The sequence below is a fragment of the Esox lucius genome, chromosome 1 (genome assembly GCF_011004845.1).
Source record: "Esox lucius isolate fEsoLuc1 chromosome 1, fEsoLuc1.pri, whole genome shotgun sequence".
Lineage (NCBI taxonomy): Eukaryota > Metazoa > Chordata > Actinopteri > Esociformes > Esocidae > Esox > Esox lucius.
In genome coordinates this window covers 13,376,496-13,447,736 of record NC_047569.1, presented here as the reverse complement: position 1 = coordinate 13,447,736, position 71,241 = coordinate 13,376,496, and the positions used below count along the sequence as shown (strand labels likewise).

General features: G+C 41.2%; 4 protein-coding genes across 9 annotated transcripts; 1 reads left to right on the top strand and 3 right to left on the bottom strand.

Moving 5' to 3' along the window:
• The first annotated feature begins 3,540 nt into the window (after nt 1–3,540).
• Nucleotides 3,541–11,369, top strand: LOC105023572 (sodium- and chloride-dependent GABA transporter 2-like). The gene is made up of 13 exons (XM_010892884.3): nt 3,541–4,082; nt 4,311–4,445; nt 7,384–7,524; nt 7,635–7,716; nt 7,848–7,980; nt 8,074–8,312; nt 8,798–8,922; nt 9,027–9,139; nt 9,218–9,355; nt 9,437–9,539; nt 9,638–9,738; nt 10,834–11,004; nt 11,235–11,369. Exons 1-13 carry the CDS (start codon nt 3,812–3,814, stop codon nt 11,352–11,354), a joined length of 1,872 nt encoding a protein of 623 aa, XP_010891186.2. The 5' UTR covers nt 3,541–3,811; the 3' UTR covers nt 11,355–11,369.
• A 4,127-nt stretch (nt 11,370–15,496) lies between these two features.
• si:ch211-132b12.7 (uncharacterized protein LOC564531 homolog) lies at nt 15,497–29,417 on the bottom strand. Its single transcript, XM_010892883.3, has 5 exons — nt 29,321–29,417; nt 28,856–28,922; nt 25,573–25,809; nt 22,001–22,209; nt 15,497–17,187 (listed from the first exon to the last, which is right to left on the bottom strand). Exons 3-5 carry the CDS (start codon nt 25,799–25,801, stop codon nt 16,183–16,185), a joined length of 1,443 nt encoding a protein of 480 aa, XP_010891185.2. The 5' UTR covers nt 25,802–25,809; nt 28,856–28,922; nt 29,321–29,417; the 3' UTR covers nt 15,497–16,182.
• A 4,295-nt stretch (nt 29,418–33,712) lies between these two features.
• ccnp (cyclin P) lies at nt 33,713–43,148 on the bottom strand. 3 transcript variants are annotated; one of them, XR_004575626.1, is made up of 10 exons: nt 39,597–39,756; nt 39,131–39,262; nt 38,799–38,874; nt 37,326–37,498; nt 37,020–37,118; nt 36,226–36,381; nt 35,725–35,883; nt 35,397–35,575; nt 34,296–35,246; nt 33,713–34,255 (listed from the first exon to the last, which is right to left on the bottom strand). XR_004575626.1 is itself a non-coding variant. In XM_020048572.3 (10 exons), the coding sequence occupies exons 2-10, from the start codon at nt 39,648–39,650 to the stop codon at nt 35,069–35,071; spliced, it is 1,206 nt and encodes a 401-aa protein (XP_019904131.1). In that variant the 5' UTR covers nt 39,651–39,698; nt 40,188–43,148; the 3' UTR covers nt 33,713–35,068. The 3 variants fall into 3 exon arrangements, 2 of the variants coding, with proteins under 2 accessions (XP_019904131.1, XP_012991559.1); XM_020048572.3 differs by adding an exon at nt 40,188–43,148 and having other exon boundaries at nt 33,713–35,246; nt 39,597–39,698; XM_013136105.4 differs by adding an exon at nt 40,090–40,154 and having other exon boundaries at nt 33,713–35,246; nt 39,597–39,698.
• A 225-nt stretch (nt 43,149–43,373) lies between these two features.
• Nucleotides 43,374–68,240, bottom strand: akt2 (v-akt murine thymoma viral oncogene homolog 2). 4 transcript variants are annotated; one of them, XM_010892877.4, is made up of 12 exons: nt 67,763–68,240; nt 52,796–52,950; nt 52,564–52,695; nt 49,303–49,414; nt 48,990–49,140; nt 46,120–46,251; nt 45,449–45,514; nt 45,165–45,356; nt 44,945–45,073; nt 44,448–44,662; nt 44,028–44,218; nt 43,374–43,908 (listed from the first exon to the last, which is right to left on the bottom strand). In XM_010892877.4, the coding sequence occupies exons 2-12, from the start codon at nt 52,839–52,841 to the stop codon at nt 43,829–43,831; spliced, it is 1,446 nt and encodes a 481-aa protein (XP_010891179.1). In that variant the 5' UTR covers nt 52,842–52,950; nt 67,763–68,240; the 3' UTR covers nt 43,374–43,828. The 4 variants fall into 4 exon arrangements, with proteins under 4 accessions (XP_010891179.1, XP_010891180.1, XP_010891181.1 ...); XM_010892878.4 differs by having other exon boundaries at nt 67,845–68,240; XM_010892879.4 differs by lacking the exon at nt 67,763–68,240 and adding an exon at nt 67,034–67,130.
• Between the last annotated feature and the right edge of the window lie 3,001 nt (nt 68,241–71,241).

The following is a 71,241-nucleotide window of genomic DNA, read 5'->3' as shown; positions in this document are numbered from 1 at the left end:
CGTTTGTTTATATCACAACACATGTCCATCATAAGATCAACGGGAACCTGTGGTATATAACTTAGTGTATAACTTTTCAGAGTTAAACACCAAAAGAGTGCCCTGCGGGCTTGACAACCTCGCTGACCAGGCTGTCTCACACACAAACACACACACAAACATGTCCACAGCGCAGCAGGCAGAGGGGGGGGAGAGAGAGATACCGTTTCGGGAGACTTGTTTAAAGTTTGACAAATATGCTATATACATGTCACTAGATTTGTCGCTAGTCGCTTTTGACACAAAAGTCACCAGGAGGATGATTTGTGTGTTATAATAGTCCACCGGTTGAGAACCACTGCTCTGAAGGATGTAGCCCCTCTGCCATTTTTTGAAGAATGTGTGGGATACTCTGGAAACGGGAAGCGTGGGGTTCTGCAGGGATATTTTATGATTTATATGATTTAGATTGCCAGTTTTAGAAGCAGGTGAGTGGACGGAGAGTGATGTCCCAGGAAGGCGTTCCGGAGGCATCCGAAACAGATGCCCAAGCCACCTCAGCTGACCCCTCTCGATGTGGAGGAGCAGCGGCTCTACTCTGAGCTCCTCCCGGGTGACAGAGCATCTCATCCTATCTCTAAGGGATCGCCCAGCCACCCTGCGGAGAAAGCTCTTTTCGGCCACCTGTATCCGGGATCTTGTCCTTTCGGTTATGACCCAAAGCTCATGACTATAGATGAGAGTAGGAACGTAGATTGACCGGTAAATCGCCTTGTGGCTCAGCTCTTTCTTCACCATGACAGCTGCACTGATCCGTCTGTCAATCTCCCGTTCCATCCTTCCCTCACTTGTGAACAAGACCCCTAGATACTTAAACTCCTCCACTTGAGGCAGGCACTCTCCACCAACCTGAAGTGGGCAAGCCACCCTTTTCCGATTGAGGACCATGGCCTCGGATTTGGAGGTACTGATTCTCATCCCCACTGCTTCACACTCGGCTGCAAACTGTCCCAGTGCATGCTGAAGGTCCTGGTTTGAAGGGGCCAACACGACAACATCATCCGCAAAGAGCAAAGACGAAATCGTGTGGTCCCCAAACCTGACACCCACCGGCCCCTGTCTGCGCCTAGAAATTCTGTCCATAAAAATTACGAACAGAACCGGCGACAAAGGGCAGCCCTGCCGGAGTCCAACATGCACTGGGAACAAGTCTGACTTACTGCCGGCAATGCGGACCAAGCTCCTGCTTCGGTTGTACAGGGACCTGACAGCCCTTAGCAAGGGACCCAGGACCCCATATTCCCGAAGAACTCTCCACAGGATGCCGCGAGGGACACAGTCGAATGCCTTCTCCAAATCCACAAAACCCATGAACCCTCCAACACCCCGTAGAGGGTATAGAGCTGGTCCAGTGTTCCATGGCCTGGACGAAAACCACACTGCACACTGTTATTGATAGGTGTTTTATTTTATTTATCTTTTTTGTGTTTTGGAAATCAAATCTATTGTTACTGCAGATTAAAACAATAATAGTTGATTGGTGTGGAGCTTGAATGCTTGGGATATTGTTTGTCTGATCATTTTGGCAAATCTATGCAAATAATATAATCAATGTCAGCCTAAATATTGGTATGGGCTTTTAATAATTTTGAGTTTGGGTGATATAAACATGTGAAACAAAGTTGTTTTGGTGTCTAACTTAAACAACAGATACTGTTAGTTAGCTAATAGGCTTACTAGTAATGCAAATGTAATACATAGTCAATAACATTACTTAATGTTTAGTTGAGATAGACAAAACTTTTCTCCATGTTATGGCTATGTTTGAAGTTATTCTATAGACATTGTAAGTGGATTGAGTAATACTATTTACCTATGGTAATGTATTATTAGAAAGCATATAAAATACAGATGAAGGAACTTTAAAGCTAGGGTTTGACTGGCCGCACCACCACAGGATGTCTGATCGGAACAACAGGAGACAGGATTCCTATCACAGCAGTGTCGTGGAGAGGAGGAATTCAATTCAAACAAACACAGAAAAACTGAATGAGAGTAAAGTGCTGTCTTAGCAGCAAACCGAACACTCACCACGGATGTGTGATATAGCAACAATAATAATCGACCAGTGAAGGGAGCAGAGGAGAAACATTTAAACACATAGTGATGACAATTGGGACCTGGTGTAAGTGATGATGGGAGACAAGACAATGAATGGGTCCGGGTTGAGTTTGTGGAGTGACGGGAACTTGGACTGCACGGCACGATGGCGCTGATCCTCACCGCACCGTGACAATTCCCAGTTTAATAGATTTACTAGGCATGCATACAAGCATGCAACACCATTCTCTATGATCCAAACCTGACATGGATTATGGTTCAATGTTATAAAGGTTCACGTAACTAGCTAGGAAATCAGCAGTGTTTTAGCCAGCAGTGTTTTAGCCAGCAGTGTTTTAGCCCACTGTGTTTTAGCCCACTGTGTTTTAGCCCACTGTGTTTTAGCCCACTGTGTTTTAGCCCACTGTGTTTTAGCCCACTGTGTTTTAGCCCACTGTGTTTTAGCCCGCAGTGTTTTAGCCCACAGTGTTTTAGCCCACAGTGTTTTAGCCCACTGTGTTTTAGCCCACTGTGTTTTAGCCAGCAGTGTCGGCGGGGCTGCAGCAGGATACTATTGGACAGAAGCCGCGTGTTAAACCCAGATCAAACCTGATTGGACAGCCCAAGCTGTAAATCCCTTAGTCCGGTGTGGTCCCATCGATAAAATAGAGTAGTAGACCAACAAGCTTTAGACCTAATATTGAACATTGGACAGTGTTCAACCAGAGAGGGTCCCTCAGAAACATTTTCGAAGGCCCCTCTACAAGTTGGGGCCCTATATACTTAGTATCCCTTTCCCCCCCCGGTACGATGCCACTGACTACAGCCAAGAACAGAACATCACATGCCTGACCAATTTTTATGTTTAAAACAAATATTATTTTGAAAAGTAATTTTCATCCTCTAGAGATTGTTCTCCTTTCGTCATTTTGGTAGGGAGGCGGTATCCAAGTTTGCTATGAATTCTGGAACTTGTAACAGAATCATAGAAGTTGATGAATGATGCATTTATATTTTTGTATCATATACAGAATGTCCATCAGTCAGGTGGCAAACATATTTGCAGACATTTATATGCAGACATCTATTCCAGTAACATGAAAAGCCTCTGAATGGATTGGCCAGTTTGAATTAAAGAAGCTAAATGACTTCCGCCAACTACAGTACCATGTTTTCCTAATACCTTTTAATAGAATGTGCCAGGAGTGAGGCAGACAGTTTTATGGTGCTCAGTTGTGAGGCTGAGGTAGATCTGAAACATCAGAAAAAGCAATCAGAGAGAATAGTGGCGAATAACCCCTTGAGAAAAACAATGTAAATGGCTTAAAAATATGTGATTTATTATGAACATCTAGCCATGACCTATCTGTATAGGCCCTTTAGAAAATGCATACAAAAGGCTGTTTTTATTTATGTTTTTATTTCAGTCTGTCATTGGGGTTGTGGTTGAGGGGGCGCAGTGATGTGGGCTGGTGTGGCTGAAATGCCAGGGCTGAATTTATATCCCAGTCCGCCCCGGTAAAAATAACCTCAATAGGGACTCTGAATTGAAAGAGCAGGAAACTGACCCTAATGTTAAAACACTGTTTATGAGTTACTATAACAGGTCCATGTAACTTATTGAAAGATTGCAGCAAGTGGAATGAGTTAGTTTGAGTCAATAAGTACATTTTACACTCCTGCTTACACTGGCTGATCTTTAGATAGACGGCAGCCCTCAGACTATAATGCAATGGACAAACACACATTTGGAAGTGATGAGAAATCTGTGATGAACAGAAATGCCTGGATAGATGGCAAAACAAAGGAGGATGAAGACTCGGGTCATATGGAAAGGTTGATGATGGTGGGATGTGCAAGGAAGGAAGGATTGGCTAAAGTGAAGATGGAGGAGAGAGGCCACTGGGTCAGTAAGACTGAGTTTCTGCTGGCCGTAGCAGGGAATGTGGTGGGCCTAGGTAACGTTTGGAGATTCCCATATCTCTGCTACAAAAATGGTGGAGGTAAGCACATGAATGAGAGAATGCTTTGATTATTCAAAGGCAGATCAAGTGATCAAATTTAGCAACTAGGATAATTTAAAGTCAGATATTATGTTCATGTACAGCCAATGTCAAAAGACCAAGACAAACGATGGAAGTAAGGCATTCTCATATTGTTTCTATGAGGTGGAATATAGAAACTATTGTTAAGTAGTTTCAAATAGTGATTTGGTGGTGGGCGTTTCTTAGGGGCATTCCTGGTGCCGTACCTGGTCTTTGCGATGACGTGTGGGGTTCCATTATTCCTGCTGGAGACTTCCATGGGACAGTACACCCAGGAGGGAGCCATCACCTGCTGGAAAAGACTGTGCCCAATTGCAGAGGGTGAGCTCCACGCCCACAGAGGGGTGGTATAGAAGCAAGGCTGTAAATAGGACAGAAGGAAGGACATCAATACCAGGTGCAAATATTGTGACCACAAACAATTTCAATTAGATACAAAAAGTTTAATCATTTTCCATTTCCTCAGCAATGGTTTAGAAAGCCAAGTAACTACAGTCACTTTAATTCATAAAAATAACTTCATAGATGACGTGCTAAATGAGAAAAATAAGCCCAACTACCACTGTATTGCCCCAAGCTACAGCTTTTGTTGTAATAGCAGCTAAGTAGCCTCATCTACTTGAGCTTTGCTAGTACAGAATGGGTCGAAACAATGAAAACTGTCAAAAGTGGAGGGGTATTGAGATGCAAGGCCGCATTTGCGTTTTTATACAATGGCACATGTGCAAAACAGATTTCAGACAGAAACCACCACATATTAGTTTAGCCATTTCTTGGAGAACAATGCACAGCAATACTTTTACACATTTTTGTGTTAGGTTCTGCTCCTAATGGTTAATTTACTGCAATCACATGATTGTGTATACAATACTACTAATAAAGATATCAACACCATAATGTCATTCATATCAATTCACATAAGCAATGAGTAAGGACATACCGATCCCCCATGAAAAGGATTCAGAACCAAACAAGTGGAGGCTGGGGTGGTATGTGGGTTTGCATCACATCAGACTGAGTAACCTGACAATTAGCCAGAGCTCCGTTCAAACCATTTTGGAAATATAGACCTTTTTAGACATCCAAAGAGGTGTGATTAGTTTTGGAGACAGTCATACAAAACTATGTCATGTAATTCAAATGTAATCCAGTGTTCAAATTAAAAAATGATTTGATCTGAACTTATGGCTTTGCGTATTTAAGTTTGGAATACATATTACAATGAACAAGAACTGGTCTAATGAAGCATACAGGTGCTGGTCATAAAATTAGAATATCTTCAAAAAGTTAATTTATTTCAGTAATTCCAATCAAAAACTGAAACTTGTATAATGTATACATTCATTCTACACAGACTGATATATTTCAAGTGTTTATTTCTTTTAATTTTGATTATTATAACTGACAACTAATGAAAACCCCAAATTCAGTATCTCAGAAAATTTTAATATTGTGAAAAGGTTCAATATTGAAGACACCTGGTGTCACACTAGTCAGCTAATTAACCCAAAACACCTGCAAAGGCCTTTAAATGGTCTCTCAGTCTAGTTCTATAGGCAACACAATCATGGGGAAGACTGCTGACTTGACAGCTGTCTAAAAGACGACCATTGACACCTTGCACAAGGAGGGCAAGACACAAAAGGTAATAGCTAAAGAGGCTGGCTGTTCACAGAGCTCTGTGTCCAAGCACATTAATAGAGAGGCGAAGGGAAGGAAAAGAAGTGGTAGGAAAAAGTGTACAAGCAATAGGGATAACCGCACCCTGGAGAGGATTGTGAAACAAAACCCATTCAAAAATGTGGGGGAGATTCACAAAGAGTGGACTGCAGCTGGAGTCAGTGCTTCAAGAACCACCACGCACAGACGTATGCAAGACATGGGTTTCAGCTGTCGCATTCCTTGTGTCAAGCCACAGCGTCAGAAGCGTCTCACCTGGGCTAAAGACAAAAAGGACTGGACTGCTGCTGAGTTATGTTCTCTGATGAAAGTACATTTTGCATTTCCTTTGGAAATCAAGGTCCCAGAGTCTGGAGGAAGAGCGGAGAGGCACAGAATCCACGTTGCTTGAAGTCCAGTGAAAAGTTTCCACAGTCAGTGATGGTTTGGGGTGCCATGTCATCTGCTGGTGTTGGTCCACTGTGTTTTCTAAAGTCCAAGGTCAACACAGCCGTCTACCTGATCAACTTTATGGAGATGTAGATTTCATTTTCCAAGAGGACTTGGCACCTGCACACAGTGCCAAAGCTACCAGTACCTGGTTTAAGGACCATGGTATCCCTGTTCTTAATTGGCCAGCAAACTCGCCTGACCTTAACCCTATAGAAAATCTATGGGGTATTGTGAAGAGGAAGATGCGATACGCCAGACCCAACAATGCAGAAGAGCTGAAGGCCACTATTAGAGCAACCTGGGCTCTCATAACCCCTGAGCAGTGCCACAGACAGATCAACTCCAAGCCATGCCACATTGCTGCAGTAATTCAGGCAAAAGGAGCCCCAACTAAGTATTGAGTGCTGTACATGCTCTTACTTTTCATGTTCATACTTTTCAGTTGGCCAACATTTCTAAAAATATTTCTTTTGTATTGGTCTTAAGTAATAATAGTAATAATTTTCTGAGATACTGAATTTGGGATTTTCATTAGTTGTCAGTTATAATCATCACAATTAAAAGAAATAAACATTTGAAATATATCAGTCTGTGTGTAATGAATGAATACAATATACAAGTTTCACTTTTTGAATGGAATTACTGAAATAAATCAACTTTTAGATGATATTCAAATTTTATGACCAGCACCTGTATGCTTCATTAGACCAGAACTTGTTCATTATAATATGTATTCCTAACTTAAATACGCAAAGCTTAGTTCTAGGAAACAGGGAAACATTAACAAACAACAGCTAGGGCTTCTAAAAAAAAAAGGTTAATCTGTGAAAACAAAGGGGTAATACATTAGCTAGATAGATCATTTTACAACTTTTAGGCATCTGGTAGCAATTTTTTACAGTACAGAAAAAAGTATGAACAATGCATGCACTCACTTTGGATAAGTGCTAAATGGCATAAAGGATGGGATGTGCTTCTATCACTGTGAGTTGGTGTCTTCTGTCTGTCTGAGATTTACCAAACCTTGAAAGAAAGCACGGGGATTCTGTTTTGATCAGGTCAGCATTGGTGTAACAATAGATGTTCAAGCTGTGTGTACAGTATACACTCCAATACGACAGCTAACTGTCAATGTTCCCCCTCTTAGGTATAGGCTATGCTGGACAGCTGATTCTTCTGTACAGTTGTTTCACTTACATCATCATCCTGACCTGGGCTTTGTTCTACCTGAGCTTTTCCTTCAGTTCTCAACTCCCCTGGGCCAGCTGCACCAACCCCTGGAACACAGGTACATATGAGACCTGCACCTCCAGGGGAATTTCACTCACCATACATGGTGTTCTATATCGCAAGAACCGTTACAGAAAGTTGGGACAGTCAGCATTATATTCTCTTTAGATTACTGTGTTGACTCTGAAAACCAGACCATCAACGGAACCCGCCAGATGAACTCAACCTCTGCCGCCACTGAATTCTGGGAGTATGTTTACATTGATCCATATGAGCCACTCTTTTTACTGCACTGCGTACATGGTATAAATGAGGTGGGCAGCATCAGACAGAGGTGTTGTTGTACTTGTCTCACCCCTCTAACTGTTCTTCTCCATATAGACGCCGCGTGCTGGCCATCTCAGGGGGAATTGAAGAGGTGGGCAGTGTCAGGTGGGAGTTGCTGCCCTGTCTCATTGTCATGTGGGTTATCTGCTACTTTTGCATCTGGAAAGGGGTCAAATCAACAGGCAAGGTGTGTGAACGTTGCATACATTCAGTGTGTAAAGTATTAAAGCAGTACAATATCTAATCTTTCTCCTCTTACTGCTTTTCTGCACATCTTCAGGTTGTATATTTCACAGCGACCTTCCCCTATGTGATGCTGCTTATACTGCTAATCAGAGGCCTGACTTTACCGGGGGCGATGCAGGGGGTTAAGTTCTACCTCTACCCTGAACCAGAGCGTCTCTCAGACCCACAGGTGTGGATGGAAGCTGTGTCCCAGATCTTATTCTCCTACAGTGTGTCTGCGGGCACATTAACCGTATTGGGCTCCTACAACAATTACAACAATGACTGCTACAAGTGAGTCAATCTGGGCAAGAGATATTTAATAAAAGACTCTGACAAACGTATTAGTGAGCCACACATTTCTATTAATTGTAGGAGAACCATATATGCTATGAAATTACTTTCTATCCCAAATTAAAGCTGAGATTCTGTTGAAAAACCGACATCTGGCAAATCTTTGTGCGTGAATGACAGCCAGAAATATTGTAGTAGGATGGACTGGCAAACCAGTAGACAGCAAAACCAAACTCAACTCAACTTCAATAAGAATAAAAATTCAGTATAACCAGTGTCACAAAAAACCTTGGTTACTGTTAAAAGCCCTCTCTTCCCCTAAACAAATCACCGGTATCACCTGAACAGAGGTGTCTTTATAGTAATGTCCCTGCCTCAGGAACTGGGAGTCTTGATTGAACTCTTATAGAGACTGTGGGATTGATGAATGCTGCCCAGACTGAGCTGTTCATTGTCAAGCGCTGGGATTTCTGTTTGTGTTGCAGGGACTGTCTGTGGATGTGTTTGCTGAACAGTGGCACCAGTGTGGTGGCTGGGTTTGCCGTCTTCTCAGTCCTAGGTTTCATGGCCCATGAGCAGGGCGCACTCATTGAGGAGGTGGCTGAGTCAGGTCAGGTTTCATATTCTTTTCTCAACTGAAAACTTTTAGAAAAACAAGGAAAAATTACAAAATGCAGTGAACCAAATGTGTTGGATTTGAAACCACTCTCTCAGGTCCTGGTCTGGCTTTCATAGCATACCCCCAGGCAGTAGCCATGATGCCCCTGCCTCAGCTGTGGGCTATCTGCTTCTTCATCATGATCATTCTACTGGGTCTGGATACACAGGTTAGCTAGTTTGAACAGTTCACACACTCCTTTCTAAGGGCGTGTATTCCACAACGGACTTCTGTAAACCCCCTTCAGTTTGTAATGATGGAGGTGGTGATGACATCAGTGACAGACCTGTTTCCAGATGTGCTTCGGAGGACTGGGCGCCGGGAACTCTTCCTCCTCTTCTTCTGCCTCATCTGCTTCATCTGCCAGCTCATCATGATCACAGAGGTCAGAGCTAAATTATAGGATTCATGGTCTGGATCTGGAGACTTGAACAGGTTGTCACACTTCCCTCATCCCTTCACCCAGGGTGGAATGTATGTGTTCCAGCTATTTGACTACTACGCCTGTAACGGAACCTGCTTGCTCTTCATCTCTGTGTTCCTGTCCTTGGCCATGGGATGGATATTCGGTGAGGCTGGTTTTCTGTCATTTAAATGTTATTGAAATGATGAGCCGGAAAATCACTGCAAATGTCTAACCTTCCATCTCCACAATGTGACCCTCCAGGTGCAGAGCACATGTGTGTTGTGATCGAGGACATGACAGGAACGAGGCCTAACCCTTTCTTCAAGCTCTGCTGGCTCTACTTGACCCCTCTGGCTTCCTTGGTAAGTCTCAGACACTAGTGATGTACAGGCACAGGACTCGCATTGTGCAATTCCATAAAATACCAAGAGATGGCACTGCCACAATGGAATTGGTTACAAATCTATTGACACCTGTTGCCTTTATACTCAATGCTACACACATGCAACTACACCGATCAGCCATAACATTATGACCACCTGCCTAATATTGTGTAGGTCCCCCTTTTGCCGGCAAAACAGCCCTGACCCACCGAGGCATGGACTCCACTAGACCTCTGAATGTGTGCTGTGGTATCTGGCACCAAGACATTAGCAGCAGATCCTTTAAGTCCTGTAATTTGTGAGGTGGGGCCTCCATGGATCTGACCGGTTTGTCCAGCACATCCCACAGATGCTCGATTAGATTGAGATCTGGGGAATTTGGAGGCCAAGTCAACACCTTGAACTCGTTGTGTTCTTCAAACCATTCCATTTTTGCTTTGTGGGAGGGAGCTTTATCCTGCTGAAAGAGACCAATGCCATCAGGGAATATCATTGCCATGAAAGGGTGCACATGGTCTGCAACAATGCTTAGGTAGGTGGTACATGTCAAAGTAACATCCACATGAATGGCAGGACCCAAGGTTTCCCAGCAGAACATTGTCTGACGCATCACACTGCCTCCGCCGGCTTGCATTCTTCTCATAGTGCATCCTGGTGCCATGTGTCCTCCAGGTAAGCAACACACACGTACCCAGCCATCCACGTGGTGTGAAAGAAATGTCATTCATGAGACCAGGCCACCTTCTTCCATTGCTCCATGATCCTGTTCTTATGTTCATGTGGGTGCTTTCGTCAGTGGACAGGGGTCAGCATGGGCACCCTGACAGGTCTGCAGCCACGCATCCCCATAAATAACAAACTGCGATGCATTGTGTTCTGACACCTTTCTATCAGTACCAGCATTAACCTTTTCAGCAATTTGAGCTACAGTTGCTCGTCTGTTGGATCAGACCTCTCGGGCCAGCCTTCGCTCCCCACGTGCATCAATGAGCCTTGGCTGCCCACATGGTATGAATTTGGTGCTCTCATATTCAAGGATTGATGTTGAAGCCCTCATTTTCTTACTTCTCCCAGGTTTCATTCATCTGCTCTTTGGTGGAGTACCAGCCCTTGACCTTCAATCGTTGGTATGTATACCCAGGATGGGCATATGTACTGGGCTGGCTGCTGGCCCTCTCCTCCATCCTCCTTGTCCCTGGGTTGGCCCTGTTCCAGATCTGCACTGGTACAGGCAGCCTTAGAGAGGTGAGTGTGACTGAACTAAGTTTGAACTCCTGCATGGCTGGGTCATAGGATAGTTATGTTTCAGGGGTAAAATTTGAGACTTTGATCTTAAATCAACTTGGGAAACTGAGTGGGCGGGTTAAAGTATTACTTCTTTGCTGCACAATGAGTACATCCAATGATACATACATTGCTGATCACACCTATTACGTTTGACATGTTGATGAGCTGACTGTGAAAACTCTCCTCAGCGTTTCCTTAACCTGTGTCAGCCAGTTCCTGATCTATCACTGACCCGGAAGAAAAAAGCTGAGCTGCAGCCACAAATAGTCTCAGGAGCACCGATGGAGGTCCTATTGACCCCAGGGTAGGAATTGGCAGATAAATAAACAGATACCTAGAAAAGATACTGTGTCAAACTTTTCATATACTGAAACTTCCTCTCAACATGAAACTTGTGTTTACTTGCTTTGCACTTTCACATACCAAGACTTTAAATTGGTGTAATAGTGCCGTGGCTGACAATCTATAGGGACAGACTGCACAAAATTAATGTCACGGTCAAATATATTATATACATTGGTTTAGATAATATAATAGCATATGAGGATCATCCTATACATGATTAGTATATAAAGTTACATACAGTCATTCTAGATGCCGGGAGATGCATTTTGGGTGCGGTCTCTGTTGTTGAGATATTTGGTCATGTTTGACCCTTACTGCCTCCTGCCCACCACCTGCCTGAGGGAGATCTTTTAAACAGTGGGTGACTGTGGTGGGAGGTGTCAGCAATGAGGAATTTAAATGATTTACCTGGACTGACAGCTCAGACCTGAATCTAAAGGGGGAAAGGTAGTGGACATTTCCGGGAGTCCCCCACCACCACCTTTGTTGTTGTTTTGATCTCAGCAGGTCACCAGTTGATCAAGCTCTCCATGATATATGGACTTAACACCATTCGTGAGGAAACCAACCAGCCTGAAGTAATTTAAAAACGTCAGTTGCTTGACAGATGCTTTGATGGAGGTACATTCGTTGATATAGAGTAGGTAGATTTAGGGCTCTCCAGGGCAGAGGAATACGTCTGAATTATTTGTGCCCATCTTCACAACTTCATGTTGTGTCCTGTTGGTCAAGAAGTCAGATACAGTGGGTATAGAAAAGAAAATCACCCCCCTTTAAAATGATTACATTTTGTTGCTTTGCAGCCTGAAATGAAGACAGACACAGTTTTTGTTTCATTCAGCTGTATTTACTCAGTGCAACTTATAACATCCAAGTGAAAGATATAACACCAACATGTCAGATTTTTTTTTTAAAACTATCACTGAGTTGGAAAAAGGAACAGTTCTTCTTTGCAGAAATGTTCAAGTTCAGTTAAATTTGATGGTGACCGTTTGTGAACTGCTGTCTTCAAGTAATTCCACAGATTTTCAATGGGGTTTAAGTCCGGGCTCTGACTAGGCCATGCAAGGACATTCACCTTTTTCTCCTTCAACCACTGTGTGGTCAGTTTTGCTGTGTGCTTTGGGTCATTGTCATCTAGGAAGGTAAATTATCTTCCCATTGACAACGTCCTGTCAGAGATCAGCAGATTTTCCTCAAGAATTTGACAGTATTTTGCCCCATCCATTTTTCCTTCTATCCTGACAAGTGCTCCAGTCCCTGCTGCAGAGAAACAACCCCATAACATGATATTACCACCTCCATGCTTTACTGTAGGAATGGTGTTATTTGGATGGTGAGCTGTATTGGATTTTCGCCAGACATATCATTTGGCGTTGAGGCCAAATAATAAAATGTTAGTCTCATCTGACCATAACACCTTTTTCCACGTGGCCTTAGAATCTTCAAGGTGCGATGCACATGGTAATTTTATTTCTTTTGAATACCTCTGTTTTACATTGAAGTGCTCTCCTAAAATTTAGTTTTTAATCATTTGCAGACCTCCTTGATAATGCACAAATGTTATGGATGGTTTTGCTGAACTACTCTGTTATATCAGTTTCTTATAATGGGATTTTAACATCCACATAGATAATAATACGGACAATATTGCCAAATAACTTTTTGCACTACGTGACTAAAGACTGGTTAAAGACTTGGTCCTGTCTGATCATTTCTGTGTCTTTTTTGAATCACTGATCACCCTGGATGTTCAAGTAAACTCTGTTTCTGTTAATTAAGAAAAGGTACATTAATGAGACTACCACTGCTCAGTTTATGGAGGCCATAGACATCTCTCCTACCATAAGTGCAGAGTCAATAGATGAACTCCTGGATAATGTTTATGCCAAAATATGAATGGTCATGGATTGTGTTGCACCGGTAAAGGTAAAGAAACCTATGAGCAGACAGAAAACACCATGGAGAACCACCATGATGGTAAGCGCCCTGAAAAGAGTATGCAGGAAAATGGAACGTAAGGAAGGAAGGAGGACAACTAAACTTCAAATCCATTATGACATATATAAACAAAGCCTTTGTAGCTTCAACTATGAGTTATGCAGGGCTCGACAGCAATATTTATTGGGAATGATCAACAAGAATATGAATAATACCCGCACTCTATTTGCCGAGGTCGACAAGCTTACAACCCCCCTAAAGCAAATAGCATCAGAACTTGTGTCCACTGCGAAATGTAATGAATTTGCATGTTTCTTCAGTGAAAAAATCTAAAGTATTAGACGGACTATCAGAACTACACAGTCTAACAAGGACTCTGTACCGTCACCACGACCACCAAGACATAACTTGGTTATTATGTTGCACTTTCATTCAATTGATCAAAAATCCCTAGACGAAACTGTTTGACATCTTAAAGCTTCCATATGTTGTCTCGACACACTGCCACCTGACTTTGTTAAAACTATTTTTAACTATACAGCAAATAGTTATTGGCTCTCTGCAATCAGACATGTTCCCAATGTCTCTAAAGACAGCTGCAATTAAGCCTCTAGTAAAAAGAGAACACTGGATGCATCTACATTGAACAACTATAGACCTGTATCAAATCTCCCTTTTATAGTCAAGATCATTGAGAAGGTTGTCTTCAATCAACTCAGCAATTTTGTAAACTCAAGCGGTCTCTTAGACAAATTTCAGTCAGGCTTCCGGCCTCACCACAGTACTGAAACGGCTCTGATAAAAGTTTTAAATGATATAAGGTTGAATACTGATTCTGATAAAATAACAGTTCTGGTTCTATTAGATCTCAGTGCTGCATTTGACACTGTAGATCATAGAACACTTCTCCGGGGCGGTCCTTGATTGGTTCAGATCTTATCTAGATGGCCGGAGTTACTTTGTCACCATTGGTAATCAAGAATCCGATGGCTCTGACATGTGGAGTTCAACAGGGATCAGTTTCTCGGACCGCTTCACGCTACCTCTGGACCAAATTCTACAAAACAACAACAACTACCATAACTATGCCGATGATACTCAAATATATATGGCTCTCAAACTGTATGACAACAGCTCAATAGACTCACTGTGTCACTGTATGGAGCACATACATACCTGGATGAACCAAAATTGTCTGCAATTAAACCAAGATAAAACAGAGATTATTGTGATTGGCAACAAAGGTAAGAGAACTACTATTAGTAAAGAGCTGGATTCACCGGCCCTAAAAACCAGGGACCAAGTATGTCATCTTGATGCTCTGATAGACCTTACATTCAACAGTCACATCAAGGCGATCACCAAAACAGCATTCTGTAATCTTAAAAATATAGCCAGAATCAAGGGTTTGGTGTCCCAAAAAGACCAAGAGAAGCTCATCCATGCTTTTATCTCTAGTAGGGTTGACTACTGTAATGGCCTCTTAACTGGACTCTTGAAAAATACTGTAAAACAGCTGCAGCTCATTCAGAATACTGCTGCTAGAATGTTAACCAGGACCAAGACAACAGAGCACATCACTCCGGTTCTTAAATCTTTGCATTGGCTTCCAGTCAGTTTCAGAAGTGGTGCTTTTAGTTTATAAATCTCTGAATGGTTTAGGACCCGAATACATTTCTGATATGTTTGAAGATTACAAACAGAGCAGATCCATGAACGCAGGTCAGCTAGTATAGCCCAGAGTCCAAACTAAATATGGCAAAGCTGCATTTAGCAGGTATGCTGCTCAAAAATGGAAATAACTACCAGAAGATCTTAGATGTGCACCAAACATATACATTTTTAAATCCAGGTTAAAAACACTCATCTTTTCACGCACTTATGACTTAGTGTTTAAACTTTAGCCTTACTGCTTTTATAGCTTACTCATGGAATATTTCTATTTTCTTAGGCAATGTCTTATTATTATGATGAATTTTGTATTTCTCTTTTTCTTGGATTATTATGACGTATATTTTCTTCTTGGTAAAACTGAATTGCTCCTATGTATGAATTGTGCTAAATAAATACACTTGCTTGATTGCTATGGTATTTTAGTTCTGAATTAGCAATGCCATAAACATTGATGAATTCCCACAAAAACAAATACTTATGAAAACGCATATTAAAAATACATTCAACAATAAGCATGTTTATTGTCTACTTATAAGTTACAAGAAATACAGTACTTGCTACTGCATACATCTATTCAAAAATCACATAACCCCTGTGTATCCAACAAAAGCCTTAGACAACTGTTAATACAAGATTCCAAGGTAGGATTTAAGACACTGAATGAGATTGTCTTTTGATGTTTCAAAGGCATCTCTAAACTATTTGATTATACATAAAAGGCAAATTCACAAGGATACAAGTGTACATTTTCAGTATAATTTGTCAACTGCTGTAACTGAGAGGTCAGAAAAGGATCCAAATTCCCAATGCCTGATAAAGAACTCATTAGTAGCATTGTTTGAGCATGGTGTAGGACTTCTCGGTAGTGTAGTACCATACAAGATGACGCTCATGTCTCAGGAGCTGTGTCTTTGAAGCAGAATCCACAACAAACTTATGTATTACTTTGGAAGGCTACTTTCTCCAAATTGTTTGGTTCTAGTGGTAACTGTCTGAATCTTTTTACAATACAGACTAAATACTGTACCTAGGTAGCACTGGTGAATTAACTGAATTGTTAGTGTTCAAAACTGGCCAGGTCCCCTGCTTTTCTCTGGGAAGGCACTAGTGAAGACCCTAATGGGTGGAACAGTCAGGGTTCAAGATTGTGACTTTCTCTGGGAGCTTGACAAAGCCCTACTCAGAGTGATAAAGTGACGTATGGACGGCAAGCTGTGAATGGGAAATGGGAAATTCTTGCGGGAGCAGATCAGACATGGGAGCCAGGATTGGTGATGGAGGGGAAAGGCTCTCCATCCCTTTGTGGTTCTGAGAGAAAATATTAGGGTCAACTGGATCTCTCTTGAAACTGGTGTTCCATCCCACTCCTTGCTCTGGACAGTAATGTGTGTTATCTTCAACTCTGAGGTTGTTGAGGCCAGGATAGCAGCCTGACAGGGCCATGGTCTGGTGTAGCCTTTCCCAGACTGTGTTGGCAATGGGGTTGTTGTCATTGATATTGTTATTGTCATACGGACTGTAGTCATTCTGGTTGTTCTTGGGGTTGTTGTGGTTGTTCGATGCCTGGCACAGAAGCTCAGTGTGCTGGCGGAGCTGGGCGATGTCTCGGTCCGTGGCGTTGTTCTGGTGCAGGAGATCCCGCATACGCAGGGTGATTTCCAGCAGGCCTGAGTGGCTCAGGATGGCCAGCGTGTTCAGGAAGCGTCGGTTGTGTGCCGAGACAGACAGGGAGAGGCCAGGAACATGCCTGCAGGAACTTCTATCAGCATTGAGGGAAGAGGAGCCACCAGAACGGGATGAGATGGTGGTGGAGGTGTCAGCACTGGACACACAGACGGGAGAGGTGCCGGAGGGAAATCGGGAGCGGGGACTAGGCGGTGAAGCAGGGCACTGCCATTGGGACAGGCTTCTCTTAGGGTCCGGCTGCTTGTGGGCGTATTGTCTGGTGGGTATCAGTGAGTTAGTAGTAGAGGATACAGTGTCCTTCTCAGTACACATCCTCTTGCTCTGGTTCTGGTCCTCACTCCCAGTCCTCTTGACCTGGGGGTTCAGTGGGGTCTTCTGGCTGGGATGGGGGGCAATACGGGGGTAGGACCTGAGAATGGGCATGTAGGTTCTACTTTTGGTTTTCCTGGCTGGGTTGTCAACTTGACTGTCTGAAATATTCTTTACCACCAAAGGCTAGGAAAAGACACAGATGAAAAAGACATGGACAACATTATTATTATTATCATCAAATTAAACTAAACTAAAGTGTTGTCTGTTATGAAATGCTATATATTTCAGTTGGTCGCAATCTCCAGGAACTGCAATAATGCATTTCACTTGTTCCTGTATCCCTATAAATGATACTATAAATGAGTTTACATGCATGTAAAATCCCTTAGTCATTCATCACCATGTTTGAAACCAAAGAGCTACAGTTGTACTCAACGGTTTGCATACCCTTGGAGAATTGGTAATGTCTGTACCATTTGTAAAGAAAACATGAGTAAGCAGGCAAAAATTTATTTTATTTCTTATGGGATGCACATTCAACTGTAGGTCATAACAGAATGGCACAATCATAAAAAAAACATGCCAACAATTTTTTTCTTTTACTGACTACCACTTAAAAAGTCTGCATACCCTTAGATCTTAATAGTGTGTATTGCCCCCTTTAGCATTAATGAGGGCATGCAGCCTTTTGTATTAGTTGTCTATGAGGCCCCGAATTCTTGCTGGTGGTTTAGCTGCCCATTCGTCTTGGCAAAATGCCTCCAGGTCGTGCACAGTCTTTAGTCGTCTTGCATAAACCACGTTTGAGATCTCCCCAGAGTGCTTGATGATATTAAGGTCAGGAGACTGTGATGGCCACTCCAGAACCTTCACCTTTTTCTGCTGTAACCACTGGAGGGTCAACTTGGCCTTGTGCTTAGGGTCATTGTCGTGCTGGAAAGTCCAAGAGTGTCCCATGCGCAGCTTTCATGCAGAAGAATGCAAATTGTCTGCCTGTATTTTCTGATAAGATGCTGCATTCATCTTGCCTTCAATTTTCACAAGATTCCCCGTGCCTTTAGAGCTCACACACCCGCAAAACATCAGTGAGCCACCACCATGCTTCACAGTGGGGATTGTATTCTGTTCATATAGGCCTTGTTGACCCCTTTCCAAACATAGCGCTTATGGTTGTGACCATGAAGCTCTATTTTGATCTTGTCACTCCAAATGACAGCGTGCCAAAAGCTTTGAGGCGTGTCAATGTGTTGTCGGGCATATTGTAACCAGGCTTTTTTGTGGCATGGGCGCAGTAAAAGCCTCATTTTTGTTCATGCATCGTCATATTGTGCTCCTTGAAAAAAGCACACTTTTTCCAGACCAGCCTGAGGTTACCTGTGGGTTTTTCTTTGTATCCCAAACTTGGTTTACCTGACCTTGGCTTAGTATCAAGTGATCCCTGAATTTCCCACTTCTTAATAAGTGATTGAACAGTACTGACTGGCATTTGGATATCTTTTTATATCCTCTCCCATCTTTATAAAGTTCCATTGTTACGCAGGTCTTTTGACAGTTCTTTTCTGCTCCCCATGGCTCAGTATCTAGCCTGCTCGCTGCATCCATGTGAGAGCTAACAAACTAACTGACTAATTATACACAGACACTAATAGTAATTTACAATGCCACAGGTGTGGGAAATTCACCTTTAATTACCATTTTCACCTGTGTGTCACTTTGTGTGTCTGTAATAAGACCAAACATTCAAGGGTATGTAACTTTAGATCAGGGCCATTTGGGTAATTTCTGTTATCATTATGATTTAAAAAGGAGCCAAATAACAATGTGATCACTATCCTTCAATATGTATATTTTTTTGCATGAAATCAATGCCATATTTTCAAAATCAATGCCAGTGTATGCAAACTTATGAGCACAACTGTTTGAGCTGAAAGGATAACAGATGTTTTTTGAAATATACAGATCAGGTAAAAAAAATAAAATAAAAATATACCACTAACCAGTTAGAGCAATAATCAAAATGTCTGGAACAATTTTCCAAAGACAACAATATTGCCCCAAAGCATTGTGAAGAAGATGGTGAGGGAAGTAAATAATCTAGTGACCACAGTTTCAGAACTGCAGTTTCAGAACTACTTGTAAAAAACCCAAATTATGTTTTAGCTCTAAAAATAAGATGAACAGTCTTGGTTTGTAAATTTATTATGTATTTTTACCCTTTTTAGGCTTATATTGCTTTATTTCCTGTTTTATTTATAAAAGGACTCTGCCTGGAGTAGTGATGGGAAATTCGACTTTCTACTGACTCGGATATTGTCGTTCAATAAAAAGATACAAAAATCTTCCAAGTAATTTCGTTCATTTGAGTCAATAATGCCAACATGTCTTTATGATATTCCTGCCTTGGTCTATTATTCTCTCCAACTGTTCATAGACAATCGGAGAACTGGGCTGGAGAACCGGGTATGAAGCAAGTGATTATGTTGTAGAAATCCACTGTCAAATGTTTGAATGAATGATACCATTGAACGAGTCACTAGAGAAAAGAACTTGTGAGTCCCAAGTAACTAAAAAGATTCAATCAAAACGAATGAATCGTTCGCGAACTGCACATCACTAGCCTGGAATTCCTACCACGCGCAGTGTAGAGAAACAAGAAACCAGCCAAGCCTACTTCAGCCGGCACACCCTACTTCAGCTGGCCCGCAATAAAAGTGTTGCCCTCTCAAGATTTTAACCCGGGTCGCCCATGTGAAAGGCAGTGTCGTTAACCACTTCACCACACTGTTTTACCAGTTAAATGGCCATTCGTGAATGACACTAATACAGTTCAACTGACTAACCTTTCTTACTAAGTTAACCCCCGCCGTTTATTGTTAATGGAATATTTAAATAGGTGTAATAGAGGCCTATTATCAGCAAAAATCTGTCCTGTGTTCCAATGGCACGTTGTGTTTGTTAGACCAAGTTCATCATTTTAAAAGGCTAATTGATCATTTAAAAATCCTTTAGCAATTATGTTAGCACATCTGAAAACTGTTGTGCTGATTAAAGAAGCAGTAAAACTGGCCATCTTTAGTTGAGTATCTATTCTAGAGCATCAGCAATTGTGGGTTTGATTACAGGCTCAAAATGGCCAGAAACAAAGCACTTTGTTCTGAAACTACTAAGTCTATTGTTGTTGCCAAGAAACCGAAGCTCTCATACAACATTGTGTACTACTCCCTTCACAGAACAGTGAAAAGTGTTTCTAACCACAATAGAAAGACTTGTGGGAGGCCCCAGTGTGCAACTGAGCAAGAGTACAAATATAGTAGTGTCTAGTTCAGGGGTTCCCAAACCTTTTTGGCCGAAGACCCCATTTCCATATCAAAAAAACTTTGCAACCCTAACCATGAAGAAAAATTATATATTTGTAAATCCCCTGACCCCATTTTCATATCAGGTGACCCCAGATGGGATCACAACCCCTAGTTTGGGAACCTCTGGTCTAGTTTGAGAAACAGACGCCTCACAGGTCCTCAACTTGCTGGTTCACCTGCAAAACACCAGTCTTAACATCAACAGTGAAGAGGGGACTCCAGGATCCTGGCCTTCTAGGCAGAGTTGCAAAGAAAAAGACATCTCAGACTGGCCAATAAACAGAAATGATTAAGATGGGCAAAAGAACACAGACACTGGACAGAGGAAGAACTCTGCCTAGAAGGCCAACATCCCGGAGTTCGCCAACATCCGAGTCACTGTTGACGTTGACTATGGCAGGGTTGCTTTCGTTGACTGCACATGGAAGAGAGAAAAACATGAAAAGAGAAGAAAAAGTGGTATACTTACAATCAAATGTTGTTCTTTGTGGGATAAACATCTCTTGATGTTTTATTTAATCAAAATGTAAGGGAGCATTCACATTTTTGTCATTTAGCAAAAACTCATCTGATAACCCAATTATCGGCCATGCTCAAAGGCATAACAATAGCTGTATCACCTTGTTAGCTCAGGGATTCAAACCAGTGACCTTTCAGTTACTGACCGTTAATGCTCAAACTGGGATGCCAACCCTGATTAACTCATGGAAAATCCACATATTTTGCACAATCACATTTCTTTTGCATTGGTTGGTTGTATAACGATATCAGCAGATGTTCACAACTGGCCGGTGCCAGAGGTATTGCTAGGATCACAAAACATTCAGGGCTTAGCAAATAAGTTATTTTTTATAATATTCTTCCATCAATATAGAGCAAAATAACACAATGTGTGGTTACATGAACATTCACATGATATCACATTTCTGGCCTTCTTGAAATATATATATTTGACATACAACTGAATATCTGAAGTCACATCAAAATGTCTCGATTCTATTCACTTTGTCCCTAATAATGAATTTGTTTATGTACTATAAGAATGTGTTTATTATTTGCTGCATTTGTTTTCTTACTCTATTATGCAACTGTTTCATTCCACAGAACTGTATTTTCTACTAAAATAATGTTCAGTCATGCTTACCTGGCTCAGATTAATCAAGAAACGAATCTATCAGATGACTCAGAAGGTTCTTTCTTCCTGTTTCCCGCCCACTCTGTCCCTGTCACCATCATCAACTCTGTCCCCGCCCACTCTGTCCCTGTCACCATCTCCCACTCTGTCCCCGCCCACTCTGTCCCTGTCACCATCTCCCACTCTGTCCCCACCCACTCTGTCCCTGTCACCATCATCCACTCTGTCCCCGCCCACTCTGTCCCTGTCACCATCATCCACTCTGTCCCCGCCCACTCTGTCCCTGTCACCATCTCCCACTCTGTCCCCGCCCACTCTGTCCCTGTCACCATCTCCCACTCTGTCCCCGCCCACTCAGTCCCTGTCACCATCTCCTCCTCCACCGGCTGTCCTCACCTCTATTTCTGCCTCTGAAATTAGCCTCTCATTTGTTATTCCTGCTCTGTTAAGTTCTGCTGTCTCTCTTTGTGCTCTTTCTGCTTTTCCCTTAACCAACTCTCACCTGTTTGAGCACTATGTTCTTGATGATGACGATGGGAGTGAGGTCAGGGCCTCCTGGTTTGAGCGTTGGGATTGGGATTTGGTTCCTGTGGGGAGGGGTCTGCTCGGGCCTGACCTGGGCCTGAGAACCCTCACTTCCCCTGGCCTCACTCACACTGCTGCACTGGTCCTCTCCATCCGCATGGAGCCAGTCTGTACAACTGTTATTGTCTGGGGGAAAGGAAGTAGAGGAGTTAAAGAGGAAGAGAGTTAGATGCATCCTGGAATTTAGGAAAATAATCATACAATGGGATTTTCTGGATTTTTGTTTTAGATTCCGTCTCTCACAGTTGAAGTGTACCTATGATAAAAATGACAGACCTCTACATGCTTTGTAAGAAGGAAAACCTGAAAAATTGGCAGTGTATCAAATACTTGTTCTCCCCACTGTATGGTTCCTTCTTTGCATGGTAGAGTTGTAACTTGCATTTGTGGATGCAGCAACATACTGTGTTTACAGAGAATGGTTTTCTGAAGTGTTCCTGATCCCATGCAGTGATTTCAACTACAGAATCGTCTGTTTTTAATGCAGTGGCGTCTGAGGCCCGAAGATCACAACCATCTAATATTGGTTTTCAGCCTTGTCTCTAGCATACAGAGATTTCCTGAATGGATATTATGTACCTAAGATGATGATCCTCAAACTATTTGCATTTTTTTATTTTTCAAGAAATTATAAAATGTCTCAGTTTCAACATTTGATATGTTGTCTTTGTACTATTTTATATTGAATTAAATGATTTGCACATCACTGCATTCTGAATTATTTGCATTTTACACGGCTTCCCAACATTTTTGGGAACAGGTTGTATTTGTTATTCAAAAAAGTTGCAGACTGCACCTTTAAGCTTTAACAATTAAAGAAATACAAATGGATTATAGAGGAATACAGGGGAAACAGTAGTTATCCTCACAACCAATGTGACACATGATTATTTTAATATCTTGTATCTGTGAACCATACCAAAACCTCATCAAGGACAGGGATCTATTAGAGTAATATGCACAGTTATTTCAGCAATACTAATAGTGGGCCACTAGGCATCAATATTACTTGTGTCCTTCTCTATTTAGTAATACAACACCTAAGACCAAGAATGTGCAGAACACAGCCTGCAGGTCAGATCAGGGCCACAAGCCTGTTTAGTTCATCCTGTGGAAGGTTATTCAATTTTTTACAAATTAAACTACATTTATGGAAATAGAATTACATTTATGGACCTATAGCTTTTAACCCTTAAGTTATGTTAGGGTCAAATTGGCCCATTTTAAGACTTTGATTTGTCTGAAATATCCTTTAGGTTATTTTGATCTGCATGAAACTTTATGATATTGATCCTCAATATTGTGTTTATGAACATGTAAAACTAAAGGCGACCAAATTTAAAGTTTCAAGGGCCTTCAAAAAAAAAATTGTTACATTCGTAATATTAGTGTCAAAATGACCCGCTGGTGGAGAACAGATTAAAACGCTTGTTGAAAATCCTGCTGAGTGCAGATATAGAGTGGAAACTATACCTTACTACAAGTCTCCTCAACAACACACACACACACACACACACACACACACACCTGCCATGGTCAGTGTTTGTTGCAGTACTTCTATCAGGTCATATGAAGTGAAGAATTGTCACATATTAGAGATAAAACCAAATAACCCATAACATTATGACCACCTGCCTAATATTGTGTAGGCCCACCTTTTGGGTCCCCCATTCACGTGAATGGCAGGACCCAAGGTTTCCCAGCAGAACATTGCCCAAAGCATCACACTGCCTCCGCTGGCTTGCCTTCTTCCCATAGTGGATCCTGGTGCCATGTATTCTCCAGGTAAGTGACACACACACACACACACACACCCACACACATACACGTGATGTAAAAGAAAACGTGATTAATCAGACCAGGCCACCTTCTTCCATTGATCCGTAGTCCAGTTCTTATGGTCGCATGCCCATTGATGCCGCTTTCGGCAGTAGACAGGGGTCTGCATGGGCACCCTGACTGGTTTGCGGCTACGCAGCCCCATATGCAACAAACTGCGATGCACTGTGTGTTCTGACACCTTTCTATCAGTACCAGCATTCATTTTTCCTGAAATTTTTGAGCTACAATAGCTCATCTGTTGGATCGGACCACATGGGCCAGCCTTCGCACCCCATGTGCATTAATGAGCCTTGACCGCCCATGACCCTGTTGCCAGTTCACTGCTTTTCCTTCCTTGGACCATTTTTGATAGGTACTGACCCCTGCAGACTGGGAAAACCCCACAAGGGCTGCAGTTTTGAAAATGCTCTGACCCAGTCGTCTAGCCATCACAATTTGGCCCTTGTCAAAGTCACTCAGATCCTTACACTTACCCATTTTTCCTGCTTCTAACACAGCAACTTTGAGGACAGAACTTGCTGCCTAATATATCCCTCCCACTGACAGGTGCCATGACAACTTGATTATCAGTGTTATTCACTTCACCTGTCAGTGGTCATAATGTTATGGCTGATCAGTGTATTTCACCCACTGAGACCCTTTTTTTATGTTTAACATCACAAACACTAAAAGTTAAATCACCGCTCACCTTTCACAAACACAAGCTATTATCTTTGTTAATATTGGAACTGAACACTTCTCACAGGAAAGACTGTTGTGTAGTAGGTGGGAGGACCCATATATTTCATACAGTATATTCTCTTAAGTAGTTCACTTCGATAACTGTAACACAAGACCAGCACATCATGTGAGAGACAAACAGCACTTGGTGTGAGTGTCTTCCCAGAAACCTCTCCTCTGTGAACATCGTTATGGCTTTTTGTGCAGAGACCAATCCCTGCTCCATCTGATTCCCTAACTTGCGATTTGTGTGTAACATGTTTGGACCAGAAACATTGATGTTGTCACTATGGTCATAATATCTAGACATTATAAAGCAGACCATTGTCTAGAAAATGTTAAAGTATTGGTCCATTTTGTCCTTCATAGCAAGTACATTTCTATTTTTGGGGTAAAAAACGTGTGTTCATCATAAGGTAAATGTGGTCTAAATGGACTATATAATAAAATAAAACTAGTAAATGCTATAATTTATGAGTAATGAGTTGGTTATGGATGTCAAACATTTGTTTGCAGCTAAAATATCCATAGTGAGAACTGGGTAGTGATTTAACACCCTGGGTCAATTTGACCCGCTAACATAATGAGTGGAACCAAAATGTTAACAATGGTTAAAATATCTTCCCCATATCAGGTCCTCTACTTGTTTACTACAAAGACAACTGTCAGAAAAACAACCTGTGAGGCATAGAATCTGCTAAATGTGGAAATCACAATATGGCCCTCGGGTCAAAATGATTGCCCACCACTGATCGGTTGCGCATCATACTGCAGTCAGTCACACATCCCATCGGAAGTTGAATTGCACTACCTTTTATGTGAGCACACGTCATGACTAATGAGGGAGTCTGGCAGATGGAGAGTTGACAGGAAACACACAGTGAATATGAGAGTGAGTGCATGACGTTTTACAATTCGCTCCCTCACCAGAATATCCAGAATCTTTTTCGGAGCTGGAACAAAAAGCCCTTCCATCGGACTCAGTGTCTGCAGTAATCATGGAGACCAACAGAGTGGCAGTGTTGCTGGCAGTGTTGCTGGGAGTGTTGCTGGCAATGTTGCTGGCAATGTTGCTGGCAGTGTTGCTCCTGTCCTTGGCATTCTTGCCGGATTCACAGGGCTCCCTCCTACTCATGCAAGCATGTTCCTTAGGCATACTGAGCACTGACAGATAACAAAAAGATTATTGACTAACATTGCATAATGTTTTTAAAACACACAAGCCTATGGTACTTCAAAAACCTACAGTCATAGAAATAGAAGCACTTACACTCCAAGTACTAATAGAAACTCAGTTATGCTCCAAGTACCAGGACAATGACTGAAATGATGGGTTCTTTAGAGCTTTGAAGGGACATATTATTAGGTATGATGACATTATTAGGTATCCTGCTAAAGAGACCATCAGTAGTCAGTGTTACACCACTCTTGAGTGGAAACACGGCTATTGAAACACAATAGAACCAGAAACCATCCCAGACATGTGAATTTTGATTGGCTCCTCCTCTACCCTCCCAGAACACGTTGGGTCTTGTGTGTGTGGTCTGTGCATCTGTCAAGGGGAACGGGGTTCAGAGGACACATCCCTTTATTTTCCTTTATGGAGTCTGAGGGCTTGGACATCCTCCTATAAGGCTTCCACAGTTTCAATGTCGTGAAGGGGGTGGGACTTTACTTCACAAAATGTTTTAATTGACCCTTTATTTTAGTAAGGGTGGTCATAACAGAGACCAAATGTATTTTCAAGATGAGCCATGCATCAACACAAGTAATAAACCAGAGGTTATAGGGAGCACACCCCCCACCACAAAAAAAGAAAACCATGAACACACAACTCAGAAGACACAAACATGTTCTTCATGGAAACACACCTCTATCATCCTTTTGAATGTATTGTTTCCTGTTATCTAGATTAATTATCACAAATTAAACAAAGAAAGTAGCAGTAAACAAATGAGACATTACATCTATTTCACAGTTGCCAATCAGATACCAAATCAGTCTTCCTAGCATTTCTCTGCCTAATGAGTTCAAGCAGCTCTTTTGAGAACCAAGGATTTGAATGATCTCGTGGTCTCGGTGACATTTAAAAGGGGCCTGTCTATCAACTAATGGGATGAAAATCAATGAGAACTGCACCAGTGCCAGACCCGGGTCTGGGAATTCATTTACAGAGAAAAGCTCAGAATAAAATACATCCTGCAAAACAGCTATCTGTGAAACATTTTTAAAATGTCTCTTAATTAGGTGGGAGTCACCATTTTATTGTTTAGTACTTCTAATGCAAACTATTGGACAATGATCCCTAATATGGTTTGCAAAAAATTACAACAATTAAACTGTTGATCTATATTTGTGTGGGATATTTGTCTGAATTAGATCAATAACTGAGGAGTTTACAGGATTTATAACATTAATCTTAGTAGGTATTAAAATCCACTGTGTCAAATTAAAATCAATGCAAAATCTCTTTAGTTTATCAGAGTTTGGTGTCAACCAGTTAAGATTCAGATTGTCTATAATAATATAACCATCTCAGAGGAAAGTATTAACAGCAACAGCCAAAGGAGCATTGGGACAGTATATCCCTGCAACAATAACAATTTGCACTTTCAGCAATAGATATAAAAAAGTGAACAGCTCAAAAAGCGGAGGTACAAAAACATGTTTGGGATACTATAAAGCTGATTTTAGCATAGATGGCTACTCCTCCACTTTTTCTTATCATATAATATATGCTTGTCTTGCAATCTTTTTAAACAGCTTTCTGAGAGTACCAGAAGTTCCAGATTTGTACTCTGAATCTAAAATCAATCAAATCTATTTTAGGCAGCATAATTTGCACATTTAAGTGCATCCGTCCAAGCCCTGCACATGCTTTAAATTCTGATGGAGTATCCAAAGTAAGGTTTACAGAAGTAGGGTCGGAGTCTGTGGAAACCTTAATGTGTACAGTTATAAGACTTACAACCGTTACACCACATGCCCTGCACTTGCTACGTGGCTATTAAACTTGCCAGATGTGCAACTGAAATGCCCACTGCGACACCCATAAGTTGAAAGAGCCCAGTTCCAGGTTTCAGAGCCCAGTTCCAGGTTTCCAGGTTTGAAGCGCCAAAAACAAATGCCAAAATCCAAATTCTGAACATTACAGAGGAGTATCGTTTGAGACAATATGCACCACAACACTGCTTATCTCTGAATGTTCCCCCAGTACACCATGAATCTTACCCTTGATGTTAAGCACACACAACAGAGAAGCACACACAACAGAGAAGCACACACAACAGAGAAGCACTCAGCTCATAAACTGTCCACACTTCTCAGACAATAGAGCTCACCAAAACAAGAGTCCCCTGGCCAAGAGGCTGCGTGTTGGGGCAACTCGGGTGGTAAGCCCTTTTGTGCCAGGACAGCGTTCCGGTGAAGATTAGGTGGGAACTCCGAAACGGTTTAAAATCTCAGTTCCTGCTGAGAGGGCAAGAAAGCAAGACACGACACTCCCTGCGCTTTTGCTTCTCATCCAAATGTTATTTCTTCCCTTTTTGCCAGCCCTCCACAAAATTGGTTGCAAGGGGGTGTGGAGTAGAAAGACAACATAGAGAGGGCCAATGCTGGAATCTGTCCCAGCAAACCACTGACACCAGCAGGAACCTCTGTCGGTAATACAGAGCAACCAAGCCAAGAGGAGCAGTCCTGCTCAGCAAAGATAGCTGCAGCATAAGCCTCCTGAACTCAGTTAAGATCCTTAAAATCAGCAACGCATTCATTTAATGGATTTACTTCAGCAAGGTCAATAAGCCTCTTCAGCTGTTTTGTGAACATTCATCAAACTCAGCAATGAAATCATCTTCCTCAACAACTATGAACTTTTTGCAAGTTTCACACTTCATTGCTATGGTTTTATTTACTTTTCTGAGAACGCCAAACTTTTCCTACATTACCCTGTTTGTGTGCGGAGCGGGTTTGTTCACACTAAACAAAACGTATTATTTAAAATGTCTGAATAGATGGTAAAATTTATAAAACTGCAGTGGATGAAAAGAGATCAGATTAAAATAATAAAAACTGTATATTAAATTATGTAAAACATTGAGTAAACATGCGAAAATGCTTGGCTGAACGTGACGCACTTCCGGCAATTATAGATTTTAACTAGAATAAAGCCTCCTCCGTTTGACTTTAGGCGATGACCACGCAAAAAACCTACCTTCTTGCCACAATAGGCATCTAACGTTCTCTGTGGCACATAGACACTTCCTTCTTCTTTTGTAAATCTAATTGAATGTGACAAAAAAAATAAGACAAAAGTATTAAACGAAATCAGTAAAATTTAGAGAGCCTACACGTTCTTTTAGGCATGGGGTGAAAAACGTTAGCCTTAATTGTCACCAGGTATAAATAGTATGTCCATGTCCACATATAAATACCAGCGTTCTATGCCTTCATTAGATTCGAACAACACTAATATTCGAAAAAACTTTCACCTTACCTTCGCCAATAGATTAAAATAGAAACTCTTTGCGAGAGTGATTCGTTTTGCACTTTTATTGACAATAGGCAACTCCTTTCTAGCGCCAACGTTTTTGTTATATCATGCTCAGAGCGTAGATGTCTTTCGATAACATTTGAGGATCCAGTTAATTAACATAAGCGGAGGAGATGTGAGGACTACCTGTAAATAAGTGGTTTGTTTGTATTCATAAGAATCCCATTTGCAAGATTGCACCGTACGGAACCTGACGCAGAAACCTCTTAGAGACCTCCCCTCGCTTCTTTGCGAAGCAGCCCACCCCAATCGCAAATCAGGGAGGGCATGGCATAATAAAGGCTATTCCTGGCCAATCCAGAATCAAGGCACGCACGTGTAGGGGTGGGCATGAGATGGCGTTAGCAGGTGTTCGAACTACGCGGGGCAGATGACAAGATTAGGAAGACAAGGGTTGTTGACTGAATGCTTTTAAACTGATTATCCTTGAGAAAAGATACGTATTTGGCTATTTTTTTGGTTTGCTGGACATGAACACGAAGTACAAGCTGTAGCTTATTAATGAACAGCCTATACTAACATGTGACGACGTGTGACATGGTGTAATTTAACAGGTATTTTTAGATTCGTAACTTTTGTCGAAAGGCGGAAGAATGTGAATAGCTCCATTGTAAACCTACTAGCACGCTCCTCTCAAATGTTAAACGCATGCTTTATATCTACAGTTTAACGTGCCATCGTTCATCAGTCGGACCAGAACCCGTCCTCGTGTCTTTCGTAAGGCAACAAAAAAAACTACGTTATAGGCTTCTCAGCAAATGAGAGCCACGGATGTGGCCCATGCACGTGAATACAGTGGTGTGGTAATGAAAAAATAGCACATGATGCCAGGTAACAATTCTGGCCAAAATTTTTGAATGGAAAGCAATGTGTGTAGAATGGTAACATTGGAGGGTAGGCAACTTAAAGAGGAAGAGGCTACATGGAAATATAAACAAATACTGCACTATATTGAATATCCACAAGCAAGGGCGTAGGAGATTCATATTCATACATTTAAAATCTTTGCAAAATGTTCTTATTATTGTGAGGGGGGGGGGGGGGATTTATCTGCTTCTAACATGTCCCCCCCTGCTCCTACACCCTTGTCCACAAGAACAGCACAAATATAGAAAACATGCTTGTTAAGTAAATTACTCACAATAATTTTGCATTTCCCACTGAGGTCTGTGACTTCACAGACAGCATAATTTCAAAGCTGTCAATTGACTGCTGCAATGTCAGCTTCATTGGTTGATACCTAATTCCAGTCAGGTTACCTGTCATGTGATTATGATTCCAACAAAGTCAATAGGAGGCATCAGTGGTGCTGGTAATCAAGTTCAATTTCAATGTTTATTGATTAAATGCACTGAATAAACACAGCATTAATATTCATAACAATGTCAAATAGCAATTTTAAAGAGTATAGAATGGGGAATATGAACAATATGGTGGAAGCCCTAAATTTCCATCATAAATAATCTTTCCCCTGTTTCTGCATCTTTTATCTTATTCAGAGCAACATACATCAGTACATTCAGTACATTCTCCTAATGGGAATCAAACTCACAACCTTGGTGTTGCAAGCACCATACTCAGAGACGTGTTCTAACTTCGACATCACTGACATCACAGAGTTCTTACTAAGAAGAGCGAATGTCTCTTACAGAGTGAGTGAGTGACTGAATCACTGACTACCCCTTGTTAATTATCGTAGTGGTAGAGAAGCGGACTTGTGAACTATAGGTCCCGAGTTCATATCTCCTTACAGGCAAAGCGAATTGTGAATTATTCTGTATTGATGAAAACTTCGCTGGCTAAAACCGAAACCTGAAATTGTATACGGTTATATTGCGACTGATTCTGGCATGGAAAAGTTAATCGTCTCGCTAGCAATTGCTCAATTCTTATGATTATTCTTAAGAAGTTAGTAGATACCAGTAAGCCTATTACTGGCTAATAAGCTGTTCAAACGGCCAGTGGCAAAAGCTAACAGCTCATAGACGCTATTTCTGGTGGAGGTAAACTTAATAAGAAACTTTAGTCAGTTTAACACAATGCTCAATGGTGTTTAGCGACTGGTGAAATGGGTAATGCCGTGACGTTATGGTTAAAGACAGTGCCTCTCACGTGGACGGCTCAAGTTCAAATCAATTGTGAACAACAACATTTATTTATTTATTTATCACGATTCTCGTCGTTTCACTTGATGAAAAATGTAGTTATCGTTACCTTTCTTTATTATACACTGCTCAAAACAATTAAGGGAACACAGTAATCATGACAGTATAACACCAAGTCAATTAACTTCAGGGATATCAGTCGGTCCAGTCAGGAAGCATAAGCGATTGTGAATCAATTTCACCTGTTTTGGTGCAAATAAATGTGACAACTGGTTCACTGAAAAGGGCAATAGCAAGACAACCCCCAAAAAGGGTATTGTTTTGCAGGTGGTGGCCACAGATAATTGCTCCTTATCCTTCCTGACTGATTCTTTAGTTTCACGTTTTGCGAGTGTCCTTATCAGTACGGGTAGCGTGGAGCAGTACCTATAGCCCATACAGCTCCTCCAGGATGGCACATCCATATGTCTTCACAAGAAGGTTTGCTGTGTCTCCCAGTACAGTCTCAAGAGCATGGAGGATATACCAGGAGATGGGCGGTTGCACATGAGGAGAGCTGGACAGGGCCGTAGAAGGGCATCAACCAAGCAGCAGAAATGGCATCTGCACCACTGCGCAAATTGAATGGTCCACCATTGGTGCCCCATTCTCTTCACAGATGAGAGCAGGTTTACACTGAGCACTTATCACATATGTGAAAGAGTCTGGAGACCTTGTGGTGAATGTTATGCTGCCTGCAACATCATCCAGCATGACCGGTTTTAGCAATGGGTCAGTGAAGGTCTGGTGAGGCATATCTTTGGACTGTTATGTCATTTTGTGAATTACACAAATTACACAATGTAAAATAAAGATTTTGGTCTTTAATTTATTTCCTTCATCGAGACCCGATGTGTGATTTAATTGTTCCCTTAATTTCTTTGAATAGTGTATATCACAGTAGGCAGGGTTGGGTAGGTTACTTTTTAAATGTAATCCATTATAGTTACAAGTTACCTGTCCACATTTGTAATCAGTAACGTAACTTTTTGATTACTCAAAATCAGTAACGTAATCTGATTATTTTGAATTACTTCTAGATTAATTTAATATTAAGAGGCCTTATAAAACAAATAGGAATAGCCTATAACCAGTTGAACACCCTTTGCTGGATCAGTCAGTGTTAGAGTTTACATAGTTTGAACGGAAATTTTCATTTTAACTTATGGGTTTTGTACAGGGCCTTTGGAAAGGGTTTCTAAACCATTGCTTTCTACTTCAATATGATTGGGCTACATCCCTACATTACACACTAAAGGTCTGTCAGATATTCAGTCATTCCAATTAATCCAATAACCCTCAATCTTCTAGAATATGGCTGTTTATCTGAACATAACCCAAAATCAAAGGATGTGTTAACCTTTTCTGTTATTTGTTTTATTCATGTTTCAAATTGCTTTTTTTAATTGTTATTTTTTTCGTAATTCACTTGTAATCCGTTACTCCCCAACTCTGACATTAGGTCATTGTCTGTAAGAAAAGATAAGACCTGGTCATCACAGGGATGAGTGTCTATAAAAAATGTGTAAGATCTATTAGCTTCATGAGGATGTAAGATCTTTATATTTCCAGTTTAATCTGGATGAAGCACATGCCTCAGTGCACAGTGGTTTTATTTAGATGAATGAGACCTCAGACTGTATATTTTATAACGTAAACAGTTGACAATCTTAATTCAGAGGTAACGTGAAACACAATTTTGACAGACTTAGGTCCGTTTCTGTAAGTCCTTCCAGCTCCATATAGAGACGTTAGAAACCTTTAAAATAAACTACTTACATTAATCACAAAATGAACACAGCATATACAATAATTGATTGGATTCCCCGACGTTGTTTTTGCGGCAACAGAACATGTTTTTCACAGAGAATTTCACGAAGTTCAATCAAATCACTGAAGTGGGGGACAGCAATAAAACCAGAGGATGCAGTGCTCGAACTAGCTCGACCCTACTCTGAGAGACTTGAGACAAACAATTGGAGCCATTTATAAATTTAAACTATTCCTAGATTAGTCGTTATTCCTGACATTTTACAAATTCAGCAGTCAGAAATATCCATCTAACTAACAAGGCAGACTGTCAAGTGATGAGTTATGGGGTCAAATTGAAGTACATGGACATACACCAAGAGCTGGTTTCACAGAAAGATTAAGCTTAGTCCTGGTAAAACAATAAATACACAAAAAACAAGGTCAATGGAGATTTAAAAAATGTTTGGGTGACCATCTGCTACCACTAGGACTCATGCAAGTAACTAAGCCTGACAAAGCAAGGACCCCCCAAAAAAGCCATGGAGGCTGTACATACATCAGTCTAAGGTCCAAAATATTTTAAAAGCCTGTTAATAACTCAAAATAATGCAAGCAGACAGAATTAGAAGCAGCACAACTATTTTTTTTATTTAACATTAAAAGTAATATTAAACCATTTGGCACATTTAAACACTGGACGATCACTTTGTTCCAACACTTAACTGACCAAATTACAAGAAACAGTAAAAAAAGACAAACATCAAAATACAAAACATTCATTCTGATTAGATGTAAGATAAGAGCATAAAATAAATGTGGCACTGGCCAAAAGTGACACGGTCCAGCTGACCAAACAAGGTAGTTTGGTACAGCAAATTACATTCACATCCCAAGCCTACCCCAAAAGCTGCACCTCTTTCCTCGACGAGGTACGTCAAATGTATTCGCACAAGCCTTTATTTCATTAAGCTCAATCATTTACAGTATGCAAAGTTAGTCCGGGAAAAGATGACTGGGGTTCAACAGATCTACTGCTGTCCTGTGGAAGTCAATCCTCATTCAAGATGTCCCTGAATTCATTAGAATGCAATCCTGATTTAGCACAATCCTAAAATGCCTTGTCGTCACCGAACCAGTGACAAGCCTATTCCCATGTAGCTGCAACCTGCTGCTCAGCTTCAGGTGTGTGTAAAGTCAGCTGCAACCTGCTGCTCAGCTTCAGGTGTGTGTAAAGTCAGCTGCAACCTGCTGCTCAGCTTCAGGTGTGTGTAAAGTCAGCTGCAACCTGCTGCACAGCTTCAGGTGTGTGTAAAGTCAGCTGCAACCTGCTGCACAGCTTCAGGTGTGTGTAAAGTCAGCTGCAACCTGCTGCACAGCTTCAGGTGTGTGTAAAGTCAGCTGCAACCTGCTGCACAGCTTCAGGTGTGTGTAAAGTCAGCTGCAACCTGCTGCACAGCTTCAGGTGTGTGTAAAGTCAGCTGCAACCTGCTGCACAGCTTCAGGTGTGTGTAAAGTCAGCTGCAACCTGCTGCACAGCTTCAGGTGTGTGTAAAGTCAGCTGCAACCTGCTGCACAGCTTCAGGTGTGTGTAAAGTCAGCTGCAACCTGCTGCTCAGCTTCAGGTGTGTGTAAAGTCAGCTGCAACCTGCTGCTCAGCTTCAGGTGTGTGTAAAGTCAGCTGCAACCTGCTGCTCAGCTTCAGGTGTGTGTAAAGTCAGCTGCAACCTGCTGCTCAGCTTCAGGTGTGTGTAAAGTCAGCTGCAACCTGCTGCTCAGCTTCAGGTGTGTGTAAAGTCAGCTGCAACCTGCTGCTCAGCTTCAGGTGTGTGTAAAGTCAGCTGCAACCTGCTGCTCAGCTTCAGGTGTGTGTAAAGTCAGCTGCAACCTGCTGCTCAGCTTCAGGTGTGTGTAAAGTCAGCTGCAACCTGCTGCTCAGCTTCAGGTGTGTGTAAAGTCAGCTGCAACCTGCTGCTCAGCTTCAGGTGTGTGTAGCAGTGAGGCTCAGCAGACTGGGAGCACTCTGCAAGGCCAGGTGATTGCTGACATGCATGGTCTCCCCTGTGGAGAACTTGAGGAAAGTGGCACAGGTGTCTCTGCTCTGTGCACGGGCTGCAGCTCCTGCCTGGATGTGCATGATCTTCAACAGGGTTGCCTCACTGTGGAGAGGTGGACTCATTAGAAAGTACATTACACTCCTACAAGCCTGAGAGCGAAAATGGTCCGGTATCATCTGCCAGTTTTACATTCCAACCAGTGTGGATACGAGCGTGGAACAACATTTTGACAAACGAAGAGCCTCCGCTCACCTGCCCATGTGGATACTGGAGGCAATACACCAGGCGGTCTCTCTCTCAGGTGTGGGGGGCTCCTGCAGTATCCTGCGGGCCAGACAGAGGGCAGCACCGGCTAGCTGGGCAGCCAGGAACACCACACACTGTCCCTCCAGTAGGGAGAGCTCCAGCAGGTAACGGGCCATCCACACCACCTGGATGAAGACAAGAGTGACCCATGGTGCCGCAGAACAATACTAACGCTAAATAAAGTTTGAGATGGTAATCTGAGAACCTACTTCAAAATGTCCTCAAATAAAACCTGACAACTAACAGCCTCTGTATCTCGGCGGGGAACGCCTACCTTGGTGCTGCAGTGGGCGATGGAAGCGGAGAGGAGCAGAAAATGCAGCGGGGAGCTGTGTGACACCTCAAACTTCAGCTCTGTGAGGACCCGACGCTCCATACGAAGCAGCTGTCTCTTAGAGTAGCTGTTCTCCATAAGGAAGCACAGCTCAGACACCTGAAGGAAAGAGGGGGTTAGAAACTACAAGCAGATGTCGATGTTAGTCATTTAACAGACATGTTTATGTAGAGCAACTTATAGTCAGCACCTACATTTCAAGACGGCTAGGTGGCACAACCAAGCAACTCAGTACTGCTACTACTAGAAATCATAGCACAACACCCTACCCAATGAAGTAGCTATCAAGAAGTCAAAGGTCACTAAAAACAGCCCTTCCCAATCCCCTTCTCCAGTAGTGGTCAGTGTTTGCATTCCTGGAAGGGTCCTGTGAGGGTAACCTCATCACAGTTACGCCTTTTAACCATCTCTATGACTTGACCCCGTTCTGATGTTAGATACCTCAGGTAGAAGACACTCTTCTTTTTTGGCTGCCAGGAAGAGACAAACTACACCCAGCAGCTGCAGGTTGGCTGTGTTCACCTTGATCTGGCGGAGGGAGCGGTTCAAAAGGTGAACAGACAGGTAAAGTGTCTCTTCTGAGAAATGGAAGACCCCCTGTAGGAGGAAAAATGGGTGATTGGTATCACTTTACAGGCAGAATTTTACTACTCAAACAGTCTTCCTCTGCCCTCCTGATCAGCTGACAGTAAGACAAAGCTTGGATGCAGTAGATCTGACTGCAGATTAACCACAAAATGACAGATTGAATTTGCGGCGAATGGCATTTGCACCATCATTATGCAACCACACTTTACACCAGTGACTGCAGTCACACAATCATCCACCAGAAATCGTTCCATCTTGCAAACCAATCACTGGTTTAAAAGACACAGGAGTGACAACTACTGAAACGGACAGCAGTGCATCTCCCTCACCAAACAGCCAGCTGCACATCAGCACCTTTGATTGGTAATGTCTGAGGTAGTGAGGGGTCGTGGTAGTGAGAGGTCACTTTCAGACAAGGTGAGATAACTTCTGGAATGGGTTTTTGAAAGCTTGGCAATTTCAGTGGGGTTGTCGTGTGACCGGAGCATACCTATAAGAACATCCAGACTTTCACCTTACTCTTTCTGCCCAGTAGCAGTATCTGGCTATTGGGAATAATATAACTACATGATCAATAAAACCAATGGAGGAGCCATTGTAGACATTCTTGTAGATAAATAGACAATGCAGATATGAAGGGAACTCACATGAACTTGGATCAGCCAATCAACTAGGATGGCACGTGTGGTGTCTGTGAATGGTCTGGGTAGGTCTGCGTTGGGAAAGGTGAAACGCAACTGACTTCTCTGTAAAAGACAGTCAGTGAATGAGGCAGAGCAAAGCAACTAAACAATGGATTCAAAGGCAGGACAGTTCTCGACCAAAAGCACAAGCCAGCAACCAGCGCTACTCAACTTACATCTGCCCTTCCTGGAGGCGGGAACTAAGAAAAGTCTAAGTTGTCTGGCATTTCAACCCCAACCAACAGAAAGACACCCCTCATGCCTCCTCACCATCATATCAGAGAAAACATCCCAGGCGTAGCTCCTGTCATAGATCAGACCCAGTTTCTCCATAGCCAGCTCCATCTCATGACGCAGCAGGCCAGGCACCAGGGTCTGCAGGCTGTGGAGGCCCTGCAGGCCGTGCAAGTAGAGCAGCACCGCCTCATCCTCCTTATAGCCATCTGACCAGAGGGAGGAGAGAGGGTGAACAAAACAGACAAGAGTGCTAACTGAACTGTATTTCACGGTGAACTCCAAAAGCATTGCAACAGTGGCATGGTTTTCAGTGGCTTCATTTCCCAGCACTTAAGATTTTAAATTATAAAATGACAATGTGGTTGAAGTACAGCCTATTAGTTTTAATATTATGGCATTTTTATCCACATTGAACTGAACCATTTACAAATTACCATACATTTTCTACATAATCCCATTTTAAGGTGCCAAAAGTATTTGAACATACAAACTTTACCAACAATAAAGGGATGTTTAGTACAATATGCTTTGCATCAGTGGCGTCATTAGGCCTAGGCATCCGGGGCCTGGGCATCAAATTGGGCCTGGGCATCAAATTGACCAATAGTAATAATAGTAATCTATTCATCTATAATTCCGATCGAGCATTATGACAATGTAGACGTGTAGGCCGCTAGCGTGTACATTCAAAACCCTGTATTTTCTGGTTTTGTCTGAGCAGACATTTATCCTGCTGCTGCCAGCAGTCTCATCTATGAAGACAAGTGAGCCAACCATAACACTAACCCACCATCATGTTTTAAAGAATAGGTGGTATACCTGGATCGTGGGCGGTTCCTTTTCTCACAATGTCCTCTTTCCATCACTCTGATACAAGCCAATCTGTCTTTGTCCAAAATACTTCCCCCCCAGAACTAAACAGGCTTTTTATTTATTTAAGGTACTTTTAAGCAAACTTGAACTGAACTTGTGTGTCCTGTTCTTGAAGCTTACTAGTGGTTTGTGTTGTGTACCCACTGACATTCTACCGGTGAATTCTGGGACACGTCCATGTTACCTGGAGACTTATTCATCAACTATGGTGGTGTTCCATGCAGGTCGTTTGGCATTGGTGACTTAACTGCTTTGTCCCCTCTAACTAATGTCCCACACACTTCATTTTGGCACACCAAACATTGCCTCATAGCATCTTGTTTGACTAGTATCTGATTGACATTTCTTTGGTCCTCTTGTTGTCAGATACCAGCAACAGACTAATTGTAAAGTCTATAATCAAGACAAGACATTGACAGATCACTACCTATGCAAACATTAATAAGAAAATTAATAAGAAACTGCCAAAGCCATTTTTAAATGTTTTCTGATATGAATGAACTGCCCTCAATTTAAAACTGTCTACATTATAAACCCATAGTTATTGAATTCTAAGTGCTTAAAAACAGAAACAAAAAGGGTAATTCCCAAATGTGTTCAATGTATATTAGCAAAGAGGTAAATTGCAGTTACCTGAATAAGAGGAACTTTCATTCTCATGGAAGCCCATGATAATGCCATCTTCTGTTGACACAGGCAACCTCCTGACCTGTAAGAACATAAGTTGGTGCAACCTGGATGAGATTTTACACTGAATGGAGCACTGATACAGTCTTTTGTCCTACTAATTTCATTCATAACGATTTTTGTTAAGAGTATTTAGCATAAAGATATAGTATAAATTAGAACAATTTCAAGAGTTAAGCACATTATCGAAAGGCCAAGTGACCGTTCACAGCAGAGTTAAAATTAGGGAAGATGAAACCGAATAAAGGGGAGGCTGAAGCAGGGGGAGGAAGTCGTACCCATCTGCGCTCCGGTTCAGTTTTCTGTTGGACACCCCTGGGCTGCTCCTCTCCCTCCTGGGGATGCCAGCGTTCTTTGGGTCCACTTGCGTTAGACCAGGCTCTCAGCGGGGCTCGCCTCTCTTCTGTAGTCTGCGTGAGAAATGGACACGGATACATCTAAGCAACCACTTACACTACCGGGAGGCCTCTTTACTTTCCACCATATATTAAATGTAGAATGAACAGACAAGCACAAGCTAGAATTAGTAAGGAAAATTATTATTGCATATTTAATCGTCTTCTATGAAACGGTTTTCAAACCTAGAAAGTTCATTATCAATTTGTTTTACATGGAAAGGGATCTACAAAAACGCACAAGCTCCTGCTCGCATTTTACATTTGCACAATTTATGGGAAGATCAATATTCGGAATTTTACGAGTTCCGTGGAGGCCCTGTACGAAAAAAACAACAACAAAAAACACCTTCTTGTGTAAGTCCAGCAGAGGCATGGAATCGCAGAATCCGGTCTTGGCCATTATGCTTCGATCCGGACACAGCAAATTCACTAGAGGCCCTGCAGCTACCTGAAACCACGAGGAACGACGGAAGACAGCAACAAATGAAAGATCACCATAACTCACTGGACGACTAATAAGCACGTGAGTAACTAATTGGGAGTACGTCAATGATTAGCATGCGCATGAACCATCTCTGATCAGTTAATATTCATTGATATTTAGTATGTTGGCTAACCAGATCAATACACTAAAGCAGAACTGAACAAAAAAAAAATTGTAAACAGCCATATATTTTGAGCAGTCAATTAACCTACACAACTCGATATACGGCCATAATAATGAGTCGTATTTATGACCGACTAGTCACATGAGTGGAGGCTTAAGTTTCATCAATAGGCTATACAATAAAAAGGCAAACACTTAAACTGAATTAACAACACCATGATTGCTGGTTTACGTTTTGTCTACGTCTAGTCCGAGGCTCTACACTTCCAACTCCCCTTCATTTGAAATTCCACCTGAAGTATGGAATCCAAAAGCAGGAGTCAAACCCACCTGCAGGTACGCATCTCGGGTTCAGCCTTCTTTTGTCCAACCCTTGGCAGCCTCTCTCTCTCCCGGGGACGTCAGCGCTCATAGTCCGCTAGCATTGGCTGAGGATTTTAGCCAGGTGCTTTATGAGGTGACTTGTAGGAGAGTCCGCTGACAATTGCCTGCAGTCATTTGATACTCTCAAACATACCAAACAAGCACATTCCACACTTTAAAAAATGTAACACAATGTTTGCTTTATTGATCAATTTGCTTTGCATCACTTTTGTTGTTCCAGTGCCCAGATTGATAGAACACACATCACAAACTAAAGGCAGGCTCCTGCAGTGTCCTGAAGCAAGTAAAGGTAAAGTGCCTTGCTCAGGGGCATGACTGCAGAAAGTAGCATATGCTATACTTATCTGCCCTCAACCAGTAAACCAAATGAAGAGACACAAACACTAAATCATGTAAGAATCTTTACTGGCACATCACCTTTCTCACCAGTGTTTCCCCCCTCACTCTGTAAAGGTTAATGCGGAATCCTCGTACCCCCTCCTTTCTCCTCTATGACCTGGAAACCTTAGTGATCAAATGTTCACAATATTCCTATAGGCGACTGGATTTATGTCCTGCGACAGGTTATCCACACACTTGTTAAATCAATTCTCCCTCCCTCAAAACTCAAAATCATGCATTGTTCATCACTTGATGGGGCACAAATTGAATCTGCAATAATGTGAACTTTTCAGAAGGAGGCAGGTGAGGACATTCGTTTTAAAAAAATTATAATTTGTCATCTCCCCCGTTAATGATTACCTGACCTCCTCACCAACTAAACCTCAACAGGCAAATAATTATTGGTGCACCAGAATAAAGATAACATTCGTGACTGTGGACCACATTCAAAATACAGAAAAACAAGGTAATCATGGCAAAGCAACGATTAAATCCAAAAATGCTGACCTAATAATTATGAATTTGTCAACTCTAGACATTTTTGACATTTACAAAAAAAGCCAGTGAAGAGGTTTTTATTGTGTCTGTGTATAAAGCCTACAGGAAAGGTTGAGGATCAGTGGTATTTGTTGCAGGTTAGGTATACATACACTACTTGACTAGACAAAGCGTAGCCACTATTTTAACAGCAAGGTGCAGAGATTGTGGCTTTAAGGCCAGTGCCAACTTCAGAAAATATCTACAGCACCTCCTAGTGGCCATCCTAACACTGAAGGCAACACGACAAAAGGTCCATTAGAGTGAGGTTGTCCTGAAATCCGGTCCTGCCGTTTCCGAAGCTGCCTTTAACAGGCCTAAATATGGGCCTAAGTCCAAAGGGGATGGTGAAATTATGGAATTTTGCCCTAGCCACAGTACTCGAGTACAGCACTGACCACACTCAGGTAGGGCTGAAGGATCCAGATGGAGAACACGCGTCTGCTGTCCTACAATGGCCCACATTAACCTGCTGTTGAGCACGAGAGCGCACACAAAACAGCATGGGAATTATCAAAATAGACAATATATCCCCCCCCCCGATATATTTATATTATATATACTTAAACGAGACAATGTCTTCCAAAGTTAAGAAACAAATGGACAAAAAAAATGACAAACATGTTTTGAGGTTACTTGAGTAAAGAAATATTTCAAAAAAGGCAACAAAAAAAATGTCACAGCACTTTACTGTGGATTGCAATTTGGTTTCACCAGCAACCATTCCACTGCATGTTGGACTGGTAGGTGGCTGGTTCACACCAAGAGAAGGTTCAATTCCATTTTCCATAACAATTGACTGAATAAAACAAATACCTCCCACATCAATCATGGAAGACTTTAAGTGACCTCATCACAAATAACAATTGATACATGATTGAACATTCAAATGCTTAGCTGTAGAAAAACCTCTTAACAACAATGCATCCAGATAATAAGTGAACAGACGATTCGAGGAAAGGATTGAATGGTATTCCTGCTCAGAGGAAGTGCCGGTTTCTGGAACCATTGGGGGATTTGATTATCGGGCCCAGGCTCGCCTGGTGGGAGGTGTTTGCACCAGCATGATTGCAGTGGATTTAGAACCGCTCAGCCTCCTTGGCTTAGCCAGTTGCACTGCTCTGAAAAAATTAAATAAAACCTCCCCCAAAAACCCGGCAGAGTTGGCCAGATTGCTCTAAGCAACAGCAAGGTTGGCTAAAACAAAAGTGACTTTGGTTGAGCATGTGGAGAGTAATGAGTAGTATTTGTTTTTCCAGCACAGAATGTATACATTTCATCTCTTTGTTTCATCGGCTTTCCATCAAAAACATATTTTGAAAATTGTAACTCATGGAAAAGTGATGTTGTAGGCTTCTAAACAATGAACCATTCTACCCTGTTGATAATATGAATAAGTGAAGCAGATAATTGGTTTGAGGTTGCTTTTCCCCAGTCAGATTAAAGACCATAATTCAGTTCAACGCTGCTCTGGACAAAAGAACTCCCTCGTTATTGGCTGTGTAGAGATCTGGAGAGGGCTCCCAACAGGATTGGCCAGACTGGCATTGTGACAGGGCTCCAGACAAGGGATTGGCCAGACTGGCATTGTGACAGGGCTCCAGACAAGGGATTGGCCAGACTGGCATTGTGACAGGGCTCCAGACAAGGGATTGGCCAGACTGGCATTGTGACAGGGCTCCAGACAAGGGATTGGCCAGACTGGCATTGTGACAGGGCTCCAGACAAGGGATTGGCCAGACTGGCATTGTGACAGGGCTCCAAACAAGGGATTGGCCAGACTGGATTTGTGGTCCTCTCTTCTTTCCCCCGGGCTATTCAAACCACCAGGGGAAGAACAAGCCTTTATTTTAATCCATCTCTCTTTTTCCCCTTAAAACATACTGACTGTGCCGTGTAGTGTCCAACATAGAGAATCCGAAAGACATCCATGCAGATGCAGACATAACAGATGTTGCGATTCAAATGTTTGTTCATCCACTTTCATCCCGACCCACCCACCCACCCACCCACAGTGCAAGCAGAGAAATGGCTCCCCTCCTGGAGGTACACACCTCATTAACCTTCCCTTTCCTTCTGTAGAAAAACAGTCCACATGATTTGTAACAGCATATTTCAGAAAGAGCACTTGTAAAAATTGCAGAAATATGGCTTTTAAAACCGTAACAATCAAAGGAAAAATTTGTTTAAAAAAAATCATCATCCTTTCTTGTGTTTTTTTTTTTTAATCCGTTGCTATGTATATTTATATTCAGCAGTAAAAAGGAAAACCTGCAGGAATAATGTGAGGTGCAGCATGCGTTCGGCTGGTGGCGAGAATGGATTTGCTGGCTTATCCTGGGTGCAGTGAGGTGCTATTGATGCGCCCGTTTATAGCAGTAGTGTGGAGGGCAGGCGGGGGTCCCGCTGGCACGGCAAAGGGCAGCCGCGTCCCACTACGCCTGAACCCGTAGGCGTGAGAGACGGGAGCGCCGGTCCAATCATGCAGGCCTGAGGTCAGTAGTCCATTAGGTGATTTATGTCACAGGATCCATGTCTTCACACAGAGACTTTGGCGCTTCTAGGTGGGTGTCACTCCTGTGCCAGTTGGTGTCCTTGAAAGTGTTTGTGTTTGAAAGTGTGTGTGTGTGTGAACATTGTGTGAGACTGTCTGCCCGTGTGTGAGACTGTCACTCCCGTATGCTGGCGGAGTAAGAGAACTGAGGGAAATGCGTGGGCTGGTCTGGGTCTTCTGCATCTAAACTGTCATCTGGAATATGCAAGAGAAAACTGTTACAAAAGCTGTTCTACAAAAATACAAAAGACAATATCCAGATTAGATAGATTTTTAACAGTGAGACAAACAGGCAGACACACGCCTGAACGTACACTTGTCCGGGGGCGTTACAGTGATGGTCTGTGCCGTGAACTCGTCGTCAAAGTAGCGCGTGTCCGTCTCTGACGTCACCTGGGGCTTAAAGGGAGGCAGTAACTTCCTCTCAACCACATCCTGCCAGTTGATTGTGGTGAAGAACTTGTGTGTCATCACTTCTTTGGCGTCTTCTTGCCCACCTCCAAGCCTAGAGAACCACCATAATTTTTAAAATATATTATGGGAGTTGGAAATGTGATTATTGCCTAAGAATCTTTCCAGAGCAGGGTCACAGCCAGGCAAACAGCAGGTAGTGACAAGAACCCTGGAGACATTAGGGTTAACTGCACTACTCTGAAGGACAGTTTTTTACTTGGTTTTTGACCCAATGCTCTTAACCCGTAGGGTACTTGCCAATGAAACACACACATACACACCTCTGCTTGGGGTCCTTTTTGAGTAGTCCAGCAAGCAGGGCCTTGGCTTCTGGGGCCAGGTTCTTGGGGAAGCGGATCTCCTCCATGAGGATGAGCTCAAACAACCGCTCATGGTCCTGGTTGTAGAATGGCAGTCGACCACACATCATCTCATACATGACCACACCCAGACCCCACCAGTCCACGGCCCGGCCGTAGTCGTTGTCCTCCAAGACCTGTGGAGGGAGAAATGAAAAAGAGTATTACCAGATCTAATTCCTTGGAAGCCAAGGCACAATGTCGCACTGTTGCAACGCAAACAATTACCTATTTGCAGTCCGTCTGGTCTATTCCAGTTGATAATCATTTACTTTCTATTAGTGGGGTGGAGGTATGAACTTCAGATGTTAAACTTACTTTTGCTAGCTAGAAGAAATTAGCAAGTAAAGCAACTGACCACTTTCACACTGCTCAAACCACAACTAGAATATTAAGACTGTCCGCTGTGCCGTATTTACCTCAGGTGCAAGGTATTCTGGAGTACCACAGAAGGTCTTCATGGTGGCCCCGTCCGTGATCCCCTCTTTACACAGTCCAAAATCTGTAATCTTTATGTGTCCGTCTTTATCCAGCATAAGGTTCTCCAGCTGGAAGGGAGAAGTAAGACAGCTGGTGAGTGACTACAGGGAAAAACTGGTAATGTGGAACCTCGCCACGGTCCATGTTGAGGACCTTTACCTTGAGGTCCCTGTAGACAACATCCCGTGAGTGAAGGTACTCCAGCGCCGACACAATCTCTGCACCGTAGAACCGTGCCCTGTCTTCCGTGAACACGCGGTCCCGCGACAGGTGGAAGAATAGCTCTCCTCCGTTTGCATACTCCATCACAAAGCAGAGCCGGTCGTGTGTTTGGAAGGCGTATTTTAGTGTCTGCGGGGGAAGGAAACAGCCGGGTTAGTGACCACAAGTCGAAGGCATCGGCTGCTCTGCAACATTTAATCAGTGAGAGCAGGGTTACTCACCGTCAGGAAAGGGTGTCTTGTGTTCTGAAGGACTCTGCTTTCTGTTACTGTGTGTGCTACCTCGTCCTAATGGAACATCACAAAAACACGCAGTGAGACACACGTCAGTCACACATGTCATACTAGCACATGGAAGTCTGACTCAACAAGTTACGTAATCCTACTTCAGACCAGCATCTTATACAGCACACTTTTTATTTAGTTACTTTTTCACATAATTTGTCTTTGCCCCTCATTTTGTGATATCGAACTTGCGATTATGTCTGCGCCTTGCAACAGCAGGTGCGACCCGCTCTGAGACTGAAACGTGTATTCGCCAAACCGTTCTGCTTCTTATCACACTGCTTCCTTAACCAGGAAATATACACCAGTAATGGCAGTGAACGCATCTCCCCGGCCAACGACCACGACTGAACCTACAACATGGAGGCTCCATAGCGCAACAAGACAAGGCAGCCTCGTCTGACATCCAACCGTCTGAACCCAGAGCCAATCCGGCACTGCTCTCATCTGGACAGGCAGGCACTGCCGTTATGCCGCCACCAGGATTCAAACACTTAGCTCCAATGACACAGTCGTACTACGAGGCACTGACCCCTGTGGTACGCGGGCGGACAGCTGCTAGGGAACAATTTTAGATGAACTTGTCTGACCAACTGTGAAAAGCTCACCTTAGCAATGATGACTTCTTTCCGTAGGATTTTCATGGCGTAGTACATCCCAGTGGCCTTCTCCTTGACCAGGATCACCTTACCAAAAGTCCCCTTCCCCAGCAGCTTCAGGTAGTCAAAGTCACTCATGGTCTAGGGGGAGAGGACATGAGAAACACTGTGAGGGTTCGTACTGTGGCGTAAGGCCGCTTTTCTTTTAATCGGAGCATGAAAAGTAGTGTTTCATTTTGGAAACATCCTTTGGGTCTTGGTTTGAGTTAATAGGTGCTAATATGGAAAGTAAGGGTGCTCCGATTGATCGGTCGCCGATCACAATCGGCCGATAATTGCTTTGGGATGTTTGATCGGCGGTCTCTATAAAGGCCGATCCAGAAAAGCCGATCAGATGACAAAACTCGCGAGACAATTTTTTACGCGCTGCTAAAAATGGCTTCACTGGTCTGGCAATTCTACAAGGTGTGTGAAAAAGACAATACATTAGCAATCTGCAATGTGTACCAAGCAAATCCCACGAGGCGGAAAGAAAGCAAAACATTTTAACACCACCAACCTCATCAGACATTTGAAGGTTAGTCACGTAAAGGAATATGAGGAGTTTTCAAAATTAGCTAGTGCTAAGAGAGCGCGAGACAGTGGAGACAGTTCAACTCATGCGCCTCTCACTCAGCTGTCGGTAACAGAAACATTTCAAAGACAGCAGCCCTACAGCAGGGACAGTAAGAAGCATAAAGAAATAACAGACAAAATAATGGAATTCATTTTTCTCGATCACCAGCCACTGTCTATCGTGGAAGACGAAGGGTTTCAGCGACTCATGTCCTATTTAGATTCACGTTACACTATACCAGGGCGTAAATATTTCACTGATGTGTGCCTGCCGCAGTTATACCAAACAGTGTTTACACATGTCGACAGCCTTATGAAGGACAACATAACATCAATTGGTTTCACTAGTGACATTTGGAGTGCGCGTGTATGTCCCATGTCCATGTTGAGCCTCACTGCGCAGTTTATTAATCAAAACTTCGAACAACAAAAAGTTGTTCTACACTCTCAAGAGTTTTCCGGGTCGCACACCGCGGAGGCTATTGCTGCTGCATTCAGCGACATGTTTCGAGCATGGGGAATCCCGAAGGATATTTTAAGGGATAACATGGAAAACATGGAAAAATGCAGAGATGCTTATCTTTATAAAGAAATCTGCCATTGATGTTTAAGAAGTAGGCTTTGGGAGATCTAATAATCTAGATCTCCCCTCTCACTTTCTCTACCTCTATAAATGGCCACAAAGAGTTATAGATAGATACAGATATAGAAGGTGTTACTTATTTGTATTTTTTGTTGCTGTGCACCTGTGGTCCTTTAAGTCTATTAGAAAAACGAATGGCTGACTGACTCAAAACAATAGTTTGGCTATAGTCTTTTTTGTTGCAGTTTTTAGTTTATAGTCTAAAGCTAAATTTAAAGACGTTTAGATGTTCTATCTTTAACTTTATTTTATATTATACAGGAAAATTTTATTTGTCAAGCCCTAAACTGTAACAAATAACCAAGCACAGGCTGCTAAGTTAATATGCTGAACATGTTGCTTGCAAATAAATACACAGTTGTCAATTCATGATAAGTTGTCTTCTCTTAATTGTAATACTTAATGTACATTGTTGTTAAATATAGCTTAATAAATAATGCTACATGATAAATAGAAGGCTTCAGATAGACCCTGTGATCGGTATCGGGTGATCCGGCTTCCAGTAATCCTGTTCGGAGCACCCCTAATGGAAAGCCTATTCCTATCAAAATATGCATTTTGAAACTTGCCATTGATATCACCATTTTTAAATGTGTAGGCATACAAATACATCTGGTTTGCTCCTGATTATTATCATAAAACCTGAATTCTGGACAACAGGCAAAGTCTAATTGGATAAGGCCATTTGAGTGTGTCTGTGGAGGTTAGAGGTTGTCAAAATACTTACTAATCTTATGTGACTTCAAGACAAAAGAATTTCAGGTTCTTTAATTAATAATAAACAATTATTTCTACTTTCCAACATCTTTACCGGCTGAAACGGTTTTTGTTCATTCATTTTATAAAATAATTTATTCCTATTAAGACTCCTTCCAAAGATTATCGTTTTATTCACTGGAACTTGAACGCATGGGTAGGTATGTTTGATTTAATGTAGAGTGTAATGTAACTCTGTTACTCTATATATTAAGTGTAGTTTGGAAAGTATAGTTGTAAGGGACTGTATATAAAAATATCTGTCGAGATAGTCTAATACATGTTGTATTTTGTTGTTATAGCCAGAAAACATTGACAAAGAAATTAGCTAATGTAAGGCAATTCATACATCTCTGCTCTTATTCATGGGAGACAATGCGAATTTTTTGACAACATATTTAGTTAATTTGAAGTTGAAATAAATTGAAAAGATTATAACAATAATTTGAAATAAATCACTTGTTATAAAATACTAATGACTTGACAGGTTATGCATTAGGTTATTTGCAGCTGTGATGGCATTTCTGAATCTGAATGTCTCCTGAATAAAAGTATATCTAGGCTAATTGTTTATACTAAAATGTTATTGAGGTTGTTAACTACATTTTTAAATAAAACAATTAATTTATTGCATAACATATTACAATTTATATCTATATTACAATATAACAATTACAATTAAACATTTAGTGCCTCTCTTTTTGGCACGAGTGGGTGGGGTCCGCTATTTGACTATTCGACAACAAAAGCTGAGGAATTATCGATAGCGAAAATATTTGTCATGCACATGCCTAGAACGGAGCCGAAGATAAACTGAAAGAGCCTTCGACAGCTCTGCTAGGTAGGCTGATAAGAGTACACTGACCACTCTGTTGCGTGACTTGGACATGGCCACCTCCATCTCCTCCATACCGCTGCTATCACTTGGGGAGCCAAACGTGATGTCCATGGGTGCATCTTCCTCTCGCGTCTTCAGACCGTTAGCCACCGCTTGGATTGACCGCATCCATTCCTCCCTGGTGTGTGTGTGTGTGTGGTGGTGGTGGGGGGGGGGGGTTGGGGTTAGTTTGAATAAATATAGGCTTGAAGCCCAAAATACATACATATTTGAAGCCCAAAATAAGAGAATATAGCCCTATTTAGAGTGACTGAAAAACATGCTTCCAGGCCGTGCTCACCTTTCCTCGTGGCTCTCCACGTGGAACGTGCGCTCAATGACGGTGGTCCACTGTAGGCAGCGGATGACAAATGTATTGGGCCTTGGCCGTTCTGTCTTCATTAGCTGGCACTCTGCAGGGAGGCATAGAGAGGTTAAAGCAATCTACCAAAGGGCAGTGGGAGAATTGGAATCTAACCTCCATTCCTCTCCTCGTATACAGCCTATGTATTTTCAATTCATGATCAGAATATTTTCTTTACTTACACTATTTAGTTATTAAAATGTATAGAAGGATTATTCTGTCCGATATATGAATTTGTACTTCAGAAGAAACAATTTATACCCGGCACAGAAATGACAAAATATCAGCATTGACATCAGCGATATTCTTACACGAATATCAGCTATCGGTATTGGCGCTTCCCTAGACCTAACAGAACAGCATCAAACAGCAAGGAGGAACTGTGCTGCCTGACTGACGGGAAAGCAATTGCAAGGGGAGGAAAAAGTAAACTTTTGTTATTTTTTAAACGCTGTTCAGTGCGGCTGAGATGTTTCAAAATATTGCATACTCTTGCAATAGGAATATTGCACATGTCAATATTGCAACTTAGTTTAACTGTGCAACCACAGCCTAGAACATTAAAAACAGTCTCTTATTTTGTTTCTCTGTGCCAAAATATGTTTCTCTGTGCCCATTATGTGAATAATCCACAGTAAAGTACTAATTCCAAAGGTACTTTGTACAATGTATCCAATGTGAAAACAAAGAGTTTGTGAACAACATTTTGTTTATATAATAAAGTTGTTATATTGTGGGAATTGGTTGCAGCAAAAATAAATAAAAATGATATACATATAGACTTTGGTATAATATATATACAGTGGGGAGAACAAGTATTCAATAACCTGCCAATTCTGCCAGTTTTCCTACTTACAAAGCATGTAGAGGTCTGTAATTTTTTTATTATAGGTACACTTCAACTGTGAGAGACAGAATATTTAAAAAAAATCCAGAAAATCACATTGTATTATTTTTAAATAATTAATTTGCATTTTATTGCATGGTGTAAGTATTTGATCACCTACCAACCAGTAAGAATTCCGGTTCTCACAGACCTGTTAGTTTTTCTTTAAGAAGCCCTCCTGTTCTCCACTCATTACCTGTATTATCTGCACCTGTTTGAACTTGTTACCTGTATAAAAGACACCTGTCCACACACTCAATCAAACAGACTCCAACCTCTCCACAATGGCCAAGACCGAAGAGCTGTGTAAGGACATCAGGGATAAAATTGTAGACCTGCACAAGGCTGGGATGGGCTACAGGACAATAGGCACGCAGCTTGGTGGGAAGGCAACAACTGTTGGTGCAATTATTAGAAAATGGAAGAAGTTCAAGATGACGGTCAATCTCCCTCGGTCTGGGGCTCCATGCAAGATCTCACCTCGTGGGGCATCAATGATCATGAGAACGATGAGGGATCAGCCCAGAACTACACGGCAGGACCTGGTCAATGACCTGAAGAGAGCTGGGACCACAGTCTCAAAGATAACCATTAATAACACACTACGCTGTCATGGATTAAAATCCTGCAGTGCACACAAGGTCCCCCTGCTCAAGCCAGCGCATGTCCAGGCCTGTCTGAAGTTTGCCAATGACCATCTGGATGATACAGAGGAGAAATGGGAGACGGTCAGGTGGTCTGATGAGACAAAATTAGAGTTTTTTGATCTAAACTCCACTCGCTGTGTTTGGAGGAAGAAGGATGAGTTCAACCCCAAGAACACCATCACAACCGTGAAGCATGGAGGTGGAAACATCATTATTTGGGGATGCTTTTCTGCAAAGGGGACAGGACGACTGCACCGTATTGAGGGGAGGATGGATGGGGCCATGTCTCGCGAGATCTTGGCCAACAACCTCCTTCCCTCAGTAAGAGCATTGAAGAGGGGTCGTGGCTGGGTCTTCCAGCATGACAACGACCCGAAACACACAGCCAAGGCAACTAAGGAGTGGCTCCGTAAGAAGCATCTCAAGGTCCTGGAGTGGCCTAGCCAGTCTCCAGACCTGAACCGAATAGAAAATCTTTGCCCAGTGACAGCCCCGAAACCTGAAGGATATGGAGAAGGTCTGTATAGAGGAGTGGCCCAAAATCCCTTCTGCAGTGTGTGCAAACCTGGTCAAGAACTACAGGAAACATGATCTCTAATTGCAACCAAAGTTTTCTGTACCAAATATTTAGATCTGTTTTTCTGATGTATCAAATACTTATGTCATGCAATAAAATGCAAATTAATTACTTAAAAATCATAATGTGATTTTCTGGATTTTTGTTTTAGATTCTGTCACTCACAGTTGCCCATGATAAAAATGTGACTTCTACATGCTTTGTAAGTGGGAAAACCTGCAGTGTATCAAATACATAGGATAATGTAGCACATTACGTGTAAGTGGAGCCATCCAAGAAGAGCAAATGTCTCTTAGTGACTGACTACCCTTAGTAGTTGACGTTATAGTAAACCTAAAATAAAACTTAACGGTTATATTATGACTAATTCTGGTGGATTTTCCAAGTACGCAACCGTGCATTCTTTTTGGGGTTATATAAACTAGATTACAACCCCTTGGGCAGAAAAAGAGTAGGGGTTTCCACAATTCTCTCGACTCTTCACTTGATGAAAAACAAAGTTATCATCATTTATATAGATTTTGTGTATCAATGTCATTCACAAATGAAAGAAAAACAAACGTTGTTGTGCCATGACATGAAATAACTTTGGCAGTCTAAAGTTAATCTTCAGTCTCACTAGCAACTGCTCAATTCTTATAACTATTCCAATCAGTTTGTTAGTATATACTAGTAAGCCTATCAATGCCTAATAAGCTGTGAAAATGGCATAAGGAAATGTTTCTAAAATAATTAAAACCGAATTTCTTTCATTATTTAATTTTTTATTCCCCCACCTGCCCAGTTTTTCTCCAAATAAGATGAAAACACAAACCATGATAGGAAAGCACTTTAAGTCAGTCATCGATATGCATTTGTGTTATTTGTGTGGTGCATTCGCACAAAATCCAGAATATGTTGTATATATTTGATAGAAGTATACTGTAGAGAAAACATTTTCAAAGTCTGGGGAGTTACAGAGGAGCCAGTGATGCTGAGTGAAAAACACCAGGCAACTCATGTCGTTCTCATCAAAGGCTGGAGAAGTTGGCCCAGGAATGAGAGACCAACCTGCTACAGAGAAGTTGGCCCAGGAATGAGAGACCAACCTGCTACAGAGAAGTTGTTAAGCGGTGGGAGGCTGTGGTCGGATGACATCTCTGGCTTCTCCTTGTAGCCGATGAAGGAGCCATCGCTCTTTAGGATGAAGTACCTCGGCCTCCAGGTCTTAATGTACTCTCCTGCAGAAAGTGAGGCACATGTGCCTTACATGTAAGGGTTTATGTTTTAACTGACACAAAATGGTCACTAGAAGGCACTGAACGGTAAAGCTCAGCTCACCTCTCTTATGGAGCCAGCCCTCTCTGACCACTGTGATTTCATTCATGCTGGGGAAGAGGACGGAGCTCAGGGTCAGGTCACAGGGAGGAGCAGGGAGGGGAGGGGTGTAAGAGGAGCTTTGACAACGTTGGTGAAGGACGTCAGCAGAAGTGTCGCTGATGAAGAAAAGGGGAAAAACACAGATCCAAATATTAGTTATGATTAAAACAGGACAATTTTCATTTATTAACAATAAAATAATCACAATCTAATCATTAATGAGGATTGGCCATGAACATGAAAACATGTTACTCTGTGGGGATCTGACAATGAAAAGTTAATGATTACTAAACTATCACTTGCAAAGATGGACACACTATGTAAACAAATGTTACTGTAGATCTGTCATGATACAACAGAACATGAGATAATGAGCAGAATAAGTTTTACAGCTTGACATAATTAACAATTTTGCATGGGGTAGCCTAGCGTCTTTCGAATTTCCAGTGGGGTTGTGACATTTGGCCTAGACAGGGGCTGGAGCTCTTTGTTACAGTTTTTATCATGCTGCTCTATCTGCACGTCTGGGCACAAAACATAATTGAGCAGCACTCGTTTTCAAAGATAGAAGTTTGAAGTACACGTTTTGACTCAAGGGTGAGTGGTCAGCTGGTAGGAAATTAAAGCTGTTTTTTATGGGCTTTGAGAAATGTTAACACTTCAATTAAGACAGCCATGCACAGCACATTTGAAAAGTATTCAGACCCCTTCATTTCTTACACATTACAGCATTATTCTTCAATGGATTTCCTCATCAATCTACACACAATATCCCATAATGACAAAATGAAAGCAGTTTTGTAGAAATACAAGTGTACATAAGTGCTGCCACCTTTACTACAAGTGTACATAAGTGCTGCCACCTTTACTACAAGTGTACATAAGTGCTGCCACCTTTACTACAAGTGTACGTAAGGGTTGACCCCCTTTATAAATATTTTTTGAAGCACCTTTCGCAGCTATTATTGCCTTGAGTCTTCTTGGGTATACAAGCTTGGCACACCTGTATTTAGGGAGTTTCTCCTATTCTTCTTTGAAGAACCTCACAGTGGTCAGGTTGGATGGGTTCTATTCCAGGCTCTGGCTGGGCCACTCAACGGCTTTCACAGACATGACACTTAGCATTCAGACCAAAGAGTTCCATCTCAGTTTCGCCAGACTAGAGAACATTGCTTTGGATGGTTTGAGACTCCTTCAGGTTTCTTTTGGCAAACTCCGAGTAGGCAGTGCTACAGAGACGGTTTTCCTTCTGGAAGGTTCTCCCATCCCCACACAGGATCTTTGGGGAGTTGACCATAAGGTTCTTTACCACCTACCTAACGCTTTCTCCCCCAAGGGGCCAGTTTGGACAGACAGCTTTAGGAAGTGTCGGTGGTCCTAAACATCTTCCAGTTAACAATGGAGGCCACTGTTCAATTCTGCAGAAGTGTTTTGGTACCCTTCCCCAGATCGGTGCTATAACGTATTCCTGTCTTGGAGCTCTACAGACAATACCTTCAACCTCATGGCTTGGTTTTTTGTGGGACCTTATACAGACAGTTGTGTCTTTCCAAGTCATGTTCAATCAAATTAATTTACCACAGATGGACTTCAATCAGGCTGTAGATACAACTCAAAGTGGGTCTGAATACTTGTCAGTGAGATTTGTTTTTATACTTTTAATGTATTTATTTTCAAATCAAAAAACATGTTTTTGCTTTGAGGGTACGGGGTATACCATGTAAATTGTTGAGGAAAAGGCAGTTAAAAAAAAAAAAGGCAGTTAAAAAGTGTAGAAAAAATGTTAAGTGGTCTGAATACTCTCCAAATGCACTGACTGACCATCTAAAATTATAGCTTTACAAGGGGATAGGCTCATTTGGGACTTGCTATGAAGCCCTTTATCTACTTCCCTAGAGTCAGGTGATCTTGTGAATAGTGTCTTTCGGTATGTAGCTAAGGATTGTAAACAAGAACATATATCCTCTTATAGGGATCCAGGTGATCCAAGTTGGGTTTTCAATAAAATTGACAAATGTGTTGTGTTGAGTGACTCCTGCTCCTCTCAGTGTGAATAGGAATCTCCATATGCAGACATTGTTGGGTCAGCATCTGTTCAGTATCTATCTAGCCATGCCCTGTTAGGCTGGGCATAAAAATCGAATTGGTCAAATAATCGATCAATAAATACCAGAAGTGGGCTGCTTGTGTAAACGTAGCGTTAAGAGTCCAGCCAGCTCCAATATGTTAGTCAGGTGCCACCTGTCCCAGCCTGCCTTAGCACAGACTGACTGCACTCCAGTTACCAAGGGCACCTCACTGGATTACCCAATAATATGAAAGACCAGAATCCCAACCCCAATGTCATGACAACGTTTAACCTACCCGGCGTTACATAACCAAATTAGGCTCCTCTAGACAAGAAATTTGACAAGTTCTTAAATTCAAGAACATTTGTAGACCCGAATAGTATGAGTCAAGATTCCAACACAAAAATATGCATGTATATGCATATACGCACACAGGCGCACACACTAAACGACACTAAATTGTGGGACACTCAGATAGGAATAGGGGATTCAGGAGGTACAGTTATGAGATAGTAGCTCGTTTATTTTATAACGCAGCTTACATTGTTTTTAAAACCTCTAATCTGAGCAGACCAATCAACCAGGGAAATCAATGAGGTCGACCTCTACTCCGGAAACATTGTCTTTGCTGATCATGGGGGAAGATGCATGTGTCCTCCACTAGGTTTACTTCAGTTCCACTGGATTTAGCTTAATTATCGTCCTAACAGAAGTGATATTTTTAGCAATTTCTAGCAATAGTTTTTGTACCCAATGTCTGATTTACAAACGTCAAAAACCATGTCAGTATTTTTATTTGTGAGTTCTTTGCCTTTCCTAACAGAAAGAGGTGATGAATGGATTTTACGTGTGTTACCAAATGTTTAAACCTCACTGAAACGGGAAGCCATAAAAGGTCACAATACAGTTCCTTATGACAAAAAAAAGGAAGAATGTTACTTTTTCTTGATTACGCACTGCTCAAAAAAATTAAGGGAACACAATCATCACTCTATAACACCAAGTCAGTTAAACTTCAGGGATATTAATCTGACCTGTTAGGAAGCATACGTGATTGTGAATCAATGTCACCTGTTTTGGTGCAAATGAGAGTGACAACGGGTACACTGGTGACGCAACAGCAAGACAACCCCAAAAAGGGAATGTTTTTGCAGGTGGTGGCCACAGACAATTGCACTCTCCTTACCCTTCCAGACTGATTCTTCTCTAGTTTTGCTAGTGTTCTTGTCACTACTGTTAGCATGAGGCGCAACCTGCAGCCCATTCAGGCTGTACAGGTAGTCCAGCTCCTCCAGGATGGCACATCCATACATACCATTGCAAGAAGGTTTGCTGTGTCTCCCAGGTGTCTCAAGAGCATGGAGGAGATTCCAGGAGACAGGCCTTTACACAAAGAGAGCTGGACAGGGCATAGAAGAGCATCAACCCAGCAGCAGGACCGGTATCTGCTCCTTTGTTCAAGGAGGAACAGGAGGAGCACTGCCAGAACCCTACAAAATGACCTCCATTGGACTACTGGTGTGCATATTTCTAACCAAACTGTCAGAAACAGACTCCATGAGGGTGGCATGAGGGTCTGACGTCCTCTAGTAGGACCTGTGCTCACAGCCCAGTACCATGCGGCTCGATTGGCTTTCGCTAGGGAACACCAGAATTGGCAGGTCCACCGCTGGCGCACCATTCTCTTCACAGATGAGAGCAGGTTCTAACTGAGTACATGTGACAGATGTGAAAGAGTCTGGCGATGCCATTGAGAACATCCATTATGACCGGTTTTAGCGGTGGTAAGTGATGGTCTGGGGAGGCATTTCCTTGGAGGGTCGGACAAACCTCCACGTGCTAGTCAACGGTACCCTGACTGCTGTTAGGTACCGGGATGAAATCCTCAGACCAATTGTCCGACCTTACGCTGGTGCAGTGGCCCTTGGGTTCCTCCTGGTGCAGGACAGTGCCCGGCCTCATGTGGCCAGTGTGTATAAGCAGGTTGAACCCTGGCTTTATTCACAGTTTTCCGCACTTTCAACCACCCTTAGATTCCAAAGCCTAACTTTACATAGCATAAAATGTTTTGTAGGTAACATTAAGTAAGTAAATTCCATCTTCACTTGAATAAGTTAACTTTCATCCACTTGTGGGATAGTGGTGTAAGCTAGGCAGTATAACAGTAGGCTATGCACTACATTTTGCATCATTCTGACTTGTCTACCACACTACTACCACTTTGAGTGCCCAACGTAAACAACACACACATGTGAAGGAACGCATGTATAGTGCCAGCTGTGCAAATTAAAAATACTTGTGTTACTCACCAAAATATGGAGCCATTATCGCTATTACCGCTGTCAACATTCTCCAGACCAGCTTCCCCTGCAGGGGTCAGTTCAAACCTGGTAGTACATTTATACCAAGTTTCCACTGGATCCAAACACTGGTGTTTTACCCTAAAGTCCAGATTTTTTTCTGTTTACACTGACACGAGCGAGGGCCAAACGGCCACTAGTCCATGGCCGAGTAGCCCGGCTTTCACTTGGTACTAAATGTATAGTGGAAACAGAAAAGTCTGGAGCCAACATTACATAAATCACTGAAAATGCGGCATTACTCTTCTCATAAACCGCAATCACTCTGTAGAAACATACTAGTCTCGAAAAATGAGGGAAAGATTTGGTGCAGACTAAAAAAATCCAAGCTAACCAAAGAGGTGCTAGAAGCCCTGAAAAAGCTACAATCAAACAAATCAGACAAATCAGAGACTGTGGTTGAAGCAGTTAAAAACAACATCAGAGAAAGTATGTGCATTCTTGTATGCTCAATGTCCTTGCCCCCCTCTGTTTTACACAGTGCCTAAGATACACAACAGCATTTACAGCCCCCATGGTAGGCCTATTGTGTCAGGGATAGGAAGCATAAGAGAAACAAATCACTATGTCGACCATTATCTGTAACCCACTGTTTTCACTTTGCCAACTTATCTCAAATACACCAGTGAATTTCTAAACCTACTGTCTATGATTTAAATTCCAGAACCATTAAGGTGTCATCTGACCTTTAATCTTTATACAGTTATTCCACAAGAACTAGTAATTGAACAGTGCCCATTTCCTTGATGTAAGAACTGAGCTTACTCCACCCTGTTCTTTCTCATGCAGATGAACAGATCTCATGCAGTTGGTGCTCACAAAAAACAACTTGCAAGTGGTTACAAAGATGGAACAAAATGTTGCCAATTTGCACCACGAATACTTTAGAAAAAAATCCACATTTTAAACAAGTTGTCCAACAATTTTTTGAAAACTTGGTTGTTTGGAAATGCTACACAAGAAATGTTGTCTTCAAGGGTGACCTCACCTCATTTTCATTAATTCCTCAATTCAGCCACAGGACACCTGCGATTTACAATTGAACATGACTAAGGACATCTGGATGTACAAGAAACCAAAACAGGTACCTCGCTCTCTTCTGACCTATTCAGGAAAAGCACAAAAAGAAACAACTTCCTCCATGCCGGGAGGTTTCCCCCCTCCCCCAACTCTAAAAAATAGCTACCCATCAGTCAACTCTATAGAGTATGAGCAGATCAGTTAGAGCCCATTTGACAGAATTAAAGTTAGTCTAAAGAAAAAAGTATAATCAGACATGGTTAAACCGCAGAGAATACTCATTCAACTACAATATGTAAATAGAAGCCCCCAAGTTAGAAATACCATTCAGTTGGAAACCACCTACACTTCCAAATGCCCAGAACAAATATGCATCTTCAAGAAACACTGGCACATTTTGAACTAAGACAGACTTAGGAAACACATTCCAATGTCCTGCAATGGGTGATTACCATAGAGCAAAAAAACAAAACAGGATGCTCAGATCTGACATCATCATAATCTAGAACGAAACCAGCCTGTTAAATACAATTGTGGCAACTGTATCCAAAGACAGGTAAATATAGCTGCATTTAATTTTCACTTGAAAGAAAAACAGTTTCATTGGTCAGGGCTGTATCAAAGTTTCTCCTACTATTGCCATCCAGTGCTTAAACAAAAAATGCTAATGGTATCCTCTGCAAATATCATTAGCCAATATTTTTTACTCAGTTGGCCAGTACCAGCATTTGGTCATTTTTGTACCTGTGAGTACCCTAACATAATATCAAAAATGTAAAAGACTAAAGAAATAACCACAATGAGTAGATTTATTTTATTTTTTTATACCGGTTCTCTTTCTTTAATTGTACATTATACAATGCCTTGACATGAATGTAGTATTAGACAATCATCAAAACCGCAGGAATAAGATGACAATGAAAAGGTCAACCCACCACGGCTAAATTGTTGTCCTCATCCACAGATGATTGTTTTTTTTAAAATAAAGAGCAGATGTAGTGCTGATCAGGTTAGTTATTAACTAGTTGCTTACTTGGTTTTGACAGAAATGTATGTAACTGAAATCAGTAATCTTGGGACTACAAAATGTGTCCTCTCTGCTATTCACACGGCAAGTGTTTGTTTGACTGGTACACTGTCTTGCTCACCTTCCAGTCAGCACCTCCAGACCATACATGGTGCAGAAGTTATCAGTGACAGTATAAACTAGTTTCGGGCAATTCCACGCAAATGTCAACCTTGCTGTGAAAAATTAAAGTTATCATAAAAAAATCAAAACCCTTTCTAAGTTGTCCATTTGGATCTGTATTTTATTGTATTGATGTGCTGTCATGTAAATTTTAAGGACATTTCTGTTTATTCACCTCAGATAAGGTGTGCATAGATACTAAAATTGCTTTTTTTATACAAACCTATTTCATGCTTTAAAAAGAGGGATCAAAGACTCCTTTAATTATACTTTATGTTGATAGTAAGGATTTTGCAGAAAGATGGGGGCATGACTGAGATATAAATACACTCACTTTGTTATAACTGCATTTCCCTTTAAATTTATAAAGGCTATATTTAGGAAGTCACGAAGCTTAAGTGCTGTGTCACGTCCATAACGATTTAAAGAATAAGTTTAGATTGTATAATCATTATTATTACAATTAATTTGAAACTTTATGTACAAAGCCAAAATATGTCCATTCTAGTTATGATTGACAAATCATCTCACTTAATTGCTCTAAACAACCTAATTATGCGTTACGGACGTGACCGTTACGGACGCTTCACATTAAATCATGCATGATTTGACCAGCGCATATTTGTTTAATTAATTAATGTATTTATTTATTTCAAGCAATATAATGACACATAAAGGCAATCAAGAAGCATTCTGATTAAATCAATACTAAATCAATACGAAAAGATAAATTCATCAACTTTACAATATAAATCGATCTATTGCTTGAAATGGAGTGGAAAGAAGTCAAACTTATTTAAACTCACCTTGGTCTTTCATCATTTTACTGTTAAAAAAACCCCCACACATATATTAAATTGATCTCTATTACTGTACATCAGAACTTTTTAGAAATCAATGAATACTAGTACCATGGAGTGTGCGTGCGCGTGTTTGAGAGAGAGAGAGAAATATGAGACGCCTTCTGTGATGACTCACTTTCTTTCCCGCGCACGCCCTCTGTGGTCAATGGCAGTTATTTCTGTGGTGATTGTAGATCTGCGATTTCTGGACAAAATCTCTACTTTATTTGCAGTAATTGGTAAGTATTTTGGGCGTCTCTTTCACACATATCGTCTTGATCCTCCTGACATCCAAACCAATATAAACGTGGCAAAAACCCATCGGGCCTAATGAAATGAAGTAATCATTGTGATTTTGACTTAAGACAATAACATTTCAATTATTATGTCAATGCATTGGCTAATTTTGCAATAATGTGGCTATTTTAAAGCACGATTGCGCATTCAACAACGCAAAAAGTTTTTTTTTTAAAACATTGCGATTAGTTTGACACAAAACATAATATTGCGATCATTGTGACACGATTGCTTTTTTGCATGCAAAAAAAAAAAAAAACGCTCTCCAGACTGTTTGTTCTATATAGACACAGGCCAACACACTGTTACAATCAGACAGCGTTTCAATTCACTGACGGGACTGAGGGGAAACCCGTGCTCTTAACTCCGGAGAATATCGATATGATAAACTACATATATATGTATCTTAGCATTATCAATTCCATATCTTTCGGGGTCTAAAGTAAACACCTTGATGATAAAAACACATTATCAAGCAAGCAATATCATGGCCGAATTGAGTTTTGAACATGCTCACATGCCGGTTACAGTTTAGCAGCATGAGAGATATGCGTGAACTAATCTATAACACGGTGATTTCAGTTTAAATTTGATTAATTGTGCAGACTTACCTTACTGATGTCTCAGATGTTTGTTGTTTCAAATAAAAAGAGACACACAAAAAGGTCTCTGTTCAAGTTTTCCAGCGTCAGCCAAGTGATGATTTCGGAACGGTCACGTCCATAACGGAAAGAAGTCACATCCGTAACGTCCGTTTTTCCTCATAAATGGATTTTTCTAAACTAAAATAAAATAAATAATGTATGTTCTATAGAGAGCCGACACTCATCCATTCGGCTAGTATTATTTATTTTGGCTTGTGCATTTTAATTCACAGAATTTCAACAACGTATATTGTCTCCCACAAACTCGCGTCTTTTTTTGTCACGTCCATAACGCATGTGTATTTCCCTCATATTAAATATAAAACGCATGTGTAGATTGATATTTTTCTAATGTCTGTACTCCTTTATTAAGGGAGTATGGACATATAAACAGACATTTAAATATATTGGTATTAAATGCATTTTCTGAGAATTTATATTTTATGTTTTGACTGCAAATGTCATGTCCATAACGCTGGAATTGCCCTTTCTTAGTTTAGTCTGACTAAAATGTTAACGAAACTTTTCATTTTGAGCAAAATAATAACATTTTGTTAATGAGACCACTTTATACAAATAAGCAAACCTTTATATATTTGTTAAGGATGACATTAACCTACTCTGGCACACTGCCCTACCGTTCAAAAGTTTAGGGTCACATAACATTCTCCTTGTTTTCAAAAGAAAAGCTTTTTTTTGTCCATTAAAATAACATCAGACTGATCCAGTGGAGACATTGTTAATGTTGTAAATGACTATTGTAGCTGGAAACAGCTGATTATTAATGGAATATCTACATAAGCATAACCATTATCAGCAACCATCAGTCCTGTCTTCCAATGTCACGTTGTGTTTGCTAATCCAATAAAAAGAAAAGATCAAAATGGCCAAAAAGACAATGGACAAAGGAAGATTGGATGCAAGTGGTATGGCCAGACAAATCTAAGTTTGAGTTGTTCGGAACACAAAAAACATTTGTGAGACCCAGACCAAAGGAAAAGATGATGAAAGAGCGTTTGACGACAGCTGTCAAGCATGGTGGAGGCAATGTGATGGTCTGGGGGCGCTTTGGTGGTGGGGAAGTGGGAGATTTGTAAAGGGTAAACGAGATCTTGACGAAGGAAGGCTAACACTCCATTTTGAAAATGTATGCCATACCCTATATGGATGGCGCTTTATTGGAGCCAATTTCCTCCTAGGACAATGACCAAATGCACAGCTCCAAACTAGACAACAACTATTTAGGGAAGAAGCAGTCAGCTGGTATTCTGTCTATAATTCAGTGGCCAGCACAGTCACCAGATCTTAACCCTACTGAGCTGTTTTGGGAGCAGCTTGACCGTATAGTACATAAGTGCCCACCAAGCCAATCCAACCTGTGGGAGGTGCTTCAGGAAGCCTGGGGTGAAATCTCTTCACATTATCTCAAGAAACTGACAACTAGAATGCCAAAGGTCTTCAAGGCTGTAATTGCTGCAAATTGAAGATTCTTTGACAAAAGCAAAGTCTGAAGAACAAAATTATTTCAATTAAAAATCATGAATTCTAACCATGTTAAAGACTATTTCCTATTCATTTCAGTTTATTTCCTATTAGGGCTGCAACTAACAACTATTTTGATTATCGATTAATCTGTTGACTACTACTTTGATTAATCAGATAGAAATAAATGGCCTACATCAATTCCAGAAATTATTCCAAGTGTTTTATTCCCCACAGAAATTTAGTTTTCAGTGTTTTACTTATCCTTTTAAAATGCCTTCATTAAAGCAATTGTAGGCAGCAGATAAGAAATATAAAAAACAGGAGTTATCCGCATTCCAGTCAATCAAAGCAGCTTGAAAGACTTTTGACTGATACTTTAAATATTAACAGAAATTGTAATGCATTGAAATGCCTCAACATTTCTGTGGTAGAAAAATATAGAACTCACCAAATTCAATAGATTCATCTGTTATGTTGTGAATGGTTAGCTACCCGGAGCTGCTCAACTATACACATACCCAATGTGCTCAAGTAGATCACCAGTTTGTTGGTGAAAAACGTAATGTTAACTCAGCCATGCATTCATGATTAGGTATTTCTCTATTCAAAACATAACTCCATGAATACAAAATGTAATAAAATCACAAATCTGTATTATAAACTTGCCGTGCTGAGCAATATTATTTGGTCATCATGGCTACAACTTTTTTTCTATTTAAATGCTCATGCATTACAGTTGTGCTCGGGTGTCATGATGTGGACCCATCTAATCGATACAACCGTTCCAATGTTGTTCTTGTCTGTTCTTTTTATATGAATTTTTTACATACTAGATTAACTATATGGCCTTATAAATGTCAATGATGGCTTTTATTGTGATAATGAAAATCTGAGGGCTACCAGCATAATATCCTGCTGCTAAAATAACGCTAATGAAGCCTCGTTTAGCCATCACTGCAGTAAACAGTTTTATTTTAGTGTTCCCGTAGCTACAGAAGGTTGTAGCCAGCCAAGTTCTTGTCTATTCTGAACAAATCCTATTTTACCACTGGCTGTTTTATCAGCCAATTAGCCATTTGTGTATGACATTGAGTATCTATCTATACAGGTGACGATAACTGACTTTTTTGTCAAGTGAAAAGACGAGAGAATGGTGTAGGCAGCAAAGTGTTTGTCTATCCTGAACAAATTCTTATATCCACCAGAACTGTTTTATTTTAGGCATCCTATTATGTAGCTACATAAAGTTATAGCCAGCGAGGTATTTGTCTTTCCTGAACCTCGGGCATAATCTATGTGTACTGTATATTGCAGTCGGCGACGCTTGCTGAGTGTCCTTCGTTTAAGTTTTTAATGAGCAAGCACATCATGAGCCTGTATAATCCAGAGTCAAATTCCTTGTATGTGTACACATACCTGGCGAATAAAGCTGATTCTGACTGTTACAGGAGTCGAACCCCGGACCTGTCATTCCGTAGCCCGTGTCTCTAACCACTACGCTTTTTAACAAGGGTTAGACTAACTTTTTTTTAGTCAGTCAGTCAGGGATGGACTCCGTAAGAGACATTCACTCTTCTAGGCCGGCTCCGCTTACGCGGTCGGGCAAAAAAATAAAGCAATAAACAGAGGTGAAATTAATAGATGGTTTACATATAAATTGTCTACTCACTCATGACTGATCTACACCCTGAGAAGAAACAAGAAACCAGGCAAGCCTTGTTCAGCCGGCCCGCAATAGAAAGTGCTGATCGTGGCTGCCCCCTCAAGATTCGAACCCAGGTCGCCCGCGTATACTGCCGAGTGTCAGTATAGCATATTCACATCATAAAATATTGTCATACATTAACATCACAACAAGTTTGAATATTTCGTTAGACATTAACCAGTGTTACACTGAGTAACATTTCTTATTAAGTTTACCTCCACCACAAATAGTAACTATGAACTGCATGACTTTTGCCACTGGCCGTTTTAAAAGTTTATTAGCCAGTAATATGTCGTTAGACGCCATTACGTATTGTGTTAAACTTTGTAATGTTTCTTATTAAGTTAACCACCACCACAAATAGCATCTATCAACTGTATGGCTTTTGCCACTGGCCGTTCTAACAGCTTATTAGCCATTCATGAATGACATTGATACAATAACTACTGTATCAATGTAGGTGACGATAATGTACTTTCACGTCAAGTGAAAAGACGAGAGAATCGTGTAGCCAGCGAAGTGATAGTAGCAATATAACAGTAAACTAGTGATGGCCATTCTTCTAGCAGCAGGATATTATGCTAACTCAATTTATTTTACAAAATAAAAGCCATCATTGAACTATTTAAGGCGATATAGTTAAACTAGTCTGTCAATCTAGTCAAAAATGTATGAATAAAGTGAAACATTTCTGTAACTTTAACTTTGCGGTGGTGTAGCCATCTGCAATGAAAGGGAGTTTCAAAAGAGAAAGTGTCAACGAAATAAAATATGCTTAAATTATTGGAGCACAAATTGCTTCTTAACATTAGCAAAGTTGACATTACTTTTGCTAAACCTAGTTACCATCATGTAAAAACATTTTTTAAAAGACGGGCGAATATTCATTGTTATTATACTAAGAATGTTCGCATTCGCACTGAAGTTGTTACACAAAAATACGCAAAAACCCCCACCAGCGAAGCATAATTTTTACTGGCCAAAATAATTAATTGTCTTTTTGTGTTCCATACACATTTCATTGAGATAATAAGGTATTATGTTGAATAAAAACGCTGTTTACTTCCGATGAGAAATTAGTTGTTTCTGCTTTCATCTTTAGCATACTGGCCACACACAGAACAACTCCACCACAGCATCATACTGTAGCCAGCCTCTTGAAACTCCTTTATCTCCAAACCTCCATTTCTCACAAAATGTTATTTTGCTATGTGATGCAATAAACTTTGAATGTATTGCAATAACATCATCCCTTTACACCAGTCTCTCTTCCTTGTCAACTTCCTTAATATTATTTGACAACACTAACATCCATCCCTAATAATAACCTACTGTAAGTACTCCCCCCTGAATGAACCATTCTCTAAAACAGTTCATGAATTGCCTCCCAGATTTATAACACAATCCCCCTAAATTTACAAATTAACAACAATAACAACAAGTATCTTTTTTTATATTAGAAAGGCTCTCTACATTAACACACTTAAGCTCTAACCATTTCTCAATGTGCTCCACCTTATAATATTCTTTAACTTATTTAATGTATTATTTGTTTAATTTATGTTACCACACATAGTTTTTCCCTTTGAAAATGTACGCAATACACACTACCAATCGCAGACTTCATATCAAACTAGCTAGTGAGGTCAGAGAAAAGTAACTGACTGTGTCTGTGCATGCACGCGTTTGCGTTGAACGGTGAGTAAGTGGCTGTCACATTGATATAAAGGCAGCCATCGTCTGAGCGAAAACCAAAGGAAAGAAGGTAACTGTCACAACTCAATAGCTACAATGGATTAGGGTCATGCAGGCAATAATACTACAATGCCGCAATAAGACCTTCGGTTTTCGTATTTTGCCTTCAAAATAAAAGTCTGCTATGGGTTGTATGTATTGTTTATATTTTCAAATAAAACATTTCAGGTAAAATATAAATTAAACAAATTACTATTTAAATAATACATTATATAAGCTAAATAATATTATAAGGTGGAGACATTGAGAAATGGTTGGAGCTTAAGTAAGTTAACGTAGAGAACCACAACAAAACCTTTGTTTTTTACAGAAGAAAATCCTACCTAGCGCAGCTTTGAGTACTTGGTATCGGTACTCTGTACCGGCAAGCACCCAAATAAAAGTACTCATACTTGTAAAAAAAGTGCTATCGGTGCATCCCTAGTATTAATACATTGCATACTGCAAAAATTATTAGAAAGCTTCTCCAATCAGAAGTCTTCCGTGTTTTCACGTCACCTTTTGGTATCGCCTCAGCTCGCTTGGAAACTCGACGAAGCAGGCACAAAAAAAAGTACCTGGTACCAGGTACTATCCCAACTTTTGGCCAGTGGAAAAGCAAATGAGCTGAGTCGAAAAGCTCCCAAAGCAGGTAGAGACGTGGCGAGTAGAGTCGAGTCGGTACCATGCAGTGGAAAAGCGCCATTAGAGTAAAAATTTGACAGTTTTTAAAAAGTTAATACACTGTTATGAATAATGTATAATTGTTTTTAATTGAAACAGACTCGCTGGGAATAGATCTAGGGGAAACACTGGATAAAATAAAAAACTTTTAATAGACCAGAATCAATTACCTTTCAGACCAAAGCACAATCGGTCAGAAATAACGTGCCATTTGCAATCGACCAATACCGACTATATTGCTTATAATCAGCCGATACCGACCCCCGTCACAAAAATAAATTATCCGCGTTGGGTTTAATTGTGTCAAAGGCTGGGAGGACACATACATATATGATTAGGATATGGTAACTGACTCCATCTAATGATTGGTCTCCATTCAACGCACGTCATCAATTTAAGGACCTGGGGTGTCCGCATACAGGGCAACCCGTCCTGGGTGTAGTTCGCGTACTGCAACGATCTACCGTCGACTGATGTCTAAAATGTACTGATGCTAAGTTAGCCGTTACAATTACTCATCCCGTATGGTGTACACACATTAACTAGCGTAGTTGGAGACGTCAAGTAGTAGTGCTAGTTCATGTTACTAGTTGGTAACTATAAAGTGAGCAAGCATATAGCAAAGCCATGCTGGACATTTTTTTAGCATATTTGCCGTAACTAACTGCTGTAGCTTGACAACTGAACAGCGTGTCCATAAAACAAACTGATATTTACCAACACGAAGACGTGGGTTTGTCATTTTCGCCTTTGCTGGTAATGGAACGTCATGGGCTGATAAACTAAAACGGTAACTGTTTTGCATTACTTGTGGAATTTCGGCTTGCTAACAGTTAGCACTCACAGGTAGCTATCAATCATTCAAGTTCTGCGTCGACCAATGCCAATGAGCTCCTTACCTCGGCTTCTTACGCTAACGCTAGCTATCTCTTAGCGCCAAAGAGACGGTTTCCATGAATCGTAGCAGGCAGGGGAACTCACGAAGCAAATCCTCTGCAGGTCCAAGGCGTTATATTGATGTATGCCAATAGTCACAGAACCTTCAAAAATAAACGAATTCCAGCTGAGCTTGTTGTTCTTCCCCCGAACAGCGGCGTGTTGTTGCAGGTTAGCAGGAAAGGTAACTTAGCTAGCTACTGTAGTTACAGTACTGTATAGCAAGCTAGTAAAACGGATCTGTCGGGAGAAGTGGCAATTTCTAGTCAACTTAAATAACAAAAAATCGTCATGATTTGGAATGAAAGTTAATGTATTCCTTTTCGGTTTTGTTTCTCTCCCTCTTCCCCTGAGTCCCCTATTATTGCTGGTGCTTTATCAGCAGGCCTCTTCCCAAGCCAGGCAGACTAGAACAGCAAGCAAACCATCCACACGCGCACAAACAGGATATGACGTTTCGAGACTTAGGCCTCCCTCCACGGTTCCCTGCACCTGAGGAAAAAAACAATGTTGTCTCCTTTCTAATATTTCATGTAGGTTAAATAAGAACGGATGATGAAAATAAGAGACAAAATACAATATATCCCTCAATTTATCTCAATTTATTACATTGCCTGAGGGTGGCAGTTCGGTCCAGGCCAGTCAAACAGACCGTTGAAACCTTTGAAAGGATTTTAGTTTGTAGACTTGAGTTTTAAAGCAAAAATAATATTCTAATGTAACACACCCATTGATCCATGGAGAGGAAACATGCACTATTAAATTACACATCTTTTCTTTTAACTGTGCTTGAGTACTGCCTCTACTCATTTACCTTTCACTGTAAGAGCAAGTGTATACTGCCACCTACTGTTAATAATAGGGCTTTGTATTTACAGAGAAATTGTCAAATTACAATTTCTCACATAAAATGTTAATCACTTCAAACACTGGTCGAATTCTGGCATGAAAAACAAACTACTCTCACATCATGCAACGACCCAAATGATTGAGATGGTTGGCTACAATTCTTTCCAGCCAATGTATATAATGTCATGTCTAACAGCATTAAATACATTTCAACCCAAATCACCTGTCAGAAAGTCTACTACTAACAGCCAAAGTTTTTGACAGAACACATATTAAGCTACTAAATAAACATAATTGATTGTTTTTGTTGTTTTTCTACCTAACAAATATTTCATTAGCATGTGCTGGAAAAATCTGGTTCTTATACAACCCAGTCTGGTTTCATCACATCATCACGTAAACAATACGGAGGGCAGACATTGTGTTGCTTTCCAAAACCTCTAAGTAATTTTACTTGTGGTAACAGTCACATGGGAGTACCGTGTCAAGGGGGCCAGTGAAAGGAAGATGGTTAAATCAGTGGTGAAAAGCAAGGTGTGAGTCTGATGTAGGCTTCAGGCAGTTTGCTGGGCATATACTATTCCAGGTCCATAACCTATTTGGAATCACAGAGGCCAACAGGAGGACAGGCATCAAGGCCGCAGAGAAAAGACCCTCTAGATGGCTATGGATCAAGAGGGATGATTTGTGGGTTAAGTAGATCTCTGACTTTGGACACAATGCATTGCTTGATCAAAACTTACTGGCTTCCTGGGTGAGGGTGTATATTGTTGAAATACCTGAAACCCCTGAAAACCTCAGGTTACATCACTGATGATTTCAAGTGCATTATAAGGTTTATAATAATAATGCACTCCTTAAAGATAACTGCAAAGTAATGACAATTGTGCAAGGCCAATTGATATATGGGAACTGTGTAGAAAACATGATGCAATTTCAAAATATTACATTTGATATAGATAAAAATAACCTTAAAGAAAAGGTGGCAGTCAGCACTTGTCATTGTAACATTTCAAATCCAAAGTTTTGGAATATAGAAGTCGTCCAAATATGTCTCTAGTGTGTCTGCTAAAGCAACAATTCCCACAGGGGGGCAGTAAATTGAGTAAATGTGGTCTGTTTTTAGTAGGGAACCAATCAGGGTACAGTCAGGGAAAATGGAACCGGATTATGTTGGTACTGCAACAGACATATAAGCATCTCAGAATAGCAATATAACCCATTCTTGTTATTGACTAATTGGCTACAGGTCAGCCTAACAGAAGGTGTTGGGCCAGTTACCAAATGGTTGCCGGATTTAATCTTTAGGTGATCTATTGATAGCTTCTGAGCAAGCTACTAAACTTGCAACATTATCATTGTCAAGTAATTGTTGATCCAATGGCTCTGATTTCACTCTAAGGGTATCTCAGGGGGACTGGTATGTCTAAACAATGACAATCCTTTCCACTGTTGTGTGTGTGTTTTAGTGTGGAACAAGACAAATGTAAGCTTTTTTTCAATCTCTGTAACTTGGGAAACAATCTAAAACCTTTTGGCCACAAATAATTCAGAAAAGCTCATTTATATTTTTGTCATATACTAGATTAGACTATTATAATGTCTTCCTCTCTGGTTTTCCAGATAAGACACTAAATACAATTAAATAGGTGCTAATTGCAGCTTTTAAAATTTTCACTACAACCAAAAAAACATATTATCCTCCAATACTAGCCTCTCTAGACTGGCTTTTTGTTAAGGTCTTATGTTTCAAAGTCTTATGTCTAATCTACAAAGCATTATATGGACCTGCTCCCACTTATCTCTTGAATAGGTTCTGCCAAACATACCTATACATATGTTATGGTCACAAGAAGCAGAGTTCCTTACTGTTCCTTGTGTTTCTAAACAAACAGCTGGAGGGAGGGATTTGCCCTATAGAGCTCAATTTTTGTGGAATACTCTGCCAATCCATGGGAGAAAGGAAGACTCAGTCTTCACTTTTAAATCTCGACTGAAAATGAATCTCTTCAAATGGGCTTATGATTGAGTGAAGTCTGAGCCAGAGGTATGAAGGTGAATGACAATGCACTGGATTGAACGCTACGGGAGTCGCTGGCTTACGCATGTTACTCTATGCTGTCCTTAACATGAGGCCTGTGGGATATACACCACCTTAGGTGTAGCTAACTGTCTGTTGGGTGTCTTTGGACAGGGCCACAGTGCCTCTGACCCATCAGACAGACAAAAAGACAAAAGAACAGACTGACACAGACAGAAATATAAACAAACAAGCAGCTATATCCACTAACAGAGACTGACAGAAAGCATCAGAAGCATCATTGGCTTAACATATGACAATTTTTTTTAAGTGACAGAAAAACGTTTACCCTTGATATAATGTCTGTTAGCTAAGAAACCTGTGACAGATTTTGAGGTTTGTGATCACCCTGTACGTTAATAAAACGTGACACGTACCTTCACATCGTACCTCCAATGCCCTTTAACGTATGACGTCAGAAAGATAACCAAAGACTTGCCAGGATTCTCAAAACTATATCCATTTATTTGGTAAATCACTCCCTTTGTATTTTTATTTTACTCCATTTAGCCT

Excerpts from the sequence above, each read along its gene's own strand:
- LOC105023572 (XM_010892884.3), top strand. The coding sequence starts at position 3,812 with ATGGACAAACACACATTTGGAAGTGATGAGAAATCTGTGATGAACAGA. Across the intron at positions 7,525-7,634 it reads CACCAACCCCTGGAACACAG|ATTACTGTGTTGACTCTGAA; the intron begins GTACATATGAGA and ends TATTCTCTTTAG. Across the intron at positions 7,981-8,073 it reads GGGTCAAATCAACAGGCAAG|GTTGTATATTTCACAGCGAC; the intron begins GTGTGTGAACGT and ends GCACATCTTCAG.
- si:ch211-132b12.7 (XM_010892883.3), bottom strand. The coding sequence starts at position 25,801 with ATGCCTAAGGAACATGCTTGCATGAGTAGGAGGGAGCCCTGTGAATCC. Across the intron at positions 22,210-25,572 it reads AAAAGATTCTGGATATTCTG|ACAATAACAGTTGTACAGAC; the intron begins GTGAGGGAGCGA and ends CCTTTCCCCCAG. Across the intron at positions 17,188-22,000 it reads AGAACATAGTGCTCAAACAG|CCTTTGGTGGTAAAGAATAT; the intron begins GTGAGAGTTGGT and ends GTCTTTTCCTAG.
- ccnp (XM_020048572.3), bottom strand. The coding sequence starts at position 39,650 with ATGGCCAAGACCGGATTCTGCGATTCCATGCCTCTGCTGGACTTACAC. Across the intron at positions 35,884-36,225 it reads AAGAGTGTCTTCTACCTGAG|GTGTCTGAGCTGTGCTTCCT; the intron begins GTATCTAACATC and ends TCTTTCCTTCAG. Across the intron at positions 35,247-35,396 it reads TCCAGTATCCACATGGGCAG|TGAGGCAACCCTGTTGAAGA; the intron begins GTGAGCGGAGGC and ends ACCTCTCCACAG.
- akt2 (XM_010892877.4), bottom strand. The coding sequence starts at position 52,841 with ATGAATGAAATCACAGTGGTCAGAGAGGGCTGGCTCCATAAGAGAG. Across the intron at positions 49,415-52,563 it reads TAACAACTTCTCTGTAGCAG|AGTGCCAGCTAATGAAGACA; the intron begins GTTGGTCTCTCA and ends GCCTCCCTGCAG. Across the intron at positions 45,074-45,164 it reads TTGTCTACAGGGACCTCAAG|CTGGAGAACCTTATGCTGGA; the intron begins GTAAAGGTCCTC and ends TCTCCCTTCCAG.